The sequence below is a fragment of the Mirounga leonina genome, unplaced genomic scaffold, assembly GCF_011800145.1.
Source record: "Mirounga leonina isolate KUSES-001 unplaced genomic scaffold, KU_Mleo_1.0 Mir_165, whole genome shotgun sequence".
Taxonomy (NCBI): domain Eukaryota; kingdom Metazoa; phylum Chordata; class Mammalia; order Carnivora; family Phocidae; genus Mirounga; species Mirounga leonina.
In genome coordinates, this window is record NW_023270415.1 from 74,356,929 (window position 1) to 74,429,017 (window position 72,089).

Consider the following 72,089-nt stretch of genomic DNA (forward strand, 5'->3'; position numbering starts at 1 on the left):
TAGCTTATTGCATATTCCGAAAAACAATTTGTTGTCAATTTCATATGTATAAATATTTCTTCCTAGTTTTGGTTTCTCTTTACACCCCTCTATGGTTTCTTTTGATAAATTGAAGCTCTTCAGTTTAATGTAGACAATTACATCTATTTTTTTCCCTTTATTGTATGTGCTTTTGTGTTTTGTTCAATAAATCCCTTCATAGGTTGAGGCCGTAAAGTGACTCTTCTGTGTCTTCTAAAATTTCTAGTTTTACCTTTACCTTCATAGTCCTGGAGTTGATATCTGTACATAATATGTCAAGGGCATCCGAGTTAAAATATTTTCCTATGTGGATAACAATGATCCCAGAATCTATTCTTTCCCCTTGACCAGCTATACTGTTTTCATAGATGGAGGTTCTGCTCTCAGGCTCTCCATTCAGTTCCAAAGCCCACCCTGTATCCACACCGAATGGTCTTCATTCCTAGAGCTTGATACCAAGTCTAGAAATCGCAGAAAGTAAGTTACATCACCGATTCTTCCTCTGGAGTTTCTCAGCTGTTTCTCTTTCTTTGCTTTTTCATTCACATTTTATAATTAGCTTGTCAAGTTCCACCAAAAAAAACCTAAAACCCCCAAAAAACCTTGTCATGATTTGAATTATACGATTCTTAATCATTGCTCTCATATTGTCTTATATGATGTACATAAATCCATGTACACTCACTTATTCACAGAATCCACATCTTATTCTTAAAGCTTTTCAGAGTGCCTTGTACATAGCAAGTTTCTTGAGTGAGTGAATGAATGAATGAATGAATGAATGAATGATCAAAGTCCTCTATTCAGCTGAGGTTCACTCTTAGATAGAACCCCACATCTATAGCATGATGAATTGTTCATCTTCCGAAAAGATCCTTCACTCCGTAAAAGATGAGGGAAAGGAATATCTGTCATTTTATGAGCACCTACTATGTGCCTGGAATGATGTCAGAGGGAAAGGGACAAAGAGCCATTCTGGAATCTTGTAAAAAGTCAAACTCCCTCAGTACTTTGAAAATAGGGTAGAGTTTTAAAAAAAAAACGGTGTGTAACCATCTTGTCAGGGCTACGTGACTTGTGGAAGGTCTCTTCCTTAAGCTTCCACGTGTGTGGGCTTCGTGAGTTACTCCCAGCGCCGACTTGCCCAACACTTTGTGCTTGAGACCAAGGCCTTCCGAAGTTGGAAGCCTCATTAAACACGGCTCACAAAAGACCAAGTGGTTTGGCCCTTCACATGTACACAAATGAAAGAGCCACACCCTGGCAGGAATCTGGTGCTTTTCTCTGCCTGGAAAATCTGAGGAGAAAACACTCATGCAAACAATTTAAAGAAAAGTGTGTGTGGAAGGAGGGTAGGATTTATTTACAGATTTCAGAGAAAACTTTGACACACAGACTTAACCCTTGGCCAACAAGGGGCCTTCTGCTAAATGGCACCATGAACGAAAGCCATGCCTCACGCTTGAAGATCCCTGCTTGTGTTGCAGTGGATGGACACCTGACCTCTGGGGTAGATAGAGTCCTCATCGGCAATAGGAATGGAAATAATCAGGCTCACCTCTGAGGGGGGCACGTGGTGGGGATGGGATGACCTGCTGGGGAACATTTCGTAGCCAGTAGCACGTCCTAGAAGTCCTAGATTGCTTGTGCATTCACTCAACAAACGAGGGACAGACAGTGAGGGCTGTAGGTTGGCACTGGGGCAATGAGACCTCTGCAGGAGACCTGACCAACCTTCACGACACACCCCACCCCAGACAATCCCTCGTACTGCGCAGGTCATTTCTTCAAAGAGGCTTGGGGGGCGTCTCCCCGGGGATCCAATGGCTTCTTTTTTGGGGAAATTTACGAGTGGAAATTCGGTGCAATGTCCGTAGTCCCCAACACTGCAGCTGGCCTCGGGCTGTAAAGGACAGTCATCACCCCCCTTCCGTGGCTCCTTCTAGATCCCTTTCACCCTGAGCCAGCACCTCAGTCTCAGTGGCTTACCTACAGGAGACCAGACCTTCGTCTCTGCAGGGTCTCGAGGGGGAGGCACCATGCTCTGTTCACATTGAGGCTGCTGTGCTTCTATTTACAGTTAAAAGAAGGAAAGGTGTATCAGGGATCAAGGACCCAGACGGACCAAGCATATGCCCCGTGACCCGTTGCTGTATAACAGCAACAGAACACCACCCTTGATCAGTCTGTAGCCCCGGCCAACGTGCTCCCTGCTCTTCTTGCCTTGCTGGACCCTTGGCTCCGAGAACCGTCACGTGTAATTCCACAGTCCTCCTTTGGACGATTGCCCTGACTGACGAGGGCCACCGCGCTCTGGCTGGTGCTTCCTGCCAGAAACAGCCTGCACCTAATGGCTGATCATCTGTAAGGTGCAAAGACTCAGTCCCCATATCCCATCTCAGGACAGCTCTGCAGACCCAGCACAGCTTCCGAGCTCCCTGCGGGGCTGGCTGAGCCTTTGTCAGGACATAATCACAGCCCAACTGCCCCCTGGGCGCGATCCTGCTTCCTTACCCGTCTTTCCACAGATGAACCTTCGTTCTCATATCCAAGAAGGGTCAGTGGTAACAATATATTCATGGAACAGTTCACCATGCATTTCTTCATTCATTTATTCATCTACTCATTTACCGTGTAGTTATTTATTAAGCTCCATCTGCACATCAGGCTCTCCACTGAACGCTGGAGGAATTAAGCATGGCCTCCCGAAGGAGATCAATGCGTAAACAGAGACGTTAAATCGTGGTAGGGAAAAGCTCTCGCAAAGACATGCATAGAAGCTCTAAGAGCCTAGAAGGGGAAGTGATCACCTGCCTGGAGGAGGATCTTTGTGGGGGGGCATTGTCGGTGGGGCATGCAAGATGAGTAGGAGTTCACCAGAAGAACAGGGATTTTAGCTCAAGCTTCCCCCTCTCCGAACAGGCTGAGGAAATAAATGCAAGATATGATCCAAGCAAGACAAGTGGCCTAGAGAGGCCCACTATCTTTCTTCGGCATGATTTTTCCCTACTGCTTCTAACACTGTGGCTCTGGGGATGCTGGCAAAGGGAAAACAAAGACTCTCAGGGGGGTCTAGGAGGATCGTGTCTGGAAAGGAGGCATGGGGATGACAGACAAGGGAGAAGGCGCTCAGGCGAAAGGCTGCTTAAAAAGTCATTATGGGCTTTTAAGTAAATTCTCAATTATAATTATTCTAATGGCTTTAATAAGTCTGTAATTTGGAGCTATGATGTTCTAATGTGTCAGCTGTCATATGCCTCAGTGAAAAACTCTTTTTCCCTTTGAAAGCCAATATTAAGAGGACACCTGCCATGGTGAATTCTGCCAATTTCTCATTCAGCAGAGGTTGGGACCTCTTGTACCGTGTTGAAACCCAACTCAGCCTCAGCTGTGAGGTGCGGCTCACAGCCCACAACTCTCAGAGCTGTCTCACCCGGGCTTTGCACCTCTGGGCCTTCAGGGACAACAGCAGACTTATGCCAGTGGGGATGGGTCACAGTGTTAGATGTGGATATAAAGCCCGCCTGTGCGTCATGGTAGCTAGGGAACCTCAGGTGAGCCGGTTCCTTTCTCCACGCCTCTGTCTTATCACCTGTAAAATGGGCACGAGAGTGAGGTCAACCTCACAGTGCTGGGACAAACCATCCCATACAGTAGAAGTCCTTACTTGCCCTGTTAGGGTTTTTTCCCATTAGAGCCAAACTCCATTTTTGCAGATGAGACAAAAAGGATCGATTTGTTGTACAGTGTCACTTTGCTACAAAACTGCTAACACAGAGGGCCAGTGAGATATGGTCAAAGGCCAATCAAAAGAGCTCTTTTGGAAGTCAGAAAATGGCTCTGCCTTCTATCACTTGTGTGCTTGTGAGTGAGGGACTCTCTGGCCCCAGGGCTCTGTCACCTGCTTTCCCCCTCTCTGGCAGCTCGTCCTCCAGATCCTTCAAGGCAAACATTGTCAATTTATTCACCTCTTGTCAATTTATTGACAATTATTGTCAGTTTATTCACCTCTGCTCCAGAGGTCATTTTATCAAAGAGGATTCTCCGAGGACCTTCCTTCAAAGAGCCCCCATCACTGTGTATCCCCCGTACCCCAAGCTGCTAGCTTTCATCGTGCCCTTGGCCATCTGACATATTGACTTGTCTGTTGGTTGTCTGTCTGCTCCCATTAGAATGCAAACTCTCTGGGAACAGAGTTATCAGTTCAATTCACTTTTGCACCTCTGGGTCCCAGAAAAGCCCCCTGGAGCAGACCGGCTACATAACACCTATTTGTTGTACAGAGATTGAGTGAGCATTTGTCAATTTCTCTAGGCTCCCGATTCTTCCTGGGAATGGAAGCACCTCCCCGCCAGGGTTATGCCAGGATAGTTTATATGAAGTGCCCAGCGTGGGACACTGCATGGCATACAAAGAGTGTCAGTTAATCGCTCTGATTATGATAATCAGACCCATCCAGCAGCCCCTGCAGCTGGGGCAGGTCTTCATGTCTGACCCTGCTGCTAAAAGCCAGTGTTTCCCAGATCTGGCTGCACATCAGAATCATCTGGGAAGCTTTGGGAAAACACAGCTGTCCCTGCCCTGCTGTGGTCATTGTGACCCATGTCTGCGAATCAGGGTCAGGAATCCTCGAATTTTAAATACTAGAGTGGCCCTGACGTTTCCCATTCAGACAGGAGGTGACTCCGGAGAGAGACGTCCTGATGTGGATGTTTCATGAGAGCTCATTTTCATTATGTTAAGGAATAAACCCTTCTGGAGCCAGGTGAGGGTTATATATGAAAAGCACAATTATAAGTGAGGGAAAGGGAGTGAGGGGCTAGGGAGCAGGGAGAACTTGCTGAAAGGGAGACGGCCACATGGTCAGATCGAGAGCCCACCCCAGCCACCCCCACAGCCAGGCAGGCACATTTCTGTAGGCCAAGCCACTGGACTTGATGTGATCACTACACTTCTTCTTTCCCTCTCCATGGGGTTAGGCAGCAGGTAGGCAGTGAATGCTTGCAAGGCTGTTTGCATTTCTGAGTGTTTAATCTTTTAATTATGACTCTTAGAGTTTTTACAGCGTAAAGCTAATAAGCAAACACTTTCTTGACCTTCATTTCATGCACAGAGTGTTTATACAACTGTGAATACCCACGGTGCAAAATACTGGGGCCAAGGGGTAAACCCACTGGGTAAACAAACTGAAATCACTCCACGTTTACAATAAAATAAGTGTATACAAAAGTAACTGGGTGATATTTTCTTAGTAATTATCTAGATGCGTGCTGTCCAACGCTGTCACCATTAGTCAAATGTGGCTACTTAAATTTAATTAAATTTGAATTAAAAGTTCCGTTCCTCCATTGTCCTCACCCCATTTCAAGTAGTCAGTAGCCACATGGGTCTGGGGCTCTGCCGTTGGACAGCACGGCCAGGGGCCATTCCCATCACGGCACAGTGAGCGCTGATGTAAATTTCCAGCAGATGACAGCTGGGGTGTAGGAATCTGTACCACATGGTATGAGCCCAATAAGTAGTAAAAACCAAGAAAGGGCAAAACCAAAAAAAAAAAAAAAAAAAGAAGTGCGTCATTGAGAAACTTGAGTCCCAGAGCAAGTTTTTCTAACGTCTTTATTATCTTGGATATTTAAGAAGAGGCTAACAGTTACCGATAGGAGAACACAGTCAGTACGTTAAGCAGATCATAAAAGAAAATGTGACTTTGGAGAGATTGTTGGAAGTTTTCTCCCAAAGAGCGACTTTGCCTGTCCAGGGCACAGAAACGTGGGACCCTGGATTTTGGCCACCTCCCTTGAGAGGGTAGCTGTCCCGTTCACAGCCCTTGGAGAGCCCCGGTGGGATGGGAAGCATCCAGTATTGGGTTAGCATCTGCACTGCTCTCCATAAGAAAGAAAACCGTATTAAATTTGAGAGTTCTGATCACCCGAAACCAAGCCTTTGCTCTATCCCGCATAGGAAAGACCAGCTAGAGTTGGACAAAGGGGACGGTGCACGCTCACAATGAAGCCTCAGGATCTGGCATCAAGATCTGCCTGCATGAAAGTGGTTCAGGGATGTCGTGTCAGAGAGCTACAGTTTGCTCCTAGTGACGTCGGGGTGGTCATGACCCTATCGGATGGAGCTGTTTCAAGAGGGAAATGCGACAGTGCCTGCAAAGCCCTGAATTCAGCCCCGCCTCGTAGCACACACATAATCAATGGTTTATTGTCATGTGTGCACATGGGTTTGTAGGTCAGGCAGTCCTAGGCTCCAAGTCTCCGCTTTGCCCCTCATTAACTGGCAGCTTCCCTAAGTCTATTTATGTTTTTTGTGTTGATTTCCTCATCTGTAAACTATGAATGGAGCTCCGTCTGTGCAAATCTGTTAGGAGAAGCAAATGAAACGAGCGTGTCAAGGAGCAGTGATGGGCCAGACGCACGGAAAGAAGTCCCTAAGTGCTGTTTTTTCTCTTCCTCTAAGACACGTCATTGACACACAACACATTTTCGGTTCCCAACCTTTTTCCCATTAAGGTCAAGACTGGGCTGGACCATGGTTAACCTCAGATGAATTTGTCTTCCAGCGTGAGCCGTATTTTGTCTAAGCATCCCTTCTACTCCCTGAGGATGTTGGCAGAGAGGCCATTCCCTCTCAGAGCATCCCTGCTGGCTAAGAATACCTGAGAACTGAGGGCAGGTCAGCGGGTAAGAACAGAAAACTTCAATTGGGCTTGTTGCTTGATCTTCAACTTCTTACCCCAACAGTGCCGGGCTCAGCATGAGGCTGGGTCCCTGCAAGAGCGGCACTTGCATGCAGGTGGGCGAGGCACTGAGAGCAATTGAGAGACTCCAGAACCGCCAGCTCGAGCAGCAGGGGATGGAGCTCTGGTCTGTTCTGCCTTTCACCCCCAGAGTGCCAACCTTGCACATCTCTCTGGGCCTTTCATTCCCCAGGGGATTTCACTACACCCCTGGGCAACAGGCAGACAAAGGGTTTTCAACTCCACCGCACAGAGATGGAAGCAGACCCTCAGAGAGGAGGACGACTTTCCAGAAAGGCATGGCTGCTCAGTGGTCAAGCTGGGACGAGGGCTCAGGAGGTCAGGATTCGGGTTCTGCTTTCCTTTGTTTCCACTGCAACCTCCTTCATGCTGTCTCAAACCTCGAGGTTCTTCGCAGCTTTCCCCACCCTTCCCCTATCTGACCCCAGCTGACCTTTGCCCACAGCAAACCTAACCACACCTACCCTTTCTCCTTCGCAGTGCAGCTGAAAGAAATGCAACTTGACCAAAATAGTTCTCTCCAAAGGCTTAACGACTACTGGTTACCAGCTCAAGAGGGTTTGGGATGAAAAGGCTGGTTTATTCTAATCAGATCCTGTGTCAAGAGGCAGAGTGTGGGGTACAGCTTTGCCAGTCTTGGCTGGTGACATTGGGGTGGCTTTCCAAACCTGAGTCTCAGTCTCTTCATGTAGGAAATGAGAGTCCTGTGCCTTCAGAGGCCCCTTCCAGCCCTAGGCTGCTGAGGCCCTTGGAAACGCAGGCAAGCATGGGGAGCTTTGGAAGAGCAGGTTATCTTGGGGCGCCTGGGTGACTCAGTCGGTTAAGTGTCTGCCTTCAGTTTAGGTCATGATCTCAGGGTCCTGGGATGGAGCCCCGCTCAGCAGGGAGTCTGCTTCTTCCTCTGCCCCTCCCCCTACTTGTGTGCACACGTGTGCGCAGATGCGCGCGCTCTCTCTCTCTCAGATAAATAAAAAAATCATTTTTTAAAAAAGAGAGCAGGTTATCTTGTCCATCCTCTTCCTCTAGTTTTACGTAAGATGCTCCTGGATTTGGAGACAGTACCAAGACACAGTGTGATCGGCCTCCTTGGTGTCCTATCACAGCTCCCTCTCTGGGGAGCTCTAGGCAAACGGACCCCAAGAGTCTTTCCCCCCCTTGGAAATCCCTAAAACTTCTCTCTTTCTTTATCCTCCAGGGGATCTCCCATTCCTTTTTGAACCAGATCCAGAGGTTTTCTATTGTTAAAAATCCTGAACATTGGGGCACCTGGGTGGCTCAGTTGATTAAGCGACTGCCTTCGGCTCAGGTCGTGATCCCGGAGTCCCGGGATCGGGTCCCGCATCGGGCTCCTTGCTCGGCGGGGAGTCTGCTTCTCCCTCTGACCCTAACCCCTCTTGTGCTCTCTCTCTCACTCTCTCTCTCTCTCAAATAAATAAATAAAATAAAATCTTAAAAAAAAAATCCTGAACATTTATCTCCATACCATTTCTGGAAAGAGCTTGCACATGTCCCCCCAGAGCCAGTTAAGCACGGTGACTCTGTGTGTCCAGCATGTCTTCAGTTTTTGACAGAGCCTCGATGAAGCCTTGAGGCAATGCGATCAGGCTATAATGGAGAAGAGAGAACTATCTGTAATGGGGAGGATAAAACATAAATTAATACTTCAGTCCTGCCGTCTGCATGCATGTGTATGCGTCAACCAGGGGCTAATGAGCACAATTCAATACGCTTCAGACATGTATTGAGAACTTCCCACGAGAGATGCGTATTCGCAGATTGCTTTATGGCTTACGGAGCATAGTTCAGGTTCAAACACTGAATTAGTCAGGATTCTGTTGGTGACAAAAATCTAGAACCAGTGCTGCTTAACTCATTAGAAAAATAAGTGTGTGTGTGTCGGGGGTGGGGTGGGGTTCACCAGAAGGATACTAGGGCAGTTCGAAGAAATAACAAAAAATGTAAACATCTTAGACATGGAGGGTAGGAGCCTGAGGACTTTGAGATAGAATCAGTCAGGATCGAGTTGGATAGAACCATTCTAGATGTTTTCAACAAAGGGTATTTGTGACATAACAAGAAAGAGATATATATATATATCCCCTGCCCCTGGTTCCTGACACACAGCTTCAAAATCGCTCTGTGGTGGCAACACCTCAACTTCACGGGAGCAGAAGCTCCTATGCTCTCCATCCTTCTAGACCCCGCCCTGTGAACCTATTCATCTGACTGTATGTTATGTAGAGTTATTACATCCTCTCTAAGGAACTGGTTAGTAACTGTTTCCTGAGTTCTGTGAGCCGTTCCAGCAAATAACTGAGACTGAGGGAAGGGTGGTAAAAACTGCTAATTTCTAGCCACATTGGATGGAAGTTGTGGCAACCCCGGGAGACACACTGCTTCCAACTGGCATCTGAAGTGGGGGGCAGTCTTGTGGGGCTGAGCCTTAACCTGTGGGATCTGCGCTAACTCTGGGCAGTTAGAGGCAGAATCTGGTTAACTCGTAGCACACCCAGTTGGTGAAGAACTGTTTGGAAAGCCATCTACAGAGTTACATCTGCAGAGAGGCACATCGCCCAGAGTTAAAGATTATTGGGGAAAACCCCAGGAGGCAACTTAGGAGAAGATGATGAAAATGTAGCCCAGGGAACAAGAAATGAAACAGCCTGCCCCGTCCTCATAGTCACAAAGTGTGTGGCCTCTGTCCTTGCGAACAAAGATAGCATCACTACACACATTGCTGAGATGTTTTGCAGACCCGGACCAGGGAAGGGAAAGACCACCCGACCATAATCTTGATGAAACCAGACAGCCCAGCGCCAGAAAGACAAGTCAGTCCTGAAGTTTACCCGATCCCTGACCAATCAGAAGAACCCACAACGCTGAACCCTCTACCTCTGAAATTTGCCCTTAAAAACTCTCACTCACAAGCCATCGGGGAGTTCAGGACTTTGAGCATGAGCTCCCTGTTCTCCTGGGTGGCACCACACCGATAAATAGCCTGTCTTTCTTCACCACAAAAGCCCAGTGTTAGCTTTTTATTAGCTTAGTGTGCACCGGTGGACGAACTCGTGCTTGGTTCTGTTACACTTGGTTTGGAAAAACCTGCCATTTGGGACCCAGAGACTCTCGAGAGTCAAGAATGGTAGAAAGCACTCTACTTCAGTAATTAATGCCGGGAAATGGTTCTATCCAGGATGGAACAGCTGAGAATCCAGAAGGCAATGAGGCCACCCAGACTAGTAATAGCAAAAAGCCTACCTCTCCTCAGCCAGATGGAAAATGGGGAGAGGTGGTGATAATCAACATAGAAGCTAAAGCCCTGGTAGGTGCTGCTGCATCATCAGATGTGGGGACAGCAGGGTGAGGGGCCCTGAAAATGCCCACACGAGAGATGAGGCCACTGTTGAAGACTCAGGAACAATAGGAAGGTGCAAGAAATACCCTATCTTCCCATTCTCCAGCCCACCAGCCTTGTGCTGGTGTTGCCCAGAGGTAGCTGGCGTGGGGGGCTGGGAAGCTCAGTCCCCTGCATACGGAGCAGAGGGAAGGGTCTGGGAGGAGACAGGCCCATGACCAGCTTGGAATGCTCAGCCCTTCTGGCTCCTTAGAGTGACTCTGGTCAGCCAGTCTCAGGGCCTGACTGGTTCCCTTCAAGGTTCAAGGTCCCTAGCCAGGGCCGTGAGGGCCCGAGCTTGGTTCAGGTCGTGGTCTGTATGCTCTGAGACACAAGGTTGAGACCCCAGCCCTATACAGGGTCACTTGATGGCCTGCGAGGTGGTCTTTTTTTCAGCTTTACTTTGCAAACAAAGACACAATAAACATGGCTTTCTGCTTCACTGGCTGAGGGACCTCGAGCTTATGATGTGACCTCAATGTTGTCATCTGTGTAAGGGGAGTGGCTATATTCACCTCATAGTGTTGTTGGGAAGTGCATATGCAATGAGACAACACACACACACACACACACACACACACACACACACACACACCCCTGACAAATCTGGCATTCAAAATCACCTACTCCCGGTGGAGCAGCGGCTTCTGCTTGCATGCCATAACCCAGTTAATTCATGGAAGGTTTTAGCCAGCTCAATGTGAGCATCCCCATCTCATTGAATAAGCCTGTTCTAATGTCAAAGGTCACCCAGACTGATCAGCATGACATGTGAGGATGGAATCCAGACCTTCCAATCCATGCACACTTAAAACAGAGGTGGAGGGGAAACAGATTCTTGGGGGAGGAAAATACCATACTCTTTTGCGAATAAAGCACAGATATACATATGGAATAGAAAGAAGGATGAAGTATATCTTTGGCATTAACATTTCATGGTGGGGAGGTGGGGGTTGGGGGAAAATATCTAAAAGGCTCCCTAGGTGGGCAATAAATGATGTGTCCTTGGGTCCCTCTGGACTTCCCAAAAAATTCTGGGGGAAAGGTGCCTTAGCTCCTGACCTGAGAGTAGCAGAAAGTACAGCAGACTTGGCATGAGCTTCCACATTAGATCAAAGCAATTTAAAGTCCCAGTTCCAGGGCACACACCCTTGGCAGCTGGGGTGGTGACATCTTCTCCAAGAAGCTTGGGAGTTAAGGGAGGTAAAGCCTGCCAGCCACCATAATTGGCCTGTTTCTGCCACCCCGTGTCTGCTGCTCAGATCAACCCAATTTTGCTCAAGGTCAAGTCTTGGGACATTTTTTCTCATTCTTGAGTTTCACTTCATGACCATCTCCCATCTCCTGACCCTGGACTCCCCTCTCCTATTGCGTGCCTGACGACTTTTCCCTGGATCTGATCCTCTTCTAATGAGTAAGGGGCATGTTGCCTCACCCAGCCTTGCCCAGTGCTCGGCCTGGCTTGCCTGACCCTTGTGCCTTTTGAGGGCAAATCAGACAGTCTCTCTGTCCCTGAGTCCTGTTCACTCACCCTCGGCTGTAACACCAGGCCATCAACAATGATCTCTGTGCCTCAGCCCCCAGCAACAATTACCCTGTGTCACTCGAGTGGTAGTTCTGCCTCATGAGTTCCAAAGCAGGCACCTTCTCTCCCACGCAGCCTCAGAGAGTGGTGTCTGTGCTTAGGTGTGCTGAGGCCCGATCTGGGCTAACTCTGCATTCTCTCATTCTCTGCTTTGCAGCTAACCTTCCAGCACAATTATGAATGGCAAGGGGCAGGTGAGCTCACGTCATTCTCCGAAAACACTCAGGAAAAGTCTCCACAGATGCCCGAGGCTGCTTTGTCTTAGTTCACCTGTGGCTTCACCCACAGACCCGCCTCTGAAACTCTTTGGATCTGGTGTTTGCATTCATTCACTCATTTAATCCCTCAGCAAACATTTATTAATCACCTATTGTAATACCACAAAATGAGTAGACTGAAGCAGCAGAAATATATTCTCACAGTTATGGAGGCTAGAAGTCCAAAATCAAGGTGTTGCAGAGCCTGAAGGCCCTGAAGAGGGATTCTTCTTCCCTTCCTGTTAGCTTCTGGTGGTTATTGGTAAGCCCTACAGTTTTGATCTGCTGGTGACTCACATCAGTACATACCTCTTTCTTCATGTGGCTGTCACTCTGTGGGTTCCTCTGTCTCTTCATAAGGCCTATGTCCAAATGCCCCTCATTTTATTTCTTTTATTTAAATTCAATTAGCCAACATATAGTATATCATTTGTTTCAAATGTAGAGTTCAGTTATTCATCGGTTGCGTATAACACCCAGTGGTCATCACATCACGTGCCCTCCTTAATGCCCATCACCCAGTTACCCCATCTCCCCCACTCACCTCCCTTCTAGCAACCCTCAGTTTGTTTCCTAGAGTTAAAAGTCTCTCATGGTTTTTCTCTCTCTGATCACTTCCCATTCAGTTTTCCCTCCCTTCTCCTACCTTTCTCTGCCCTGTTTCTTATTTTCCACATATGAGTGAAACCATATGATAATTGTCTTTCTGTGTTTGACTTATTTTGCTCATCATAATACCATCCAGTTCTATCTACGTCAGTGTAAATGGTAGGTATTCATCCTTTCTGATGGCTGAGTAATATTCCATTGTATATATGGACCACATCTTCTTTATCCATTCATCTGTTGAAGGACATCTTGGCTCCTTCCATAGTTTGGTTATTGTGGACACTGCTGCTATAAACATTGGGGTGCATGTGCTTCTTCGGATCATTACATTTGTATCTTTGGGTTAAATACCTAGTAGTGCAATTGCTGGGTCATAGGGTGGTTCTATTTTTAACTTCTTGAGGAACCTCCATACTGTTTTCCAAGAGAAAGAACAGCAAATAAAGCCTAAACCAAGCAGGAGAAGATAAATAATAAAGATTAGAGCAGAAATCAATGAAATAAGAAACCAAAAGAACAGTAGAACAGATCAATGAAACTAGAAGCTGGTTCTTTCAAAGAATTAAGAAAATCAATAAACTCCTAGCCACACTTATCAAAAAGAAAAGAGAGGACTCAAATTAATAAAATTATGAATGAAAGAGGAGAGGTTATGACCAACACCAAGAAAATTCAAACAATTTTAAGAACGTATTATGAGCAACTATATGCCAACAAATTAGACAATCTGGAAGAAATGGATGCATTTCTAGAAACTTATAAACTACCAAAACTGAAACAGGAAGAAATAGAAAACCTGAACAGACCCATAACCAGCAAGGAAATTGAAGCAGTAATTGAAAATCTCCCAACAAACAAGAGTCCAGGGCTGGGTCCAGGGTAAAGGGAATTTTACCAAACATAAAGAAGAACTAATGCCTATTATTCTGAAACTGTTTCAAAAAACAAAAATGGAAAACTTCCAAACTCGTTCCATGAGGCCAGCATTACCTTGATCCCAAAACCAAATGGCCCTCATTTTAGAAGAGCGTGAGTCATTGGATTGAGGCCCACCTTAATCCACTATGACCTCATCTTAATTTGATGGTGTCTACCAAGACTCTATTTCCAAATAAGGCCCATTCCTTTACGCAGGGGACGAGTAGGATATCAAGATACCTTTATAGGAACACAATTCAACCCACAACATCTAGTGTTTGCCAAGTCTTCTGTTAGGTTCCAGCATGTGCCTGATGAGTCTACTCATTCAAGGTACCATGAGTTCTTCAAAACTACTCTTTGTTTCTGTCCAGTTAGAATCCCCAGGCTCAGCTGCCTGGGTCTCGGGGTTTCTCTTTCCTCTAGAGCTAAATTTCCCAGGATTCCTTTTATTTTATATTTTTTGAATTTCCACAATATCTGTGTCTAATCCCTAGGAAATAGAAAGTTTCATGCAGTGGGGTATCTGTGCAAACATCTGCCGGGGCGAGGCCGAGCTGCCGGCTTCAGGTTTAATAAGAAAGACACAGGAACAGAATTGAATTAAAGGGAACAAGAATAATCATGTGTCTCAGGTTCTCTTAGAAAAAAAAAAAAATTTCCATCATTTTCACGGGAATCCTTACTTCCAACTCAACAGCTCTACTCAATTTTCCCTCCAGAAACTGACGGAGTCAACAGATTCCCAGAGAAGTGAGTTACAGTAAGGCCTGGCAAACTTTCTGGAAAGGGCCTTGTGGGCCATTGGGTCTTTGTCACAACCACAACGATGCAACTTGGCCATTGTGGTGGGAAAGCAGCTGCGGACTATATGTAAAAGCAGGACATGGCTATGTTCCAATGAACGTTTATTTATGAAAACAGGTGATGTGCTGGATTTGAGGATCGGAAAATGCCCTGAGTGGAGCCAGGAACAGGTGGCTGAACTACGGCTGCACAGCTGGATGCAGCTGGAACACATCCCACCATGGGAGTTTCCACTCCTCCGACTGCCCATTCTGCACATTCTGGAAGAAAGTCCTTTTCCATACTGACCTGCACTCTGTCTCCCGTCTCCCCATGCCCTCTTTATTGGTCCTGGGCCACAGAGTACAACCCAACTTTCTCGCACCCAAGAATCTTTGAATACTTATATCCTCCTGCGTCTTCTCTCCTCCAAACAAAACGCTCTGAAGTTCTTATGATTATTCCTTGACCAGAACAGTTGTAATTGCTTTCCCTTTTCAGGTCACCCTTAGCTTCGTGGGATGTTGGCAGAGGTTGCGTTTGAGCTGCTACCTCACAAACTCACCTGCAGGGCCAGGTGACTGACCTCTGGGAGATGTAGGCTCCTTACCAGGGAACAGGACAAGGATGCTGCTCTTGGGGACTTTCTGCCAACAGCAAATGGAAGCTGTTTGCCCTGAGGGTGCCTGGCATTCTGACGGCCCTGGGTAAACAATTAGCGGCATTTCATCTTGGGACACCGGAGGGAATGGTCAGGGCAGATGAGGAGGGATGTGACTCCTGGAGCATGTTTGACCCCTGACATGGTACATGGGGTGGCGGGGCAGGTAGAAATGGCCTTCATAGTCATGATACAGACCCAGAGGAGTTAAAGCCAGGCAAGTGGGGGATCCCTGCTGAGTCTACCTGCCTGTGCCTATCAGGGCATGTTTGGAATGTATTATCAAGCCATGCAAACATGCAAAAAGCCAGCAAAAGCCAGAACAGAAAATCAGGGCATCAGGGACCCTATTGGCAAAGGAGACAGTCTCCTGGCCATCTTTCCTTCAAAGGAATAAAGCAGAATCTCAACCTTGCCCTCCTCCTTGGGAAGTCAGACTTTCTTGTGTCTCCTCAGCTATGCTAATTCTTATTTTAATGAATTCCATTTGCAAAGTGTGCTTGATTAGAAGGGTCTAGAAGGGTCGGGGCTGGGTTGGGATTGGAGAAAGCCTTGGGTATCTCTCTGTGTCTCTGTCTCTTTCTGTGTCTCTGCCTCTCTCTGTGTGTGTCTTCCCATCCTCCTTTTCCACACAGATCTGACCGGTTTAAAACCATTTATTTTATTTAAAAAAAATCAAAACTCCTCACTCCCCTTCCCTGCTCTGTTAAAACAGAGGCTTTGCAAACCTCCTGTCCAGATTCTATAGGAAGCACAGGGACTGAATTCTGCCTCACATGATTTTAACAGTTGGTGCCTTGTAATACTAACACTCTCAGAACAGGGCTGGATCTGGGTGATAAAAACTGCCCTCTTTCTCCTAAAAGAAATGCATTAGTAACCACTCCCCCACTTTGTCCCACCCTCCACTGAAGGAGAGAAAGCATTAACCACCCCAAGGTTAAGTCTAGTGAACACCAAACTCCATTCGCCTGGTGCTCCAACTTTGGGTTTATCCTCCTCTTGGTCCCTCTCTTGGTAGACGAAGTCAATGAAAGCATTCTAATTTCATGTATTGCTTTGATCATTTAAAAATATGAGTTGAGAATCTACTGTGTGCAAGTCCCCCATGCTAGGTACTAGAGATAAAAATATGAAAATACAGTCTTTGGCTTATACAATGTTACAGTTGAATTTGGGTGATAGACGCATAAACACAGATTGTAATATGACAAGGTATTAATTAAGGTAGGTGCTTATGATATTGGGACCGTAGGAGAATAAGCCCTTATTATTGGCAGGGATGGAGAAACGGGCATGTAAGGCTCCATGAAGGAGGCCATGCATGTGCTGAGTTTCCCGAGCGGAGATGCTTGTCAATGCTTGAAATGAGCATCATATCTGAACGTCCCTGACCTGAGGATCTTTCATGATTCAACAGTGTTCTCAGGGGATGCCTTTCATGGAAAATGAAGACTACGCTGGCTCCTGGTTGGTCGCCTGATTAGCACTCTGTGGACATGCTATGGGGTCTGATGTATAATTTAGATTATCCTCGTGCATTCATGATACTTATTGAGAACCCACAATAGCAGACGCTGTGGAGATATCCTGATACCAGTTTGGCTTCTCTGGAAGCAGATGCAGAGGCTGAGTTTGGGATCCAAGATATTTATTTGGGACCAATACTTATGAAAGGAATGGGGGAGGAAGAATTTGAGTGAAGAGGCAGACAGAATGAAGCTTCCATCCACCTCAGCACTATTAATATCTGGGGTCAGATACTTCTTTGCTGTGGGGGCAGTCCTGTGCATTTAGCAGCATCGCTGGCCTTCACTCACTCGATGCCAGTGACACCTCCCTAAGTTATGACAACCAAAAATGGCTCCAGAAATTGCCAGATGTCCCAGCCGGGGGACTGGGCACAATCACCCTTGGTTCAGAGCCACCGGGTGTTGGGCTCTGGAGCAAGAATCGTCCATAAGAGTTGCTCAGGGTGGGCTGAAACATCCAGGGCTACACAGCCTGTCCCTCTCCATCACTGATAAGGAGTGACCCGGAAAGGAGCTAACAAAGGTCTACCAGCCACAGTCCCCATGGCCAAGCAGCACATCCCTCCTTCTGTAAAGGAAGCATGTGTGGCACCTCTCCTGTCCCCCGCAGTCCGTGCTTGCACTCCCCAGCTCCTCTCAGCTCCTTCAGGGTCCCAGTTCGCCTGTTGTCTCAAGAGGCCATTTGGAAGAAGGAGGTTAGCGGGATGGGCCACAGCCCCTGCCATAGCGGTTGGCATCAGGGACACAGCTGGTACTCATTCCCCTCCCCTGCCGTCTATTCTAAGTTCCCTTCATCCTCAGTGACCACCCCACCCCACCTCAGCTGGTCATGGGGGATCAAATGTGCTGCCCAAAGCTCTGCTCATTGCTAGGGATGTCTCTTGTTATGGTCCTTCCAGGCCACCACTGGGTGGGGCCATGGTCCATGTGCATCTTGTACCCACATAACAATGGACTCATCCATACCAAGCTCAGACTTCTTTCCATCCCCTTCTGCTGGCCATAAAGCATCCCTCACATAGGCATAGGTGTGAGGGGCACAATGGGGAAGGCCCCCTGGTGTGACCGCAGCAGCTCCATGGCCGTCTACACCACCGGCGTGTCCTCTCTGGTGCTGCTCCTGCTTGGGATTCATATCTGGGGTGCATTAACTCCATCTCCTGAGAGATTGCTGCTCATTTTGACCAGTCTTACGACTCAGTGGTTGCGACTGAACTCAGCTCAAGACAGGCAGTTCCAATCAGATGGTCACATGGTGTCTCCAGGTCATCATTCCATCTCTACCAAAGACCAGTAACATGCAGGAGTTTTTAAAAGACATGGGATTCTCTACTGTAGACAGCATGGCCTTTGGCTAAAATCCGATGTCCTGCTGGGATCTGCCCCCTGGAGCATGCCATGGGCTGCACGTGGCTTCTCTTCCCATCACAATACCCAGCAGCACTGGCTCTCTGAGTCACAGGGCTCATGAGGCACAGCTCCTTGCACCGAGGCCTGGACCTGCCACAGACCCCCTTTGTGCTCTGTCCCCACTCGTGTCCTTCAGTCTGTGCATCAAAGTAGCATCCTACACGTGGCTGGTGCTCCATCAAGAACCTGAAGAGGCCCACCAGATGCTGTACTTCCTTATTCGGAGAGGGAGGTGCAAGACGAAATCATTTTTACTTTGTAGATGGTGCCCAGGCGTGCCCCTGGCCACCATTTGACCTGTAGATGTTATATGGCTTTGGTATTTATCCTATTTGTAGCTACAAGATTATACAAAAGGATGTGTGTGAATCTGACTGATGTCCTTGGTGCCCAGGTGTCGAGAGCATCCCGGGGCTCCTGAGAAGGTTCTGATGTCACCAGGGGCCTAAGCGCTCACGAGATTGCCAAAAGAGCCCACAGAGGGCCCACATCTCCCATGTGGCTGCTTCTGTGGGCTCCCCTACCTGCCCTGATGAGGCTCTCTCCTCTTGTCAGAGGATGTGGGTTGCTATGGTGGCAAAGAATGAACTTGGAGGGTCTGTGAAAGTGGGGTAACTGGGAAGAAAGAATTTTAACCAATATACATTGTTTTCCAAATTATTCCTTTCAATATACCTGAAAGGTCACATCCCATCACCACCAAAGACCCCAGTGGAGGCCATGAAGGCAGAAGATGGACACAGACTGTGGGGGACACAACAACCTTGTCTTCATTTGGTAATTCTGGTGAACCCTGGGGTTCCGGGCTGGGATTCTAGATGGAAGAGAGAAGAACTAGTAACAGCAAAGTCCCTGAAGAGTACACAATCTTTTGAAAATTCCCAGGTAAGTTATCACCCACTCATCCCATTCTCTCCACCAGGAACCTGGTGTGAGGCTGGCCGGGGAGGCGTCACCACCCAGCCCACCATCTCCCACAGGAAGGAACAGAGGCTCAGAGAGAGGCAGCAACGTGCCCGAGGCCATACGGTCTGTGCGAGGTGGTGCTGGGGCCATTCCCCGGGTCCCCAGGCTAGGCGATACGCGTCTGACCACCAGGCCATGTGGCAGGTAGCTTAGGGCCGGAGCTGGCACCAGAAGCCTGTCCACCTTGGCACCGTTCTTCTCCCTGCAATGCAGAAGCAGTGAGGGCATGCCCAATGCCTTCCTTGGTACAATCCTGAGGTGACCGGAAGCAGACGAGGAGGAAGGAGCAGGGGCTTCAGAGAGCCTGATCTGCTGTCATCTCAGGAAAAGCAGTGGGGAAGGCAATCTGCGGCAGACATTGCGTTATTAACTGCCAGACCCGAGACTGGGGCTCAGGAGGGAGCCTGCTCGAGAGCAGGAAGCTCGAAAGAGCCCTGAGGTGCCCCCCCGCCCCGGATCTGTGAGATGGGGACAGGCCAGCACTGGGCCACTAAGCTCCCTCCCAGACCCCAGCCTGGCAAGGCTGAAGGACAGAAGAGATGGCAGGCCCAGAGAGACGTGTGGTTGGGCCGAGGTCACACACCTTGCGGGAAGGAGAGATGGATCTCCAGATTCCCAGGTTGGGCACCCTCCACGGCAGCCCAGTGCGTCTCAAGGGGCCCTCAGCCCTTGGCCGCTTAGCCGTCCTGACCCTCCGGTCCTCCCTCCCAGTGCCATGCTTCCCTTTGCTGGCCGCGTGGCATCTTCCACTGGCCCCCTCGGCTGGCTCTGGGCCCCGCGCCCCTAACTCTGGTAGGTTCTCAGCACCTGCTCTGCTCACAGCCACGCAGGCTGGTACATGGGCTCATCTCTCACTCCTCTCCTGCTTCCCTCACCTGTCGGCACCAAGCCCTGGCAGCTTGCCCTTGTGACATCCTGTGTGGCTGTAGCTTTACTTCCCTGTCCTCTGTCACCTTGGACCCTTGGCCTGCCTCACCCGGCTGGCCATCTTCCCCCATGTGCACACTCAGCTCGCTCAGCTCACAGATCTCACCCCGTGCAGCGCACACTCATTCATTTAACCAGGATTGGTGGAGGGCCGACTCTGTGCCAGGCACTGCTGTAGGCTGCGGAGAGGAGGCTGTGAATAAAATGGACAAGCCCTGTCCTCTTGACGCTGGCATCCCAAAGGTGTGGGCCCAGGCAGTCCACAAGCAAATAAATCCAGTGCGTCATAAAGCTACACATGTTACATGGGGGGAAACGTGCGCAAACATGCATACTTCCTTGCACACACATGTGCGTATATGCACAGAAGAGGGGTGGGGAGTGCCGGCATGAAAGGTTGACTTTTTAAAACTTTTAGTCAAGGAAAACCTTAGGAAAGGGGCATGGAAGGGACCCATGTAGCACATGGGAGCACATTCGAGGCAGAGGAGAGAGAAGGTGCAAAGGCCCTGTGGTAGAATTGCTTGGTGTGACCAAGGCACACAGGAGCCCTGTGGGGCTAGCGTGAGAGGGAACCACATGGAGACTTCGGGAGAGGAGGCCTGGGGGAGGGGGTTGCGGGGAGGGGATTGAGACCCAGTTCCAGAGGTTGGTGCAGGGCATGGGAAGGAATTTGGCTCTTCCCCTGAGTGAGGCGGCAAGGGTCAGGGGGTTTGGAGGTCAGGTCTGGCACGATCTGAGTCAGGCTCTGAAAGGACCCCTCTGGCTGCTCTTGTGGACCTGAGGGAGAAGCGGAGATACCGGGCAGAAACCCTGTAGCCCCAGGACACGGTGGGGGGTCGGGGCCAGGCCGCCACAGTGCAGGTGGTGGGAAGCGGTCAGATTCAGACAGGCTATGAAGGTGATGCTGGGGCAATCTGCCACACTCTGGGTGTGAGGGAAGGAGAAGCAGCAAGGGTTTGGCCTAAAGCCTTAAGAGAACAGAGGCACCATTTATGAAGATGGAGAGTATGCTAGAAGCAGGTTTTGTCGGGGGAAAATAGAGTGGCTTTGACACCATCCAAATAGCGCATATTCACAAAACATTCGCTGTTTCAGAGCATTTTTATCCTACAGTCTTTCGTGGGATTTTGTCCTGACAACAATCCTGTACAGTATGGGGGAGTACACACACATTTCTAAATATATCAGGACCCTTTTCAGAAAGGGGGCAGATAGATTTCAAAGAGGGCAGTTGCCACGGCGATCGCTTTTATCTTGTCGCTCTCCTTATTGCAAAATTACAGAAGTGTATTTCTCTCTCATAGAACAGTGCAGAATTAAATGTTCCCAGGCCATTTACTGTCCTCAAGAGCTGGCATCCAGCTCTGTGTCAGAAATGGTCGCCCCCACTTTTCCCTGGAGGGAGAAAGGCAAGTGCAGGGCGATCCCCTTTCCTGGTCGGGGCACGAGGAGAGAGTGCACGCAGCACCTCTGGGCCAATGGTCATCTCACAGCCTGTCCTCCCTGCGATGTTGGCAGCTGCTGGGCACGTCCTTAGCTACGCTTGGAGCGGGGCTACTTCTCGAAGAAGAAGGTGATGGGCGTTGGGGATCAGACTCTCCCCCACTCCCACTGCATTTAGAACGTGACCTCGGCAAGATGGCAAATCCCCACCTTACGGATCTGGCTTCCAATGTCTCAAAGGTAAAATTTCCTGATTTTTTTTCTCCCCAGCACAGGGCTGGTAAAAGGAAAATTATGTTGTATAATGTCCTAGAGAACCTTCAGAAAGTCTTCCTTACCCATCATCTCTCGCTCCAAAATTTCAGCCTCAGAACAGTTTATAAAGATCATTTTAGGCTCTATTGATCTTGCCAGCTCCCTCTAATCCAATTGCCTATTAGAAAGCCCAGTAAAAGTCAATCCCTGCAAACAAACAGATGTCAGTGTAGGGGAAGAAGAGGGAAACAGGATGAGTATTTGTAATGTAACGTTCTGTCCGGTGTGCCCGTGTGTGTGCATGCACGTGTGTATGTGTGTGTGTGTGTGTGTTGGAACATCTTGCTGGCCTTCTTACCTCTTGATAAAAGTTCCTCAAATAACCCAGTGCCCATGCGGTACTGACTAATCTTCCCCCTCCTGGCCCAACATGCAGACTTCCTTCTGTGTGTTTCTTTGTCAACTAGGAAAGGAGGAGCATCGTTCAAGTGGCTTCTGCCATTCATCCACCCTCCCTGCGTCCTCTCTTATCCAGCCCCTCCCCTGGCCCTCTCCGGAAATATACACACGTCTGTCCCTTTTGTTCTGCAGTCAAGTTCTATCCGCAGCAAGGAGGAAGCAAAGCTGAGGCTTTGAGGACTGAGTAAGAATCCACCGGACAGGTGGATGGAAGGCATTCCGGCATCTCAGAGCAGGAGATGATGGATCTCAGAGGTGTGCCCCACCTAAGCTTCCATGACGCTTTAAATTTGATGCCCGACTATTTGGGCCCATTGAACACTTTCTCCTTCTCCTTCCCTCCTATAGCAATCCCCACCGGAAGAGATCAACACCACTCGATTTCTGTGCATTCTTTTTTTTTTTTTTTTTTAAGATTTTATTTATTTATTTGAGAGAGAATGAGAGACAGAGAGCATGAGAGGGAGGAGGGTCAGAGGGAGAAGCAGACTCCCTGCCGAGCAGGGAGCCCGATGCGGGACTCGATCCTGGGACTCCAGGATCATGACCTGAGCCAAAGGCAGTCGTCCAACCAACTGAGCCACCCAGGCGCCCGATTTCTGTGCATTCTTGATGCCGCCTGGATCTCTGCAGAGGGTGTGAGTTTGGATGGACTGGGGTTGGAGTCAGGGTTGGTGCAAAGGGGTACTGGCCAGGGATGGGGCCCCCGACCCACAGTGGTGTGAGAAGGTGGTGGCAGGGGCAGAGCTGACACAGGGTCTGAGCCTGCTTTCTGCTTCTGCCACCTCAACCCACCTGTCCCTCTGCTGGTCCTCTGTAAGTCTGCGCCCTCTTCCTCTCTCTGCATCTGCTCTCGTCCCCTCAAACTGATGGCCCCTTCTCCCAGCCAGGGCTAGTCAAGGCGGGACTGGCTACCTAATTCACGGGGCCAGTGTAAAATGAAAATGCAGGGCCCCTGTTCTGATCTTATTAAGTATTCCAAGATGGTTTCCGGAGGACAGTGAGTGCAGTGTGGGACACTTTTAAGTCCTAGGTGCCACGTGCTAACAAAGCTCCCCGGGGCAAGGCATCTTCATCTCTGTCCTCCAGCACCAAGTGCCCTGCCTGGCCCAGGAGAGGGGTTTCATAAATATTTATTGAGCTGAACCGATCCTACAATTCCTCATCCGGGTTACCTCTCCTATACACAACTTCTTCCTGGATTCCTCTTTGCAACAAAAGTGAAGGAAGGTGTGCGGCCCCTGGTGCAAAATCGGGGTTCCGGCAATGCTAGCTGCCATTGGATAAAATAAAAATATCAGTAGCTACCTCTTCCTTAAGGCCCACCATGTGCCAGGTATTTGTTGAAGTGCTTTCTGTAGATACTAACTCACGTGGCGAGTCCACCATGATGTCCACTGTGCAAGTGCACAAGCCCACGTGTACTTGCATACCCAGCCAGTGAGTGATGGCACCAAGATTTAAATGCAGGCAGCCTGGGCCAAGGGTCTGTGTTCTCAACTAGCAAGCTATTGCCTTCCTGGCAACATGGGGTGAGCCAGGGTCTCCAGAACGGGCTTGCTACCTGCAGAGCTCCAAGCCTCATTTCTTTATTTACTCATGATGCTTCTTAATATTTAAAAATTTTTTTAAATTAATTTTTCAAATTGTGGAAAAAGGCACATAACATCTATTTTATCATCTTAACCATTTCAGTGGTGTACATTCACATGTTTGTACAGCCAATCTCCAGAAGGCTCTTCATTTTGCAAAACTGAAACTCTGTACCCATTAAATACCTCTTGGTTTCTCCCTTCCCCCATCAATGGGCAAGCACCATTCTACTTTGTACCTCTATGAATTTGACTACTCTAGGTGCCTCATATAAGTGGAATCTTACAGAATTTCTCTTGTTGTGACGGGCTGATTTCATTTAGCAAAATGTCCTCAAGGCTCATCTGTGTTGTAGCAGGTGTCAGAATTCCCTTCCTTGGGGCACGTGGGTGGCTCAGTCAGTGAAGCGTCTGCCTTTGGCTCAGGTCATGATCACAGGGTCCTGGGATCAGGCCCCATGTCAGGGTCCCTGCTCAGTGGGGAGCCTGCTTCTCCCTCTCCCTCTGCCTCTCCCCCCACTCATCCTCTCTCTCCCTCTCTCTGTCAAATAAATAAATAAGATCTTTAAAAAATTAAAAAATAATAATTCCCTTCCTTTTTAAGGCTGAATGATATTCCACTGTACAGATAATGCCACATATTGTTTGTCCATTCATCTGTTGAATACTTGGGTTATTTCTGCCTCTTGGCTACCATATAATGTTACCGTGAGCATGGGTGTATGTACACATGTCGGTTCAATCCCATGTTTCAATTTCCCAGATGTGGAAATTCTGGGTCATATGGTGATTCTGATTGAGTTTTGCATGTTGAACCATCCTTGCATGCCAGGAATAAATTCTACTTGGTCTTGGTGCAAAATCCTTCTAATGGCAACACTATCGAATTTTGCTGAATGTGCATGATGCGCTGCTATTAATCTTACTGGCAATTTATTAATATTATTTCTACTACTAGCAGTAACATTATTATTATTAATACATATGGGACATGCATGGTACCTAACAGCAATTGATACCATATTATTGAAAAGAAGATTTGATCCTCTCGGTTACAAAGAAGAGAAAGCAGTATTATCTCTATTGGATAGAGGAGGAAACCGTGAGACAAGAGAGCTGAAGTCACTTTCCTCGGGGTCAACAGCGAGGACTGCCATATAGATATGGATCACTGGCCAAGCCCCTTCTGTGTGGCCCTGACGAAGCCAGGCAGGAGCTGTTGAGTGCACAGCATGTGAGGAGACAGACTTCAGTGAGTAAAATTATAGCTCTGTGATTGTCAGAACTGCCTAGCGACAGAATGGACCACACTAGGCCATGTAGTCTCCACAGTAAGGGGTTCACCTGCAAAGCTGAGGAGCTCTCTGCCAAAGGAAAGGGTGTGAGGGTGGTGGTGCAAACATCAGACGGGTGTTAGACATGAATGCAAATTATTGAAAAACCCCTTTAGCTTCTAAGACTTTATTATTTGTGATTCTTCTCGGCATTAAGCACTAAAGGTAAGCAACAAATGGAAATACAGCTGCACCTATATTCTTAAGAAGTTTTATTGGAGAGAAAAATCTAGAATCTAAAGACAATTCTTCCACTCTGGACATTCTTAAAGACAGCGGCTTTGTCTTACACATTTGTCTCTCATGAGCACAGGATGTGGTCCAGGAATAAATATTTGCTGGATGAAAGGACAGTGGAACGAATTCATGAATTCATGAAATGAAATGGATTTTCCCACCTCCAAAGTAATTTCAGAAGGGCATTTGTAGCTGGTTAGGGAAGGAAAGGGCCATAGAGATCCCTGAATCCAGAGCCTCCCTTTGACACAAGGGATTCAGTGCCCAGCACGGTGCAGAAACTTGCCCAAAGTCACCTGGCAATGCTGTGTTCCTCACCTTCCTGACTATAGCTTATTACCAGCTAAGACCGATGTCACCCCCATATTCTAAGATCTCCCGTAAACAACAAAAAACTGAGTTTCTCTAGGATTACTGAACATATTTACAGAGGACTTGCTCTAGGATACATAACTACTTCAGTTTCATGGCAAAGATAGAATTCACAAAGAATATCATCTACTTTGGAAGGATCTTTTGGGGCTTAATCTGCCACAGAGATCCACCTGAGAGCTAACCCAAGTCTCTCATGCTGTCATGTGCCAGTTTCTGAAATTAAATGGACACTTTTCTCTGGGTCCTCCCAGGACTATGCCTTCCCCTGCTAAGACAGGCCTGATACTGTGTTTAAGATGCAAGGGGCTGCTTCCCTCCCTAAAGCCAGGACGCTTCAGGCTAAGGCTCTGCAAGTGCTTGTTCCGACCCCAAGCCAGGCACGCACAACACGCTCAAGAGATGCGCTGGATTCACACCCCAGACACCATGGAGCTCCAGGCTTTCGCGTTACGGACAAGGACACTTAGGACCAGGCAGCCTAAGTGAGTTATTCGAAGTTACTTTGGTGTGTCTTGGCAGGGCTGGACCTCCAGGGATTTTACACACTTAAATGACAAAGACAGTGACTTCACTGAAAAGGCCTCTGCCATTCACCGAGTATCTGTGTTTCCAGATCAGGTGGCCCCACGATGACTTTACTAAGGTTATGATGAATCAGACAAAACCACCACAAAGCTCACGGCACCCAAGAGGAGTTGAGAGGAAATCCAGCTCAGACCTTGATCCCCCACCCTCTGTTCCCCTGAAACTCCTGCCCCCCCAACAAGAAAATGGGAGCCCTTCTCCGCAGCAAGCACCGAACCTCCTCCTCTGGGCAAAACCACGTACCCCGCCCCCCCCCCCCCCATCTGTTTCCTCTTTCCTTTCTCTGCATTCAGTTATCCCGTCCTCTTGCTTATAAACATTAGAAACAAACCTCCAGAAAACAGTCTCCCCACCCTCCCCGTTAACTTTATTTCGTTTATAGAACTGTTTTGAGTTTTTGAAGATGGTCTTAAATGCCTTCATGAATTGCCTGTGAGTTTATTAAAAACCTATCTTCTGCTTAGCCATAAACATTAAATATTTTATTAATTTTCTTGTATGAAAAAGTCAGAAAATGACCGTCTCCTGGGAATTCCATACTTTGACCGTGTTCCTGCTTTAATCCCTGTCTTATACTCTCTTCTGTACCTGGAGATCCAGAGTGAGAACCTTGCTGTGTCCAGGACCCCAAGGTGGGGGGCGAGAAGGAACAAGCAGACTGTCCTGTCCATATGTGTCCACAAAGACTGTCACATAGGTTTTGATGAGGAATAAAAATGCTGCCCAAGCTTTTCGCACACGTACATATTGTGTACTAATAGGACTGGCCAGAGGCCCCAAAAAGAGAGACACTGAACTTGTAGCAGATGGAAGAATAGGAGACGGAGAAAAAATACATTTTATCTCACTGCTCCCACACCTTTCCCCAGATGAGTCCCTGGAGGGAATCCTGGGAGGGAATGCCAGGACAAGGCAATCGGGATAACAGCGGACACCTCAGATTTAAACCATTAAGCCACATTGGGCCCCAAAGGAACAGAAACCGAGATCCCTCCCTCTGGCTTTCCTGCAGATGTGGCCCCTGGGATCTTATCTGGGAAATAAACAGACTAGCAAGGGAGGAATTTTGCACACTGACTTCAGAAATTCCTCTTAGGGGAATGTGACTCCTTTTATTATACAGGGAGATATAAAAATGCATATGAATAGGCATTTTTATTGCTTGGTTTGAGCATTACATTTTATTAGCATAGTGGGTGGGTTTTGTCCTGCCCGTAACCAGCTGTTAGCCGTGAGGATCAGAGAGCTGGTGCGCAAGAGGAGCAGTGCCCTGGGGGAGCCTCATGGAGCCGCACTGCGTCTCTGAAAGCTCATCCCACTCTGGGGGACCTACGGGACTCAGTGAGCCTCGAGGACAGGGGCCACTTCTCACTTTACTCTCTATGCAGCATGTTGCTGGGCATCCAGTCTCTGCTCAATAACTATCCTGATCTGTATTTTCTGCTTTCAATTCTGGTTGCAATATTCTCCCCTCTGCCCGTGCTGCCCTTACAGGCTTCCGCCTGCTGAGTTCCATCGCAGCCCGGTTGATTTCTGTGTGATCAGCTTAGGAAATGAATCGGCAGGCCAGTGGGGAAATGTTACAAAATGAATGGTCACTGAGAACTCCATCAGGACCTGGCACCAGAGCCCACAGAGAAATTTATCTCCAGGGACAACAGCACCTGGACTTAGTGACAGGTGTCCCTGGATGCTGGCTCCTGTACTGAGGGCTCCTATGAGCTATCCCAGCCCCTGCAAGAGAGGTATCTACAGTCATAGAAGATGTGGGGAGTGATTGCAAGTTACAGCGGAGTACAAGCCACGAAGCCAGGCTAATCTGGCTTAGATCTGACCCTTCCCCTTATGAGGTGAGCTTTGAGCAAGTTGCCAAAGGTCCCCAAGCCTCAGTTTCTCCGTCTGTAAAATGAGTATAATGACACTTTGTTTTGTGAGGTATACGTGAGTTAGCAGAGATTTGTACATAGCTGGTGATAAATAAGTGGTTGAACGAGTCACTGAACATAAATCACCTTTTCCAGTGACTGGTCCATCATTTATGCTTTTAATAAATGAATAAATGAATGAATGAGTATAAATTTCCTACCATAGTTCATGGCATATAGTCTGCTGTTAAAAATAAAGTTAATTCTTGGGGTGCCTGGGAGGCTCAGTCAGTTAAGCTTCCAACTCTTGGTTTCAGCTCAGGTCATGATCTCAGGTGTCATGGGATCGAGCCCTGCATTGGGCTCCACACTCAGTGGGGAGTCTGAAAAATTCTCTCTTTCTACCCCTCCCCCATGTGCAAGCTCTCTCTCTCAATAAATAAATTTTTAAAAAATATAAAGTTAGTTCTCTCACCCACCAAGATTTCATCCCCTCCCACCTGTTGGCTTTCATGATTTGTACATGCTGGCCCAGAGAGGTGAAATGATCTTGTCAAAGTTGCAGAGAGACGGTGAGCCAGAATTCCCACCTACTGCCCCCCATCCCTCTGCCCCATATGACTCCAGCTAGCTCACACCCCACACTGCTTCCAGAGTCACGCAAATCAGTTGTCCAATCTCTCCCACAGAGACCTTCCAAACTCACCGGGATAACACTGAGCCGGGTCCTCCAATCCTGTGTGTGCTTAGCATCGCTTCCCCTCTTCCCATCAGCAGTGGTTAACTTTATGTATCAACTTGGCTAGGCCATGATACCCAAATATTTGGTCAAACAGTAATTTAGATGTTTCTTTAAAGGTAGTTTTTAGATGAGATTAAAACTTAAATTAGTACACTTTGAGTAAAGCAGATTACCCTCCACAATGTGGGTGGGTCTTATCTAATCTGTTGAAGGCCTGAAATTTAAAAAAAAAAAACAAAAACGAACCCCCTCCCCAAGGAGGGAAGAATTCTATTGGCAGATAACCTCAGCCGGGTGATCAAGATTAAACACCCACAGTCATAAAACATGTTGATTGTATGTATGTACTCTTGATATATGATGAAGATGGGCTTCTCTCTTCTTCCCAAGAACTCATAACCCCAGTTTAAGCATAAGCAAAACATCAGACAAATTCCAAGAGTGGGGCATCCTGCAAAACATCCCCCAAACCACCAAGGACATGAAAAACAAGTGAAGTGTGAGGAATAGCTAAGAAGAGCATTGGGAGACGTGATGACTGAATATAATGTGGTGTCCTGGATAGAATCCTGGAATAGAAAAAAGGACATTAGGTCAAACCTAAGAGAATCTGAATAAACTGTGGACTTAGTTAACAATAAGGTATCAAGATCAATTCATTGATTATAAGTGATGAGCCACCCTAGTTTGGAGATGTTTGTGCAGCGAGAACATTATTTGAGCTTTTGCCTTTAGCCGTTTCTGTTAACTGCAGTCAACCAGGTCCGGAAGCAGATGGTCCTCCTTGTAACCCCTTGTCAGAAGGTCAACGGTAGCCTCCCACTACGTCACATGCCTGAGTCATCCCCCTCACTCCATCTGGTCATGCAGGCCTTTCATTATCTCAGATCATCATAAGATAGGTGAGTATTGGTTCAACTGATATTTGGAGAGAGACCACATTCACATAACTTGATGATAGCATGCTGTTAATAATTGTTCTATTTTATTATTAGTTATTGTTAATCACTTCCTGTGCCTAATCTATAAACTTTATCATAGGTGTGTGTGTATATGGACAGGAAAAATCATAGTCTGTGTAGGGTTTGGTCTTATCTGAGGTTTTGATACAGGATTTTATTTTCCTTTGGTGCCCACGGTTCTTAGTCATGCCACGTTGAAGAATGAAGAGTTAGACCAGACGAAGAGCGGTGAACAGCAAAGCAAAGTTTATTGAGCAATAGTACAAAGCTCCCGAAGAGGGAGGGGGACCCGAGAGGGTTGTCACTGGAGTTTCTATGTCGAGGGGTTTTTATGGGCTTGTTGGCTGGCTGTTTTTATCTGATTAACCCTCCCTGAGCCTGTCCTCCAATCAGGTTTCTGTCATCTATCTATCACGTGGGAAAGGGTGGAGGGCTCCTTCCAGGGTGATGTAAAATCCTTTTAAGGGTGGTCTTCTCCTAGGGCAGGGGCCCCTTGTCCCTGCCTGCCTTTCTTCCAACTCTCCCTCATCAGTTTCAGCATCCACTTGGGGTCTTGCATTCCACCCCTCGCGGGTAAGGGGGGACCACCGAGATAGGGCAAGTTAGGTGTGGAGTACATGGGTGCACTCCATAGTATCTTCTCAATTTTTCTGTAAATCTAAAAGTGTTCTAAAAAATAAAGCCTATTTTTTTAAAATGGGGAAGTTATTAAACATCAACGAATCTCAGTATCTTGACCTTACACGGATCCTGATTCACAAAAAAAAAAAAGAAAAGAAAACTGAGGCTCAAACCTAGGGCTGAGCCTTTAAGGAAGGTTTTGCTGATTACCTGTGACACTGTGGACAGACTTTTGTTTCTTTCACTGATTTACCCTATTTTCCACAGAACAACATACCCAGAACTTAGTTTAAGTGGGCTATTCCCTCTAGCCTTGATCTTTCGGGATGAGGAGAGTTACTTCTCAGGAATTCATCCCCCTCCATCCCAAGCCCAGATCATAACAGTGATTTGCATTCTGAAGAAGGAAGTCAACTAACAGGATTATTCCGGTGAGGACTGTCAATACCCAGGTATTCTGTTCCTTAGAGCCACCTACTCCTCCCCCGCCACGGGCAGCCCGTGTCTGCTCTCTAGCTCCACCTACTGGACCTTGTCTAAACCACCTTGATAAATGCACATGCCCTACAAGACCCAACGCTAGGCTCTAAGGAGAAAGAGTAAGAATCCATTACATAAGAGAATACCGGGATTGCAGAAAACTTGTAAGATGAATCTCTTCTTTTGTTGAAAGGAAAACCAAGTGTTAGATGCATTGGGCATTACCAGGTGTGGAGCCAAATTGACCAGGGTTTGAACCCTGGTCCTGTCACACTTCTTAGTAAGGATGCCCCCACAAGTCACTGACTCGTTTTGGTATTCACTTTCCTTGTGTAAGATGGGGATGATGAAATTATCCTCCATGGCTGTTGTTAGTTTAGTGCTTTTTGCTTTTTAGTTTTAAATTTTGAAGATGAGGGCGCAGAAATTTTGATAGCTATTTCCTGGTTGATACTTGAAGTTATAACCACGATGTTTAAGTCCTACTACACACACGGGCACACACATGCTTACATGTATATACATCCTTCCCTTGAGAGGCTGGGAGAATGAACGGTCAGAGGGAAAGAACCAGAACCATTTCAGTCTGGGCCAGGTGAAGAGGCAAAACAAGGGAGGAGAAAAGCAGCTGGAACCAGCAAGGTTAGCAAAACAGGACATCTGCTCCATCCTGTATCATATTCCATGAAACCCATTCCTCTGCTCATCCACTCATCCATTCGAAAACTAGTTACTTCATGTCTACTACGTACCAGATGCCGGAGAAGTGGCAGTAATCCCTGCCCTCATTTCTCATCATTGTCAGCTCCTGGCTCTGACCTTGTACTTTCACTGAAAAGAAATTCCCAAAAGAATGCCTTTGGATTCTCCTGTAATATCCAAGGGAGATGGGTACCCAAACCTGCCCACACATAAATTTGGTCAACTGAGAAAGTCACTATCAATGGCAAAAATGGAGTCACTTGGTCTACCATTGTTCCAAGTCCAGAGTTATTAAAATTACCTGACTAACTCTGCTACTCTAAATCCATGTTGGCAGTGATATTCAGACTAGTAAAACAGACAGAACTTGGTGTAGTTTTGTTGTGTTTTGTTTTGTTTTCAGAGAGCATTTGTGCCCAACGGATGCACACATTCCTGTCTTCCTCATAGAATCTGGCCACTGTCCTATGATAGGTGGACATTCTGATTTATACATTGTAGGAGCTCAGCCAATATCTGTTGAATAAAAAAATGAATGAATAATTACCAGCCTCTAGGGGATTGGTTAAATGTAATTAACAAGAGAAGGTCGTCTACCCATGCACTAGTCAAATGGAGTTTTTGACTTACAGATCGCACCTTGGATTTTGTTAAAATACCAAGACTTCACACTTTTGTTTGTAAATGATGCACACAGACAGCCTCATTTTCTTGTGCCCTAATACAAGGCACACAATTTATTATACACCTTTTAAAAGTCATAGTGTAATTGTTACCTGTACACTTACATTCCTAGCTAGATTGTGGACATGTTTTGAGAGTAGAATCCTTGCAACATTTTCTCAAGGTAAGTCACCAAAGTTCCTGCCTTTCACTCTGGCTTTTCCTTCTATTTCCATTTATTCAGCACTTACCTACTGAGAGCCTGCTGCGTGCCAGGCCCCGTGCTAGACTGTATGAAATAAAGATCGATGCGTCCATCTCAACTCTCTCTTCTCAGATTCTCTCTTTAAGTCACTGCAATTAATTTGGTGGCTTTGACTTCCAAGCGTATAAAAGTATTTGACAGAGGAAAACATTGGCTTCTTTGTTGCAAACTCTAAAAAATGCATCCCTTTATTATTGTCTTGGACTTCTCTGTTGCATCTGATTCCATTTACCTTCCTTTCTTCTAGAAATCCCTCACTTTTTCTCATCCAAGACATGATTATCTTCCAGTCTTCTTCACTTTCTTTACAGAGCTTTGAACCAACATATCTAATTGTATTTCTGTTTGAATAGCCCCCCAAGCATTATAAATTCAATGTGTCCAAAATTAGACATGTCATTAGGTTTCATCAAAAAGGAGTACTGAGGATCACAGAGGGTTTTCTGAGTTGGGCACTCAGACTGGGGAGAGATGCACATGGCTGTATTCTCCAAAAGGTTTTAAAGATGAAGGAGGTATCATGACTCCAAAACCAAGTGGTCAATGCAAGGCTCTAGATATAAAATGGGGGCCTAAGCTGGAGGAGATGGCAACACAAGGGGGAAAGCAGAAGAGGGAGGAGCAGCTGAGTGGGTGATGGAAGGCAGTGTGAGAAAAATATGATGTTGACTGATATGCGGCTGCTAATGGAATAATCTTTAAGCTGGTTTGTGTGGATGCATGAAGTTCATTTAAATGAGTAGTCTGGGGATTCCTGGGTGGCTCAGTCAGCTAAGCATCTGACTCTTGATTTCAGCTCAGGTCAAGATCTCAGGGTCGTGAGATCGAGCCCCACATTGGGCTCTGCACTAAGCACCGAATCTGCTTGAGATTCTCTCTCCGTCTCCCTCTGCCTCCCCTCCCTGCCCCCCGCTCGTGCTCTCTCTCTCTAAAATAAAGTTAAAAAAAATAAGTGAGTAGTCTGTCTTCAAAGCCCATGACCTTTTCACACTGAAGATCTCAGAGAGGAGAAGATAATACAGTTGACGGGAACAATATCCATGGGAACGCCAAAAGAGTCATCCTTGGAATGGACCGTGCGAACCCTTTGGCAAAAGGAGCTTAGAATTTTCGATGCAGAGAGAAAAGCACATTAGTGACCACATCCATGGTCCTTTCCTCTTCCAAAAAGAGTTTAATTCAAGTACAGAGGTGTGAATAGCTGTATGCTTCAGACTTGCAAGCGGTGGGGTCAGGAAAGAAATTGTGACAAGAACTGTCCTACATGTCCAGTGTTTTTGCTTTAGGGGAGGGAGGGAGAGAGAGAGAAAGACAGAGAGAGGAAGAGAAAGAGAGGGGGGAAATCGTACAACTGTGAAAGGTTAATTAGTATTTAAACACACAATTGTGTTTTCTATTTGTTCAGACTGAGAAAATTATGTTTTTCAAAGCACAGGCTTACAGGCTATAATTGAAAGTGGGCATGGGGAGTGCAGCTCAGCCAATGTGGCAGAAAACAAGAGAAATCTAATGGAGGCACGCAGAGGTGTTCCTTCCCCCTGCCTGGGGCTGAATGAGAAAGAGGGGACAGGGGATGGGGCTAGAGGGACAGAGAGAGCTGGCTTCTCACCCTGCCCCGTCCCTGCTATTTCACCCTGGTCACCTCGGGCCGCTTACTTTGCTTTTCTGAACTCCTGGGTTCTTGTATGTAAAATGAAGCTAATAACACTTTTTCTCAGTGTGTTTTTTAGGATAATGAGATAACATTTGGGAGAAGGGCTGGTCTAGTGTCTGGCACAAGACAGGTGTTCAATAAATGCATGTCTTCAGTAAATGCTTATCCGGTCCACTTTAATCTCTCTCTGAACATCTATAATATTTCTACAAAAGCCAAGAAAACAGTCCTTAGTGAAATGGTGTCTTCCATTGTGTTCTAATTGTATCATGTTTAGATTGTCAATTCAATCCCCTTTCATTTAATTTACTTCAATTAAGGAACATTTGTTAAGAGTGTTCCTAGCGCAATACTAGGGAATACAAAGATAAATAAGATCCAGTATGTGTCCTCCAAAAGCTTAAACCACATTGAGGGAAATAAGAAACATAGTTAAGGGGCCTCTGATCAGTATTTGAACACCTATCATTGATTCGCAGAGAGCTCCTACAAGGGGGTGATCATGTCTGTTATCATATATGATTTTTCTAGTAACCTCATGGATTGGTGATTTTTACAGATGAGCAAGTCGAGGCTCAGAGAAGGTAACTAACTTGTCCAAAGTTGCTCAGCACAGACAGACAAGAGGATGGAGCTTGGATCCACATCAGCTCACACAAGCCAGCTCTGCGCTTTGATATCCCCAGAGCCCCCTGCCCGACACCTGCCTGGCCCTGCCCATGGCTTCCCTTCCAGTGTTCAGTTGCGTCCATGTGTTAAATCTCAGCTATTTGCCACCCTTCATGTTAAACCCATATGAAGAAGACTTGTGTCATATGTCAGGTTAACTGCTAAGGACTGTGAGTGGAATCTGATTTCTCATCAAGAAGACTTTCTGGATGGCCAGCAAGGCCCTATCTATGGTATACATGCACCACCTATTCTTGGGAAGGAAATCTGAAGTGGGTCTCAGCATTGACACAAAAAAACCAAGGTTATTGTGGGAACACATTTGTATTTAAATGAATAAATCCATGTGGAAGGAGAATTTTCTGTCTTACTCTTCTCTGTATCATCAGTGCCTAGAAGAGGCCTTTCCCCCAACCCCTCAGAACAGGTGCACAATTGTTTTATGTATTTACTATGTGATGAGGAATATTTCCATTCTTTGTGTTGTTAATCTTTATTTCCAATATTCATGCCCAACTCATCATTTTTCCAAGTTCTAAATATATTCTTTATGTCAACCGTTCTCATGCGGCACAAATTATCTCAGACACTTATTACATATCCTTGTATTTTCCTTCTTATCATTTTCTTTTTTTTTTTTAAGATTTTATTTATTTATTTGACAGAGAGAGACACGGCGAAAGAGGGAACACAAGCAGAGGGAGTGGAAGAGGGAGAAGCAGGCTTCCCGTGGAGCAGGGAGCCCGATGTGGGGCTCGATCCCAGGACCCTGGGATCATGACCTGAGCAGAAGGCAGATGCTTAACGACTGAGCCACTCAGGCGCCCCCTTCTTATCATTTTCAATACTATCATTTTTAAAACACAAAATAGAAATTATTACTAATTTCTAACAATCAACTGTTAAATAGGTTTGGTAATCTAGTTTTCTCCATCCCTACTCATCCTCATGCAGATTTTGTTTTCCCGTGAGAGCCAATGGTTAATAAATTCTTTGTATGTCTGAAAGTCTTTATTTTACTCTCATTAAATGATTGTTCTGTTGAGCACAGAACAATGGCTTGCCATATGAAGTGCTCAGAAGTTGATTGCTATTATTTATTATTATTTGTATTAGATTGCCAGTAATTTTTCCTCAGCACCTTCAAGATGACATCCCCTCCTTCCTGGCACCTCTTGTTAGGATGACAAGTTTGTTGTAAGTCCAATTGCCATTGTTTTGTGGGTACCCTGTCTTTTCTCTGATGACTTTTCATATTACCTAGCTTTAACTTTGATGTTTTGTGGTATCTCTCTTGAAAGTCTAGGCAGCAGGAGGGTGGGTGGTTGCTTGAATTCACCCTTTCGGGATTTTGTTTGTCCTTTCCATCTGTGGGGTCCATAGGCACAGGCCCCCAGGACTCCTATCTGGGGGCTGCAGTCATTGAAGTCTGGTCTCAGCTCTCCAAGTCCCCTGCCTGTCCCCCATACCATGCACCTCTTTCCTCAGCTGCACTGAGGGACCCACTGTCCCCAGCGGTGAGAACTCTTCACCAATCCTCACCAGGGTCCTGTCTTCAGTGAGGTGAGTGAGGAATCTAGGTGTGCAATTTGAGGAAGCCCTCACCCTTGGCACCACCCGCGCCCTTGGACAACCCTGGGAGTGATGTCCATCTCAAGTTGTATACCCTGGGCACCCACCTTGCCTCATCCTTGTCAAGGACCATTCCTCACAGTTTCAGAGTCTGATCCCTACGATGGGAGGATTTATTGTATGGTTGGTTTTATGTGTCACCTTGAGGGGCTACAAGGTGCCCAGACATTTGGTCAAACATTATTCTGGGTGTGTCTGTGAGGGCGTTTGGGGCTGGGGATTCACATTTGAATTGGTAGATTGAGTAAACAGATTGCACGCCTTAACGTGGGTGGGCCTCGTCCAATCAGTTGAAGACCCAGCTAGAAAAAAAAGGCTGAGCCTCGAGTAAGAGGGAACTCAGCTTTACTGCATTTTGTTGGGACATGGATCTTTTCCTGCTGTTGGACTTGAATCTGAAACATGGGCTTTCCCTAAGTCTTAAGCCCCTGGCTTTCAGACGAATTTATACCACTGGGTCTCTGAGTTCTTGGGCCTTTGGGCTCAGACTAGAACTTACACCATTGGCTTTTCTAGCTCTTTAGCTTGCCACCTGCAGATCTTGGGATTTCTCATCTTCCAAAGTCACATGAGCCACGTCCTTATAATAAATCTGTATTTCTCTCTCTCTCTCCCTCCCTCCCACCTCTTCTCCATCGCATTGGTCCTGTTTCTATGGAGAATCCTGCAAGGAATACACTTACCTCTTTTGTTTCTGTTGGGAAGACGTTAGGATGCGATGGCCCCTTGCCCTTCTCTCCTCGTATTTGTGCCCTTGTGTTGTTCCTTTCCCTTGTGTGTGGGCAGGGCTTATTCTTCTAACTCATAGATATGGCAAAGGCATTGATATGTCATTCCTGTGATAACATTACATTATATAACCATAGAAGTCTCTTTATTTATTCACCCAGAATCTATTATCACAAATGACCTTATGACAAATGACATAGTAACTACTCAATAAAAAGTTATTTTCTGAGAGAATCAACGTATTTCACGTCTCTGTCTTATCAGTCTATGATAGCATATTGTTCAATGCATATTCCTCTTTGCTTGTATGCCTGTGTGTGATCAAGGACTGTGATCTAGCCCACAGCTCCATCTACACCACTTTCCTATCAACAGACGCAGGCGTCCTTTGTGATTCTGGAGGAAATATCAGAAGCTCTGACCTACATAAGGATTACACAGTCTAAGCCTATGGGTTATGGGCCTCTTTCAAGAGCAACACTCCACCCCACCTAGTTGATGGAAAGTCTGCAGCCCCAGCAACTGTCCCACAGGGTCTTGATTTGATGCAGGAATGATAGTCAAATTGTAGCTAAACAAAGAGCAGCAGTGTGCAATGCATTCATGCTCGTTAACCCTCTGTATGCGGTAGAAGAGAAGGGGAGTCCAGGAGCCCTCTTGCCCGGGGCCCGCTCTGCCCATGTGACGTGTGATCCATCACCGATCACAGCCACGGCAGCTACGCCAGCCCCTTTGCAGCAAGCAGGAGCCGGGTAACCACTTGTGCGTGAGCATGTGAGAAAGAATAAGGATTCTGGATGCAGATTGATTGGGCTTTAAATCCCAGTTTTGCCTCTGACAAGCTGTGAACTCATGGGCAATACATTTAATTCCCCTCTGCTTTGGTTTCTTCATCTGTTAACTTGGGATGACAGCTGCTCGCTTCCTGGGTTAGTATGAGGATTAGAACACGGTGTCCAGCTCCGTAAAGACTGGTTATTTATCTTATGACCATTGTAAAGCTGGTGCAAGCGTTACTGACTGGTGACCATCTGTCTTTGTTGCCCCTCCTTACAGGCTCTCCCCCTTCCTACTTCGTGCCCCTAAATTCATCATCTTTTTCTTTTCTTTTCTTTTCTTTTTTTTTTTAAAGATTATTTATTTATTTATTTATTTGTGAGACAGAGAATGAGAGACAGAGAGCACGAGAGGGAGGAGGGTCAGAGGGAGAAGCAGACTCCCCGCCGAGCAGGGAGCCCGACGCGGGACTCGATCCCGGGACTCAGGATCATGACCTGAGCCCAAGGCAGTCGCTTAACCAACTGAGCCACCCAGGCGCCCTTTTCTTTTCTTTTTTTTAAGATTTATTTATTTATTTTAGAGAGAGAGGTAGGGAGCAGAGGGAGAGGGAAAGAGAAACTCTAAGCGGACTCCACACTGAGCATGAAGCCCAACATAGGACTTGATCTCATGACCCTGAGATCATGACCTGAACCAAAACGAAGAATTGGACACTTAACCGTCTGCACCACCCAGGCGCTCCAGATTCATCTTCTTAAGGTTCAATTTCAATAATGTGGTTCCTTGGCTCAAAAATATTCCCTGGGCCCCTATTGCCCAATTGGTCATATTCAGATGCTCTGGAATAACTCACAAACCCATCTGTCTGGGAGATCTGTCCTTCATGAGGCTCTTCCTAACCCCCTAGCTAAGGAGAAGCTGGGTGGTACTGACTCAGAGGTCAGGAGTGTTGTTGGCTGAGTGCCCATATGGGGGAATTTCTCTTTGTTTTGGGAGCAAATACATGCAATCACTGGTTGAGGTGGGGGAAAACAAAAACCCTGCCTTTTCGCCTAGATATGTGATGTCCTCAGAGGTCCCTCCCAGCTTTAGAGCTGCTTAAGAAACCAGCTGAGACCTCTGTTTTAACCGTGCTGTGGGCCAACCTCACCTTGTGCCCAATTCTGTGAACTTAAGGACGCAGAGACAGAGAAGACTACATTTTGCAACAGGAATTACCAAGTAGCCTTGCCTCCTCGTAACCCTCCTGCTCCAAAATTTCCAAAGCCTTGTGGAGTGCCTTTAGATGCAGGAGATGAACTATATCTGGGAGGCTTTGGACCCTGGCATTGGCTAAGGTGTTATTGCACCGAGAAGGAGTTAGAGCTGCGTCTCCACGCAGGTCCCCCTGCTTGCCCCGTCGGCACCTCTCCCATTCCCTGGGTGCCCCTCTGACATCTGTCCGTACTTGGCCTCGTCCTACTCACCTGGTGCACTTGGGCTCCTGCCCTGGTGACTGTGTCCACCTCGTGCCAGCCATGATCCCCATCCTGCAAGACTTCTGGCTTTCTCACCTGACCTCCTGAATACGCCCTTGCTCTAGACGTTGGCCAGCCTGGCTCCTTTCCCTTTCTGCCTACCAGCCCCAGCACACAGGCTGTGAAGGCCTGGAAGGCTCACTAATCTGCCGTATTTTATGATAACTTCCTCCAGTCTGAGTTTCCAGCTTCAGACCCAGAAATCCAGCTGACTACAGGGTATCTCCACCTGCCATCCTCCAAGGGACACCCCCAATTCACTCTGTTCCAGCATTTCATTATCTCCATTCACCAAACTTTTCCCTTTAACTATGCTTTGCATGTTACTCTGGATGAATTTTTTTTTTCTTTCGGTAAATTAAATGCCTAAAAGATGTTACAAAAGTGTGTTTTTAGAATTATGCTGCCTAGGGATGCCTGGGTGGCTTCAGTCAGTTAAGGGTCTGCCTTTGGCTCAGGTCATGATCCCAGGGTCCTGGGATCAAGTCCCGCATTGGGCTCCCTGCTCTGCCGGGAGTCTGCTTCTCCCTCTGCCTCTGCCTCTCTCTGTCTCCGTCTCTCATGAATAAAGAAATAAAATCTTTAAAAAAAGAAAAAAGAATTATGCTGCCTATTCTTTCACCTACTACATGCCAAGTGTCCACCCCAGGTCAGCCTCTGCTGAGGAAAGGTGCGGACCTGTCCCTTGGAGAGGTCAGAGTCTGATGAGGGGACCATGTGGTCAGCAGCACCAAGTGCTCATCACCTAAGATGGAATCTGTGTGTTTTCCTAATTTCCTCTTGCTCCTTCTCTGTCCACACACCCACGTGCAACTCTCACGTCCTATAGTGCAGACCACCTTTCAAAGCTCTCATATGTATTCTCTGTCCCCTTCCCCACTGCCCTGACAGGATCTCATAAGCATAGGGTAAATTCTAAGCTGTTCAGCCACGCTTGGAAGGTCCTTTCCTCATAGTCTTCCCTTCCTGCCTCCTTTGCATGTAAAACCCGAGAGTGTGGAACTATTTAGCTTCCCAAAACATGCTAGACTCATTTTGTGCCCCTCCTGGAATATCATTCCCTCTGCATGGAATATTCTCCCTGACATGACCACTAGACAAAGTCCTCTCTTTCTCTTAAGCTTGAGGTTAAACATCCTCTCATCTGTGAAGTTTTTTGGAACCTTTTAGGAGTGGTTACTTTGCTCTTTTATTCTTTGCTTGATCTTGCACATCTCTCTATTGACCAGGTATTGCCAGACCCTTGTGCATACTTGTGTCTCTAGACAGACCCCCAAGTTCCCTGTGGGGTGGGCATCCTTGGCATCCCACTGAAAGACTGACTATACAAACAAAGATAAAAATATCAAACTCTGATCTAAAACTCACAGCAACACATTACCTACAATAAAGCCCAGGAAGTCAGTCTGCCATAAGTCAGACTTGTAAGAAGTCAAACCACTATCTTTAGGAACAATCCAGGAAGCTGAACAGTAACCCCTTTAACAATTGGCCCCAAACAACCAGCACTTGATTAATAACTGCTTCCTTAATTTTTTGTCTTTGCTTCCAATTAGAACCAGAGAAAGCCAAATATGTATCCTTAACCCATCACAAAGGACTTCTAGCAGCCCCCTTTTGCTCCCCCATGACAACAGCCTCTAATCAGGGCTCACCTGAAGCCTCCCTTTCTTTATGCTCCAAAGCTTTCCTGCTTGTCTGCCTGCCTTTGAGTCTCTGCAAAATGCAGCTTTTGCTCTTCTTACTTATTCCCACACAACACACTGAGGATGCTGGATGGAGTGACCACTGAAACTGTCCCTGTTAGAGCAGAGAAGTGAGATGGTAGTGAGTGCCTGCCTCTCTGTCTGAGGCAAAAGGTGCATGAAGCCAACACACCAGCTTTGTGCATGTCCTGGGGCACCCGCCGATCCGTTTCCCATGTCTGCAGCTCTACCACGGTGTGGTCAGAGCCCCAGCCTCCAACCTGCTGCTTCATTGCTATAGGACCGCAAGAAATTCAGGATCATTTTACACCTCAGTTGTTTCTCAGGCTTGAGCCAAAGTCTGCTGTCCACAAGGCAGCTTTTGTTCATTCAAATAACTTGGGACTAGTTCAGTTTTCACAGTTAAATGAATATGAACCTTTGAAATACATAACTTAAATAGGATGAAAATGTAGCCCATCAGATTTGGCAGCTTCACAGAACTGACCTAAACCTTCTCGTGACTCTTAGATTCCAGTTTCTAGCTTGAGGCGGGGAATGGGAGACGTGCTGATGTATTTAATACTCATGAGAACCACTAGAAGGTAGGGGGAAGGCAGCCCAAAGCGAAGGGTTCTGGGAAGAAAGAGGAGGTGAAAAGGGGACTCTTTCTGCCCTCTGGAACTTAACATGCAGAGAGAGACTGAGCTTTAGTTTGGAGCTATTCTGCGTTTCTTCATGGGACAAACTAAAGAAAGAGGGTTCGGTTGCAGGGCTCAGGATTCCCCGGAAGATAAGAGTGAAACACCCTCTCTGATACCTGCTTCCTTCTGTCTACACTGCTGCCACCACCTGGGGAGCCTGTCTCCGGATCTCTCTGGGGTCCAGCAGAGCCTCTCAGCTGGCCTGTCTCTCTCACTCTCCTTGGATCAGGTAACTCGTCTCTTTCTTGCATCTGGGCTGTGGACCCAATATTATGGAGACTTTCTGAGCTGGTGCCCAGGCTTCCCAAACTGTAGCCCCCACTTGACAGCCTGTTGGAGCTCCAGCTTCTGCTTGCTGGAAGCCTTCAGCAAGTCAGTGATTGTCTCTGCGTCTGGGTCCCCTTTTTAAAATGGAGACATAGCAATGTTTTGAGAATCAAAGGAAATAATGGACATGAACATTTATAGACTGCCAAGTCTTAAAAACATTGCTATGGTTATTATTATTGTTATAAGAACTCAATGATACATGTTAAAATGAGTTTCTTGGTTGGATAGTCAAATATTGTAAAAATTACTTAAGAGACATATAGAGCCTCTTTGAGTGGATCATAAAATCAAACAACCAGAAAGACCTGCCATGGTGATTAAAACTCCACCATGAACTGTGGCTTTATGGTGCGTATCAGCACCTTGGTGTTAAGAACAGTGTCCATATCAGCTCTATGGATATATGGAGCCTAAAGGAGGTTGAGGGTCCTCCAGTTTGATCCTGGTGATTCAGAGATGGGGAAGTAGAGCCCCCAGGAAGCTGGACGCCGAAGGTTGTTCAGCTAGAGAAAGCCAAAGGGCAATTTGTAATAATAGTACAGAACCACTAAGTTGTACACCTAAAACTAATGCATCACTGTGTGTCAACTGTACTCAGTTTTTTTTTTAAAAAGTAAACAATACTCTTAAAAAGCACCCAGATCATAAAAGACAAAGACCGAAAACTGTTAGCGATTGAAAAAGACTAAGGAGACATGACAGCTAAATGCAATGCAGAAATCTGGATTGAATCCTCGAACAGAACAAAGCACCATCATGGAAACACTGGTGAAATCTGAATGAAGCAGGTGTGTCATTTAGTTAACAGAATGTACCCATGTCAATTTCCTACTTTTGATGATTATACTATGGCTATGTAGGATGTCAACACTGGGGAAGCTGGGTCAAGGATGCGCAGGACCTCTGCTTTTTCATGACTTTTCTATAAGTCTAAAACTATTTCAAAATAAAAAAAAAGTTTTGACCTGTTTTCTTTTGAAATAATAACAGAACAGGGCTATATGGCTTACAGTGAAGACACAGGTCACACCTGCTCCCACTCAGGCTTCAGCACCACTCAGCGATGGACAGGACCATCTCTCCATCGTGTCTCAAGTACTGATCAAACAAGGCTGTAAAGATAGGTTGCAGAGGTTCTCAAAAACTAAGGAACACAAAGCTATTATAGTTATTCCCCCATCAAACAAGGGTGATTTAAGGCTGTAGGAACCCATTCATTGTTTTTACCTGTTTTATATGTTGGGATGTTGTTAAAGATTTCTTTTGAAGCCAAAGGTTCAGCTGCTGAACATGCTTGAAAACCACATGCCTGGAAGAAAAATCACATGCTGAAGGAGCAGGGGCAAAGTTGCCCGCGGGTGGGTTTGCGTGGATGTGTGGAGGCAAGCGTGTATTAGGATGGAGGCAGAGGAAAGAAGGGTTCATTCATCAGATATTTTCCATGCTCTAGTAGGTACATGTGATGCCCATGGGAAGTGGACTCTGATTCTCAGAGTCCGCTGACAAGTCTTTATCACTCTCTGTTTCTAAAAATCTCTCCGAGGGCAGGGACTCCCGTCCTTGCATACCTGAATCACCCCCCGCCCCCCCGCCTCGTGCATGTGGCTCGAGTCTGTGAGGACAGATTGCTTCACCCTTGGGGGGTGGCTGTGAGCACAGGCTAGTCTCCGTGTTGCAACTGAGTGTGATGATGCAGCTGAAGTGCTTGTACGAGGAAACACGTCAGGGAATATTTTATTTCATTTATGTTACTTTGCTATTTCAAAGGGCTTCATATGTTAGAAGGAGAAAAGAGAGAGTTGTGGATAATTCCAGTCAGTTGGGCTCCAAAATATCTCATACGAGGACTTAAGAAAATGCTTTTTAAACTGCCCCATCCCATGGCCTGTAGTACAAATACATTTGACATCATGCTCTATTGCACGCGCACACACACAAATGCATATAAATATACATAAAATTGAACCAAATATTTTACACAATACTTACCCTCATTGCATGCCATCTACTTCTTTTGTGTTCTATTCTGTTCCTTTTTATCCATCCTATACTCTTTTATTTAAAAAAATTGGAAAGTTGCTATTAACTTTACTTTAACACCCATTAATATATTTGTAGTTTTAAAATATTGGTGTAGGGACAAAAATCAAGAAGGTGGGGGCTGGAGGGCTAACCTTAAAGCTGGCTTTGCATTGAATGGGACAGTAAATTATGAAAATGTCAACTGACCATATCAATGAAGGGGTCAGCTGACAATGATGGTGGAGCTTTTCACCCCTCCCCCATACACACATACCAGCTCCAAGTCTCCCCTTGGGATAGCCAGTGATGCCGGTGAAGTTTTAGCTCCTGTTGATTTGACGAACATCAGCTCCCTGGTGTGTCCCCAGAGCAATGTGACTAGACAGGACAGGACGTCACATCCTGTCCTAGGCAGAACTGGGCACCGAGGAGAAGAGGTAGTTTGGAGAAGTTGAGCAGGCTTTGCCTGTGGGCTCCCGAGGACGAGTCAAGGGCAGAGTGTGGGCACCCAGGGAGACTAACTTGAGGGCGCATGAGGCTGCACAGTCCTGCTGTCCATCACAGCCTTCTGGAGCAGTGTGCCCAGGGAGCAAACCAGTGAGGAGGAGGAGAGCAAAAGCCAGGAAGGGGCACTGCTAGGAAAACTTTGTTCCTTTTAGATGCACATTGCCTGTCTTTACGACAGTCGTCTATCTGTGATTGATAATATCAGCTGAGTGTTTGTAGAAGTTATTAGGCCCAAGTGCTTTACATAGAAGGACTTATTTAATCTCCACAATAACCCTAGGAGGCTTGATTTATTATTGCCATCCCCACTTTGAGACCAAGGAAATCAAGGACTGGAGAAATTAAGTGAATTGTTCCAGATCTCAATCCAGATTTGGCCTCATGCATCTGGCTCAAGAGCCTGCCACTAATCTCAGATCTGCATTGCCTCCTGCAGAGCAGCCAGGCTCTCTGCACACCTCGGGCTGACACGGGTCAAGGAAATGACCTGCAGAGAAGAAGATAGATTCAGCATTCCCAGTGATGGTTCTCTCAGAGCATAAAGTAGGAAGCAGGGATTGATAAAGAGCAAGGCTGCAGAGATAGAGGGCAGGCATTCCCCCAGAAGGCCATCTAAATCCCACTAGAAACCTTGCCATTGATTCTACAGGTAGGAGGTTTCTAGAACACTGGTTCTGAAGTACAGGACCAAATAAATTTTGGGGAAACTGGAGTTAGAAGAGCCAAACAGGCTCCTCCTCCATGGGAATAGTCACTACTTGGGGAGGAGGAGCAGAGCCTGGAACACCCCCCTGTCGTTGTTTGACCGCTGAATGCGTTTTGCCCTGAGCATCTCCACTAGGTTTGGGCAGTACTTGGTGATGGAAATAGTGCTGTTGTTATGATGTTTAAGGCGGGGTGGGGACGTGGTCAACATTTTAGAAAGATCGTTCTGGTTTCAGAGTGGAAAGTGGATAGGAGGGAAGAGAGAGGCTGGTGGGAGTATGAGGATGGCCCCAGGAAGCCTGGTTAGGGGGCAAAGAGATGAATCCAGGGCATTTGCTATGGACATCATGAGGTCAGATAAGTGAGAGCAATAGTTAGGGGGCAAGATTGATGGGACTTTCTGATTTCTTGGATGTGGCAGGTGAAGGAGAGGAATGGATACAGGTGACTCCCCAATTTTTTTTTTTTTTTTTTTTTTTTTACCTGGGAGAGCCTCAGATGGCTTCTGCCACCTGTGTTAGACAGCAATGGGAGAGGTGTTGGGGGTGAGGAATGAAAAGTCTCAGGGACACATCGAGTGTGAGGTGCTAATGAAAGATTTAGTCAGAGAAGCCCAACAGAGAGGTGGATCTATAAGAAGCTGAAGTTAAGGACCAGGGACAGGCAGGAGAATCAGATTTGACTTTGATTGGCATACTAGTGGTAATTAGACTCACAAAACAAGTCTCATCATCTAGAGAGAGGGTATAGGTAAGAAGAGGGCTAAGAACAAGATCCTGCGAATCGCCAGCCTTTGATGGATAACCAGAGAAACATGAGTCCAGGGGGAAGGAGGACAAAGAATGCTCAGAGATGTAGCTCCAGCTAGGAGAGGAGCAGGGATTCAAATATATGAGCTGGGAAACGATGCGTTCCTTAGGGTTCAATCCACTGTCCACACCCTAACAGACTGGGTACCTGATAATCTCAAAGTAGGAGAATTTGTGGTTAAGAAAACACGTAAAATTGAGCTAGGGAGGCAAGGTCATGGGTGATATGCTGACATCACCAGAGATCCTTTTTTAGCATTTACCAAATGAAACAGCACATTATATCAAATAATTTGCATCCTTGTATTAGTAACAATACAGTCAACGTGTCAACTGCATTTTTGTGTTCCATGAACCATACGTGGTACTTTCAAATATTCAATGAAATCAGTGATATCATTCAATACTTTAAAATGACGTCATGGGGAAAATACTCTTCTATGTCCATTTCCCAAATGAAACACACACACACCACAGGCTTCGCATAGTTCAGTGCCACTCTAGTAGTAAATAGCAGAGCCAGGATTCTCACATGGGTTTGTCTACACCCAGAAGCTGGGCTGCCGGCCACCGCACTGTGCAATATCAAATACAGTGGATTGTAAATATCTAGTGAGAAATTCCTCTATCACTAGAAGCTCTTCAGGATATCTCTCTGAGTCTTGTAACAAGATGCTTATGCATTCTGCTTACTCAGAACACACACACTGAGAACTAAGCTTTAGCTTCTAACTAACTGTTTAACACATTTTGAGCTTCACCACTTAGGATTCTCTGTCTTTCCTCCTAAGATACCTTGAGGAATGGCTTGACATTTGCATAAACTCAGTCAGAAATGCTTAGGTAAATAGAAGGCAATCTGTATACCTACAATTAGGTAGCGGTATTTGAGGATGGGAAGGGACTGCAATATACTCTAATTTTCAAATGTAATCATTTGTATGTTTTGGGAGAAGGAAACAGATCGAGTTGTAGCATCCTAAGGTGAGGGCAATCATATTTTGCAGCTGACATTTTCCTAGAAACAGAGCGCATGGATGATGGCCTTTTTCCCTCTGTGAACATTGTCAGAAAGCAGAAAAGACAAACATCTTCCTTGTGCTTGCCTTCCAGGCATCCTCTCTGATCCCTGTGCAGGTGGACGAGAAACTAAGGAGCAGGCCCCTTGACTTCATTCTTCTAGAGAGAGAAAGAAAAGACTGGATCTCCTTACGATGACTGTCAGCTTGAAAGAGCGATGAATCACAGCCAAATGGCATTTTATATTTAGTAATTCATTTCCTGTTCAGATCAAGGTGACAAAGCATATGAAAATAGCTCCTCGTGACTCACATCAGCTTTTTAAGATTTTGGTAACAAAGTTTGACAACTTATTATCAATCCGGCACTGAGACTGTATACAATTTATCTTGGCTGTTAATAAGATATGCAGTCTTCATCTGGTTCAGAATATGATTGTTATTTCTCTCTCAGCAGACCGCTCACAAAAACGGACAAGCCGTGTTCCAGACTTGACAGAGCACCCAAAGCTAGCTTCTTAACTTTGCCACACCTTGAAAACTTAGGATGTATTCGAGGTGTGAGACAAAGGCACAATGAGCATGAAGAATTTATTATTACCAAAATTTGTAAAATGAAAGGTGTGAAAGGCTGAAAAGCTAATCATTTAGTAGGTTCAGAATTTAGAAGGTTCAGAATGACTTCATTCTTCTTTGCTGTGACTAGAACTTGGAATTTATCTGTTACCATCCTGCTCGGAAACAGCATCTTCTGGTTAGTTGTGCCAAAACTAATCTCTGTTTAATTAGTTAGCTCTTTTTTTTTTCAACTAGAATCCATTCAGACAGCATCCTAGGCACTGGGGTATGAGACTGGATAGTCTGGTCCCTGGCTCAGAAGGTACCTACGACTCTGGAGAAATCTATGATGTAACCATTATATTTTGATTCCCTGTATATAGAGGTAGGCATGTGGGACCACAAGAGGAGCCCGAAGGGTTTTGTGTGTAGGTGGATCCAATCTGATTTCAGAGAGGGGCAGACATTTGATTTGGGGCATGGAACAGGAGTTAAAGCTCACCGGGAGTCAGTAAGACCTGGGCTTGCGTCTTAGGTCAGCCATTTTGGACATGGTGTGTACCTTTTTGTGCCTTGGTTTTCTCATCTGTAAATGGGGACAGGATGGCCTAGCACTCATCCGTCAGCAGTATTGGGGTGATTAAATGAGGCCATGCATGTGGAGGGAGCACTTAGCAGTGTGTTTGGAAGACAATCATGCTCGAGACTGTCTTCTAAATGAGTGAGTGAGTGCCCACTCTGGGCCAGGCACCATCTTTGGAATCCCTTGCTAAGAACCGGGAGCACGAGGAACAGATGGACTGGAACAGAGCATGGGACCTCATCCTGGCTGAGCAACCCCCCCTTTCTCTGGGGTCCACTCATTCATGTATCCTCACTCAACACGAGATGGCGTCCTTAGCTCCTCCCTCCCCTGCATCCCCGTCCCCTCCTTCGTCATTTGTTCTAGCACCTACGTGATTCTCACTTGTGTCAGGAATGCTTTTGGTGGTAAAGACAATTCAAGTAACAAGAATTTAACCACCTAAGATTTCTTTGCCTTACATGAAACTGTTGTGGTGGCAGCATTAAGAATGAGCCCCTACCAGATCCCTGTTTATATCCTCATGGTCACATGCAGGCTGCTGCATCTCTAGGCCTGGTGTTTACATCTCAGGCAGAAAGAAGAAGAAAAGGTATAGGAGCAGACGCTGGTGAGTCTCTTTTCAAGAGTGCCACCTCCAGACTTCTTCTTACGTCCCATTGAGCAGAGAGGGCCATGTGGCCACTGCCATCTACAAAGGAGTCTGGAAAGAAGGGCCAAAGGGAAGGAGTTGGGGGTGACTTTTGCCCTAACATGATGTGTGCGGGACTGGCCATCCTTCACTCCCTAACATACCTACCACGGGTCCCACGAAAACTGTCTTGACAACTGCCATGTTCCCTGCCACCCCTGTCCATGAAAGGCCACTGCACGCTGTTCCCCCCGGTAAGCCTTTGACACTAGCACTGAGGACGTTACTCCTGAGCACATCACTTCACAGGTTACGATGTATTTTCCGCCGTGACCTCCTGTTTGACTCTACCAACCATCCAGGGGGCATGCATCCTTTCTAAAGAGGGAACTGGTCCAACTTAACACAACGAGAGAGTGATCTGGAGGAAGAACTAGGAATTTTTAGTCCTAGTTCAGGAATATTTTGGAGTAACTTGGAATAGGATTTCATTCAATGTTCATTTGGCCACTTATTAGATGTGTGTACCTGGCAACTTCCAAAAGTCTCTGAGCCTCAGTCTTATTATCTGTAAAACAGGGATAAAAACACTAGCCACTGTGGACTGCTGTAGGGAGTCCTACATAATATAGTAATACATACATAGTAATACACTATAAGCAAAGTGCAATCCTTCACCTTATAGCAGGCCATCAAAATCTGGTAACTCTTATTCATCTGACTGGTTGTGTGACCTTAGGCAAGGTGAGTAAACTCTTTGGGACTCAGTGTGTAATCTCTGAAATAGAGACAGTTAAGGCTTACATAACGTCCAATGTAAGACCATCTGAGCACACACACTGTTAATCAATAAATATCAGTTAACTGTGAGTTGAAGGAATAATTGCATTGATTCGTGACGAATCTAAATTCTACATGTTGCATCAAGGCCATGAAATCTGGAATAGTCTCACCAGTAAAATACGGACTATGATGGTGACCTGTTGACTAGGTACTTAGGGCCAGATGCCACATCAGTGGGGACCTGATGCCAGTTTGCAGATGATGGAACTGAGGGTGCGTGGTGTTTAGGAGCCTTGCCCAGCTCCCTCAGCTTGGGCTGAACTCTGGCATTGTCTAAGGGCTTAGCACACTCTCCCTAGGCAACCACACTGCCTCCCAATGACTGGGGGGAGAGCAGACAAGATTTTCGCCTTGACGCTTTGAGCAAGCAATTGGACACAGAAATGGCATGGAACAGAAGGAAATGAAGTAGAGTTCAAAAGCACAGATACTAAGTACTGTCTAATCCAGCTTCATCTGGCTGACGGTGAGAACCTCAAATCCTGAGATATAAGTGCTTTGTTCAGTTCACCCTACAATGCCATGAACATGCTAGAACTGGAACTCAGGTCCCAGAATACCCAGGACAGGTGTCTTTCTAACAAACCCTTCAGAAATAAAGCCACACCAGCAGCTTTGTTCGAGGACATGCATAGCCATTTGTTCGATTTGGCAGCTGGGACTCCATAATTGGATGAACAGTTAGGAAAAGGATAGCTAGAGCCCCTCATTTATCTGCATTTATTAAGTACCTACCATGGGTCAACCATGCTGGAAGGCATGGGGATGCCTTCTTGAAAGAAAGGGACCTAATTTTTGTCATGGGGCTTAGAGTCCAGCACAGAAAGAGACTAATGACAGAGAAGCAAGCACAAATAAACATGTCATTACGGATGGGAAAAGACATTAGGAAGGAAGCCCACGTTACAGTGTGAGAGAGGGGCTGTCCACATGGTAAAGGTCTGGGAATGGCCCCCTGAGGAGGAAACTTTCAACAGAGAACCAGGAGGAGAAGAAATAAGCTTGGCTTTCTGACTCTGTCTCCCCCCCACACACATCCACAGTGTGAGCAAACTCTCTGTGTAGCTAGGGCTGTGGCTGGGTGGGTAATCCAGAAGCTTCCTGAGTGACAAGAGCCTGGAATGACACATTTTCTTTCATTCTCAAACACTAAACTGCTCTGTAACTGAACAGACACACACATGCCATTCAGGAGCTGACAGATAGGGTAGAGGTTGGCTGTCGAGGAGGCAGGCAGATGGGATGGCTCTCTGGCAGGAAAACCCTCCCTTCTGGTGTGCTTCTGGGGAGACCTGGCAGAGATATCCTGGCACACACAGCACCTGGTCCCAACCCCACTTATAGCCCTGACCCCAAAATATTGTGCAATTTACTTCCACTTCTGGGTCCCTGGATGGAAGGCGTTTCTCATGTGTGAGGCCATTCTAACTCATTCAACAAGTGTGCACTGTGTAGTACCCAAAATGGCCATCACCATCTCTCGCATCTTTCCAATACATACATCATCCCAATAAATCCCCATTACAATAGCAACTGAGGGATAAATTTCTACAACCATTAATTCCTTTGAGTCTTACAGGAAGGCGGTGATGTAGGCATTTGCCAACTAGTTCCACTTTAGGGAGAAGCAAAGGACATTCAGACCTTGCTATATGGTGAGTCCTGGCAGGGTCAACATTTGAACTCATGCCTGACTCCAAATCCGGTGCTCTAAGGCCCTGTAGAAGACCACCTGCTCTTCGGCGTAATGCATGTCCTTGTAGCTATGGGGGACACCATATCTGGGAGCACTTACTAGTAGTAACAATTGTAGCCACAGCAGCAGTAGAGATGGATTTTATGCTACTCCAGCAGGCCCTGGGGAGACAGAGGAGACTTTATATATAACAGGAACAACAGTCATTAACCTATAATTAGCAACCCCGACACCCCAGCCCCACCCAGGACTCAGGACTTCTGTTTTCCCCCTCCAAGTAGAGTAAGGCAAAGAGCATGATCCTCAGTCACACAGACTGGATTTGACCCCTGGCCACCTCACTCATCAACTGTAACCTTGGGCAAGGCTCTTGACCTCTTTGACCTTTCCTCCCCTCAACTTTGTGCAGAGAGTATTTGGAATCTTGTGGAGGCTTAATAAATCCAAGCCACCATCCTTTCCCTTCAGCTCCACTAATTCATTCAGCAGAGACTGGCCGCATGCCCGCATGATGACAGACCCTGCACCAAACATTCTTAATCAGACAAAGTTACATTTTACCTCCCAGGACCTACCCTCCCCTGGAAAAGAGAGACAGTATACACACTACACTGTAACCCAAGCATGATCAGTGTCACAGATGGTCCAGCCCCAGGTATAAAGCCACATCCAGAGAAGCCCAGTCCAACACGGAATGCCACCTTCCAAAGTGATTCCAAAGATTTCTCATCTCTTCCAAGGAATTTTGGCAGGGATCCAGGTTGTAACCCACAGCAGCCTTGCCCAAATCTTCTTCCTTGAACCCATTCATTCAGATTCTGCACCTGCTCTGGGATCTCTCCCATGCTCTTCTATAAGCTTCTATAGCATCTTCAATAAGCTTCCAGGCCATCATTTTCCTTCTCCCTCTTGTTCTCTTTATCCGACACTCTTTACTATAGAGATCTGCTTAGCCTCTTGGGCTGAGATCTCTCTCCTGGCCTCTCAGCTCTCATGTTGGGATTTTCTTTATCTGCTCTTCTTACTTGACATTGGCACTTCCTTGTAACTAATCTGGCAAGTATTTGCCTATAATTAAGAAAAACCTCGAGTCTTGGGGTGAGGACGAGGAACACCTGCATGAGTGGCTTCTGCCGCCATGATGCTGCAAATACAATGTATGTGCTGATAACTGCTTCTAATAGTTAATAACTCCCCAGAATTCGTCCTTCCTGTCTTGTCCTTCAAAACTCAGAAAACTCCTGCAAAGTAAGTGCTGTACCAAGCTGCATCCGTTTACCTCCCCTTTCTTACCAGAACCTAATTAACCCACCCAAAGCTGCAGAAGACAGTTATGCTATGGGTATCGGTGGGTTTCTTCTCTCTCTGCCCCCAGAGAGGAAACAGGAAGCACGTGGCTTCAGTTGCAAAGGGATGCTGCCCTGGAGGCAAGATTTTGAAAGGCAGGCGGAAAATCATAATAAGATAAGCGGAAGCCGATCACCTCATGCCTGGGCTCAAATTTCGTCTTTACTTCCTGCCCAGAAATTTGCTTATTTTCCAAGTCACGGATGTTACTGGTAATAGCAGTTCACCGTAAGGTTTGAGGTGATCTAAATTTCTTCTTGGTAAATGTGTATTTTCCTTTTTTTTTTTTTTTTTGCATGAAACGTGAGTTTAAAAAAAATAATAAAACCAGGAAAAAGTATTTGTAAAAAAGAAGCAATTTCTATTCGCAACTTTCATTTTGGAAGCACATCTGAGGGAGGGTGGGGTTGGTTGCTGCTGACTTCATCATGGCCGATTACAAGGAGCTGACATCACTGTTGACTTTGGAGCATATTCTGCGATCCAGAAAGGAAAGAGTCTCCACCAAGTAATTCCCTGGAATTACAAATGACCACATGCAACGGTTTCTTTGCCGCTGAAGTCTGGACAGAATTCATTCATCCTACAACCAAATTAGATCAGAGGGTGAAAGGCAGGCCCAGCAGAGGGTCCTCACAGGCTCTATTTGCCCATGAGTGTGAGGAGTAACTGAGCAAACACTTGTCCTAAAGCAAAAAGATACTACAAACACACACATTTGGTTCTAGGACAAATGTCCTGTGGTGGAGGGAACAGTGACTAGAGCTCAGTTGGGGGTCTGTCCCTGAAAGGGTCAGCAGACCCCCGCCCCATGTCTTCTGGCTTCGGTTAAGGGTGGGGGGCTATTGCCCCAAGACACTGAGATGCTGGAAGCACAAAGCAGCTGTGCTTTAGGGTCGGGGGTGAGGGGACACACAGTGTGTGGGAGGGTCCCTTAACTCCAGCAGAGGACTCCTATCAGCTTTGTTAAGAGCCTTGGAGGTGTATAAGCTGCCAGCTACAGAGGGATAGTGATTGTATGGTTTCAACCATGGGGTCCCAGGCATTGGAAAGCCAAAACCCCAGCAGGAAAGGCAACTGACAGGCCCATACGCATGAGCATGCAGCTAATTCTGCCCCTCACTGAACCCCGAGAAATGAGTGGAAATGCTCCTCCCCGAAGAGGCCAAAAGTAGTCACTGACACCCTCTTTCCACTCTCCAGCTGGAGAAAACTCAGGTCAAACTCAGGTTAAAAATATAACACACTTTCTCCACTTTAGTAGAAAGATGAGGCACCATCTATTGTGTTTATTTATTTTATCCATTTAGACCCCTGTTTCCCCCAGAAAATTGATCTCCCCCCAACCCCGTTTTGGCTGTCAGTCCCCAGCTCCTGCCTTTCTGGGCAGAGCGGAAAGAACAAGATCAAGGCGCTGGGCAAAACCATGTCCCTGGAACCAGTGAGAGACCCAGCAGGGCTAATCAGAACTTTTCTATGTAAAACTGTATAGATGCTGGGAAATAAAGGGTCTTCATGTTTTTGGGAATCAGGGACTATAAAAATAGAGGTGTGGGATGTGCTACCACTGCAGAGAGGCCCACGGGAGAATGAAGCTGACACACTAACACACAGGCAAATAGCAAAATGCTGTTAGAAACATGGCACCCAACGTCGTCCCTGGAGTCCCGAGATCTGACTATGCCTCTCGCTGGTTGCTAGCTTGGCTTTTCTTTCACTTTAAGCCTCTATTTCCTCCCTTCTTTTCTTCTTTCCTGACTTAATTTGCTATTAGCTGACCTCTTTTGAAAGAGCTCTGTGAACTGGGGAATGCATGCTTGGAAGCAACTGGCCCTACGCTAGAGAGGGTCACTGGATCAGACAGGGTGTAAGGTTTGAAGGGTCATCTGCTGCCCCTGGGAAGCTGGCAGCCCCTCTTAGGCTGTCAGTTAAATGTTAAAGTGGGCATCTTAAACCTCAGACCCCCAAATTTCAGAGGCTGGCATTTAGGGGACTTCATAGAAAATGTCAGAACGTTGGGAAGCATTCCCTTCCTCTCTCAAACTTGACCTTTGCACTGTGGTCAAGGGACAACCTTCCATCCAAAGCAGTCCTTTAAAAGGAAGAGAGTGGTAGGCGCCTGTTCAGAGGCTGTAAAGGGCAGGGTGCACAGAGGGTACTTCTGAAGGAGTACAGGGGTTGAGGGCAGATCGCCTCTGCCTGTCTTCCCACGCCAGCCACCCAGGGGAAGCCATCTAGCTGAGGCCTGCTGGGATGGGCAGAGCTTTGAGACCCATTACTAAGCAGTGAAAATGTCAAGTGCGTATCCAGATGCATGGACTCTGACTCCAGAAGCCCTGGTCTTTTGGTTACCAGGCAGTGTTGTTTCCAGAAATGGAACCAACCAACAGATGACCGAAATCTTAGGGGAGTTGTACACAGGAGGAAGTTGAGTCCTGGCAAATGAAGGTCTAGTTATGGAACTCCCTGGCCTGAGGCAACAGGAAGTGGGCTGCTCAGTCACTGCAGGGCTGGGAGGGGAGAACCACCTTTGTAAGACCGGAACCAGACAGGCCAGGTTGACCGATCAGGAAGCTCTCTGAACTGACAAATTATTGATTCTCACGACACTGCCCAACAGGATGGCTGTGTGAAAACAGGTCATTGCTCATCTTCTTTTCCACCAAAGTGGAAAGAACCCTGGCCGTATTTTCCTGTTCCCCTCCACTATTGTGTGCTGGGTGTGTCAGGAGTAGTTAAATTATTCCACTTCCATGCATTGATAGACCATGAAAAATACACTTGAATAGAACGAGGAGGCACTGAATCAGAAAAGGTGGATTTGGAAGCCGCCACGGTGAAGTATTTGGGGGTTGTCTGTCTTTGGGAGGAAGTGGGTATATTTCCGTTTGTATGTAGGATAGTGCTCTTTTTTAAGAAGGGAAGGTTTCTGGGGCGCCTGGGTGGCTCAGTCGTTAAGCGTCTGCCTTCGGCTCAGGTCATGGTCCCACGGTCCTGGGATCGAGCCCCGCATCGGGCTCCCTGCTCAGCGGGAAGCCTGCTTCTCCCTCTCCCACTCCCCCTGCTTGTGTTCCCTCTCTCACTGTCTCTCTCTGTCAAATAAATAAAATCTTAAAAAAAAAAAAAAAAAAGAAGGGAAGGTCTCTGGGACACATCAAAAGAAGGGTACAGGTGCATAGAGAGCAGCCAAGAGGTGGAATATGTAGCCTCGACACTTCTGTTTTCTAGAAACGCATGACTCCCTCATGGCCTGAGCGGTGAAAGTGACCCTGAGGGCCTTTCGGGATTAAGTTTTAATGGGCCACCCTTCCATCTGTGCGCTCTCAGAGATGTCCCGCACATGCCAGCCCCTGATGGGCTCCGGGAGCCTGAGGGGAGGGGGCGGGGGGGGCAGCCACACGACCCCCATAAAGCAGCGGCAGGGCCAAGCTGAGTCCAGCCAACCCACACGTTGTGAGAGGTGTAAGTTGTTTGAAGTCACAAAGTTTTGGGGTCATCCAACTTTCACCGCATTCTATGGGTCAGAATGAATCACGAGGCCAGCTCAGATTCAAGCGGGAGGCACGTGGGGTCTTCCTCTTGCAGGAAAAACTTCGGTAGACCTCTTTGCTGACAATTTGCTACATTTCACCCCCCAGGCTGCAAGTGTCTCAGGTGTGCAAAATACCTTCGGGCTCTTCTCTGCCCCCCAGGTCTCACCCAATCATGGCAGGGGCTGAGCCTCCAAGTCCCAAACGTCACCATCGAATGATCCCAACGCAGGCTAGGCTTAGGTGTGATTCCTGAGTGCAATTCCACAGCTGCAATTTCTATCGATCCACAAGATCTGGGGCTGAGAGTGACTCCTTTGCCTTCCCGGCCAAGAAGTTAGAGAGCCCGTAATCATGCCCATTGTTCCATCAGCTGGCCATTGATGCACAGCTGGAAAATGGCAAGGCCAGGACTGAATTCAGTTCTGCCTGATTCTAAAGGCCATGCTCTTCCAGCTCAGGAATGTCACACGAGGCAAGGTGCTAGGGAGGCTGATATTAATTACAATACTGAAGTAGAATCTCAGTGTTTTAAAAGTACAGAAAAGGGGCGCCTGGGTGGCTCAGTTGGTTAAGCGACTGCCTTCGGCTCAGGTCATGATCCTGGAGTCCCGGATCGAGTCCCGCATCAAGTCCCGCATCGGGCTCCCTGCTCGGCAGGGAGTCTGCTTCTCCCTCTGACCCTCCCCCCTCTCATGCTCTCTCTGTCTCTATCTCATTCTCTCTCAAATAAATAAATAAAATCTTTAAATAAATAAATAAATAAATAAATAAATAAATAAATAAATAAATAAAAGTACAGAAAAAACGTCAAATTTTCTCCTGCTCTCTTTCCATAGTAGGCACCTGGCATTTTCTCTTCAAAGCAGAATGAGATTTTATAGCTTTGGATGACCAGTTTTTTTCCATATAGCCTAAAATCTTTTCTCTTTGGTGTTTTGGTGGCCCCACTCCTTTCGTTGTAGTACCACTGTTATTCCCAGAATCCTTCTTCCAGAAAGAATTCCCCTAGTGTCTAAAATGTATTTAATTTGGAATTTTTGCTGGTAACTTGGAAAGCTTAACTCAGTTGAATTGTAAATTTTGGAATCTCAATGATAAGATAAGTCCTCTGAATGAGTTAGCATTCTAGACTCTGATCCTGCCCCAGGTAAGCAGGCTGCCCTGGTAAGGGGGAGGAAATAGTCACTGGAGTCATGCTAGGACACTTGTTTAGAAAACCTTCAAACCTAAAATTTCTTCCTCTCTGGAAGGGGACTAGAATGTTACCTGAATGCCATGCATACCCATCTAACCCTACTCTGAGAAACAGAACAGCTCTGGAATCCCATAAACGCCTCTTAGACCATGTGCTACCACATCCTCACTTCTCCCCGGAGGTAAGCATGGTCCTCACTTTTAACAATGCAAGTTAGAGATGCTGATTTATGTTTAAAAATTGTTGCATAGAAATAAGTCAAACAGAGAAAGACAATTATATGGTTTCACTCATATGTGGAATATAAGAAACAGTGCAGAGGATCATAGGAGAAGGGAAGGAAAACTGAATAGGAAGTCATCAGAGAGGGAGACAAACCATGAGAGACTCTTAGCTCTAGGAAACAAACTGAGGGTTGCTGGAGGGGAGCTGGGTGGGGGGAAGGGGTAATTGGGTGATGGGCATTAAGGAGGGCACGTGATGTGATGACCACTGGGTGTTATATGCAACCCATAAATTATTGAACACTACATCTGAAACTAATGACGTTCTATATGTTGCCTAGTTGAATTTAAAGAAAAAAATTTAAAAAAACACACAAAAAATTTTAAAAAATAAAAATTGTTGCATAAAAGTAATCATATGGTATCTCTTTAATGTGCCTCATTTCTTACCTAAATAACACGATTGTAAGCTTATCTGTGTGGTTGCCTATGGCAATGGTTCACTCGTTCCCATCAATGTTTTGTTTCTCGCTGTGTAGACATATCATGAATTACTGATCCATTTTTCTATGATGGACATTTGAGGGGCATATTAGTCAGGGTTCTCCAGAAAAACAGAACCAACAGAGGATGATAGATGGTAGATAAATAGATAGATAGATAGATAGATAGATAGATAGATAGATAGATATAGATATAGATGGATAGATAATGATAGATGATAGATAGATAGATGATAGATAGATGATAGATAGATGATAGATAGATAGATAGATGATAGATAAAATGATAGATATAGATACATAGATAGATAGATAGATAGATAGATGATAGATAGATAAAAGAGGAGATTTGTTACAGGAATTGGCTCACCCGCTTATCAGAGGCCAAGAAGTCCCACGATCCATCATCTACAAGCTGGAGCACTGAAATAAGTCATTAAGTATAGCCAACAATTAAGATATGGGGAGTTACGCTACACCTCTTTGAGGGTAGAGTAGCTACAAAATCTATTTGGAATTCTGTATGGGAGATTTACCTATTCTCTTCCATTTATTTATTCCTTCACTTATTTACGTTGGTATGGATTCATGGATATTTAATTTATACTTTGGGCTATTTTGTTCTTGCTTTGGTCAGTGGTTCTTCTTGGCTCCTGTGTCCCTTTGATATGGCCATGCCCATTTCTTTCTTTCTTTTTTTTTTTTTAAACACAGACTTACTTTCTGGCACCATAAGATGCCTCAAACTCTTTTAGTATATTCCATTCCCCAGCTATCTCTCCAAGAAGCCCTGACTTCTTTTATTGGAGAATGGTACTAGAGACCAAAGTCTGGATTCCAGGTGTATTGGTTGCTACAGGGCCTTGTCAGAGGACAGAACTAGGAAACGTGTGTGTGTGTGTTAAAACCAAGTATACATGGATACACACATATCTACAATCACATCTATGTCTATCCAAAGTATCCATATGAAGCCAAATGTGAATTCTGATGGATGTCTCAGACCCTCATCCAATACTACGTGGTTCATCTTAGTCTTCCCGCTTATCTGTAACCTCCCACTCCAAAGTGAGAAAACTGGTTTCCATCATCAGTCATCCATGTACTTATCTGTTTCATTCCAGCAAGCGTTTGCAGTGGGTTTCAGAAATGTTAAGCCTGTATCCCATGGGAAGCAACCGTATCAGCTTAAGTGCAATGCTCATGCGCAGTTCCTTCTGCAGTAAGTCTGACAGTTTCTAGTCCCTCCTAAAGTTTCGTAGGTCAGCACCTGTCTTCCCCCACCCTCCTCAGAGAGGTTATTTCACCCATTAGTAACAGAGTTAGACTCTTTGGCCATGGTCTGCATTCCATCTTGAGATCTCCTACCTTCATACTTCTTTAACATTTGCATACATTAAGATTTACACTTTGTGCTCTAAAGTTCCATGGATTTTGACAATGGATAGTGGCATGTATCTACTGCCACATAGCCACACACAGGGTTCCATAGCCATGAAAGATCTCCTTGTGCTTCATTTAGTCAACCCAGCCCATTGCTAAAGCCCAGCCACCACTGATCTGTTGTCTCTCTGTACAGCTTTGCCTTTTCCAAATATTATATAAATGAAGGCATTTCTCAGCATATCATATCTCAGCGTATCAAATGCTTTTAAGCTTTATGCATGTGTTGATTCTGATGATTGAACAGCATTTAGTATTGTGGATGCCATGGCTTGCTTGTCCATTCACCTATTAAAGGGTTTCTTGGTTGCACAACAGCTGGATGGGATGTTAAGAGTGTGTTCAGTATTATAGGAAACCACCAGACTGTCCCCCAAACTACCATTCTGCATTCCCACCAGCAATGAATGAGAGTCCCTGTTGCTTCGCATCCTCATCAGAACTCCATTTTATTGATGTTGTTTTTCTTTTTTTTACTTTTAGCCATTCTCATAGATATGTAGGGGTTTTAATTGCATTTCTATAATGACAAATGATGTGGAGCATCTTTTTATAGGATTGTTTGCCATCTTTACATCTTCTTCAGTGAGATATCTCCTCATATCTTTCCCCCGTTTTTTTTAAAGATTTTATTTGACAGAGAGAGACACAGTGAGAGAGGGAACACAAGCAGGGGGTGTGGGAGAGGGAGAAGCGGGCTTTCCGCTGAGCAGGGAGCCCGATGCAGGGCTCGATCCCAGGACTCTGGAATCATGACCTGAGCTGAAGGCAGACAAGTGAGCCACCCAGGCACCCCTCCCCCATTTTTAAGTTGAGTTGTTTGTTTCCTTTCTGAGTTTTAAGACTTCTTTGCATAGTATTCTGCATAAGTGACGTTCAATGTGGCTCCCAGTATGTGTCTTCTCCTTTTGTTCTCTTAACATTGCCTTTCGCAGGGCAAAAGTTTTCAATTTTAATAAAGTCTGACATCAATTTTTCTTTCCTAATAAAGTTAACTTTTTAATTTTACGGTACTTTTTGGTGTTGTATTAAAAACTCATCACTAAACCCAAGGCCATGCAAATTTTCTCCATCGTTTCTTCTCGAAGTTTTATCATTTTATATTTCACATTTAGGTCCATGATCCATTTTGAGTTAATTAGCTTTCTTTTTTTAAGCTTTTACATTTAGACCTCAAAACCTCATGGAACTGATTTTTATTTAGGGGACAGAAGTGGGGTCAAAATTCATTTTTTGGCATATGGATTTCAGTTGCCATAACACTATTTATTGCAAAGACCATCCATTACTCACTCTGCAATGTCACCTGTGTCATAAATGAAGTGTCCTTATTTGACTGGGTCTATTTCTGGACTCTATTCTGGCCCATTGATATACTTGTCTGCCTTTGTACCAATGCCACACTGTTTTAATGAATGTGGCTTTATAAGAAACATTTATACTGACTGGTGTAAATCATCCAAATTGGTTTTTCTTCTTTAAGATCTTGGCTATTGTTTGGCTCTTTGCATTTCCACATATACTGGAAAAACAGCTTGGACTTTCTATAAAGGAATTTGGGATTCTGGGGTGCCTGGGTGGCTCACTTGGTTAAGCGTCTGCCTTCAGCTCCGGTCATGATCCCAAGGTCCCGGGATTGAGACCCTGTCGGGATCCCTGCTCAGCGGGGAGTCTTTCTCCTTCTCCCTCCCCCTACTCGTGCTCTCTCTCTCTCTCTCATTCACTCTCTTTCTCAAATAAATAAATAAAATATTTTTTAAAGGAATTTGGGATTCTGATTAGAATAGCATGAAATCTATGGATCAACTCTGGATAATACAATATTGGCTTACCAGTAATAATTCCTTCATATAGCTCCCCATTCATGTGGTCTTCTTTAGTTCACCTCAATAATGTTTTACAGTTTTATGTGCAAGCATCCTGTCCATTTTTAGATTTATTTCCATCTATTTGAAGTTTTTTAGTTACATATGGATACATTTAGTTTTGGATTGCTCATGTGGTATGTAGAAATGCAAATGGCTTTTTAAAAAATACTGATTTGTAGCTAGTGATTAATTTTAATAGCTTTGTGTAATCTTTATTTGGATACTGGGCTGAATATTTCCTGTGCCTCTCTACATACAAGCTACTCTTCTCCACACTGATCTCTGCCCTAATGGATGACATATCAAGGGATCTAAGGGCCTTTGGCCTTCTTTTGAGTTCAGCCAATGAATCCCATGGGACTGGGCTCTGGGGAAGGGAAGAAAGTGCAGCCAGGTTGTTTATTCCTCTTGCCATCTCTCTACAGAAGGTCATGGATCCTTTCAAACCAGCTGATTCTGTAGGGACCGTTCTTCTACTTTTCTTTCTTTCTTTCTTTTTTTAAGATTTTATTTATTATTTTGAGAGAGAGAGAGCACAAGCGAAGGGGAGGGGCACGGAGAGAAGCAGGCTCCTTGCTGAGCAGGGAGCCCAATTCAGGGCTCAATCCAGGGACCCTGAGATCATGACCTGAGCCGAAGTCAGACACTTAACTGACTGAGACACCCAGGCGCCCCTACTCTCCTAGTTGTCTAAGACCTTTCCAACCCCTTGTTCCCTTGAGCTTAGAGGTGATGAAAACCCTAGTGCTGTTGGCCCTGAGTCCTTCACCATCCCTTGTGGTTCCACTACTTTTTGCCTACAATTTTCTAAGAGTCTTCTTATAAACTCTACTTGAATTATCCTACTTTGCATGTGTTGTTTCTTTGGGATCCTGACTGAAGCAGGTGCAGAGACTCCTAAAACAACAAAGTCCATAATTGCGGGGGATGGGAAGCCAAACCTTTGTAAGCAGGTCTTCAGGACAGTCAGAACTGCCTCATGTCCATGTTTGTCTTTTGGTTCCCACTTGCTCTATTCAGGCAATGAGAGAAATAGCACCAAATATTGGTTTCTGGTTCCGAGCATATTCCCATAAGAAGATGCCCCCCCTTCTTACAAGGTGCTGTCTCCAGGCTGACTCCAAGGGTGAGCCATCAGTAAGCCCCCTCGCCTCTTTATTAGGCCATGTGCTTGCTTTGGGGCAATTAGGTTCATTATAAAGCGGTGAATCCCATAGGCATCTCTCCCCTGTCTTACTTCATTGCAGTGATGACTGTTTGCTGGTATGAGATACCAGAGCAACAAATAAGGCATTCCATAAGTCCACAAACTGAGTAAGCATCCTGAGACTGGGGAAGCAAATTCAAATCTAGAATAGGCAGCAATTCCAGTGAGGACTAATTCCTTTCTCGCCAAAATAAATGAAATTTATTTTAATCAGTCAGCCTCCAGGTAGGCTGGCAGATCCTTTCAAGGAATGGTTCCATAAGCAGCCTCAGACTTGGTTGTTGCTTCTGCACTGAGCAGTGGCAGGAACTGAGTCAACTCAGGTGAGGGGCAGTCGTGCTTTTGAAAATGACTTCTGTCCATGCTACTGTGGACATCTGTCCATAAGTCCTTTGAGCAAGGATAAATATTGTTGAGAGAGGAGGCTGAATATTATTAGTCAAAAACGCTAGCCACCTGACTCCTGAAGACCACTTCTGCAAGAAGTCATTTCAAGGGACATAACTCAAGTTTTTGTTATTGTTGCAAACAAGACACAGACTTGATTCACTTATACCAAAAAATAATGTATTGGAGAGGTCTGAGGCAGATTACATAATGGAAGGGAATGTTGACCATCCAGACATCAGAAGACATCCAGAACAGGGGAAACTATGGGTCCTGGGGTGGTAGTTAAGGCGACTATATAATTTATCATCTCAATCAGGACGCTTTCGGGAGTGAAAAAGACTGTTATCAATAACTGTGTGGGACAACAAGAATGTACTGCAGTGTGCTCTCTCACAGGGCTGGTCTCCTTAGATGTTCCAGTTAGGAAGCTTCCCTCCAGCTGGTTTGGCCATTAGCCTCTCCATTTAAATTTCAAACTCCAGGGAGAAAGAGACAAATTGCAGAATTTGGGTCACATGTCCACACCTTGACAGGGGAAGGTAGGAATATGTGATTGATGGTCTCACTGAGATTGAATTCAAGAGCAGAGAAGTATCCGATGCCTATCTCAAGGGAAGTAAAATCAAACAGACAAACAAAACCAGAGCGGACAAAGAAGATGTGGTACACACACACACACACACACACATACACAACCACACACACACACCCACGTATATATGGATATGGATATTACTCAGCCATCAAAAAGAATGAAATCTTGCCATTTGCAATGATGTGGATGGAGCTAGGTAGGGTGTATTATGCTAAGCAAAATAAGGTAGTCAGAGAAAGACAAATGCCATATGATTTCACTCATATGTAGAATTTAGGAAACAAAACAGATGAACATATGGGAAGGGAAAAAAAGAGAGGGAAGCAAACAATAAGAGACTCTTAACTATAAGAGAACTGAGGGTTGATGGAGGGAGGTGGGGGGGGATGGGTTAAATAGGTGATGGGGATTAAGGAGGACACTTGTTCTGGGGCACCTGGGTGGCTCAGTAGGTTATATGTCTGACTCTTGATTTCAGCTCAGGTCATGATCTCAGGGTCATGAAATTGAGCCTTGTGTCAGGCTCCACACTGAGCATGGAGCCTGCTTAAGATTATCTCTCTCTCCCTCTCCCTCTGCCACCCGCCCATGCTCGTTCACATGTATTCTCTCTCTCTCTCTCTAAAAAAAAAAAGGAAGGCGCTTGTGGTCAGCTCTGGGTGTTGTATGCAAGTGATGAATCATTAAGTTCTACCCCTGAAAATAATACTACACTATATGTTAATTAATTTGAATGTAAATAAACATTTGGAAGAAAAACAAACAAACAAACAAACCTCTTACCAGACTAAAAAAAATTAGTAAGCAGGCAAAACAGCGCATGCATATTCCCCGGAAGGAGGCATATAAAAAATAGCTGACGTATTTTTCTATAGTCAAATTGCATGCTGGAAGTTCTTCCATGTGGTGTCATGCAGTGAAAAGAGCATGGTAGTTTGGGGTCAGGAGACCTGGGATGCAGCCCCGACTCCATCACTTCTCGGCTGATGTGACTTCATGCAAGATGCTGGACCACTCTTAAGACACTGTTGCTTTAGCTCTAACACAGAGACCAAGAAGCCTGGCCAGCGGAGGGCTGTTCCCAACCATAAGGGACACAAACAATGCAGGAAAATGCCCATGGGGCTCTGGAGCACCGCAGATCCTCAGTGACTCATGCCTCCACCGCCCATAACTTAACTCTTTTCTCAAGGTGTTGACTTTCTTGCAGTGGAAATGGAATTCTTCCAGTTTTGGAGATGGGTGAACCCGAATCTGATTCTTAATGCTGTCATTTAGAACTATATGGCCTTGGGCAAGTTTCAAAATGTCTCCAAGCTTCCATGTCCTCAAAAGGGAAAAGCAAAATTCAATCCAGGGGTGTTTTCGGAGGCTTAAGTGAGACAAAAGTTTTGCAAGTGCCTGGTGCACCAGTAGGTGCTCAAAGAACACAGGAGAACTGGCATGTTCATTTCTGGCTCTCAGAGCTGCTCAGGGCTTCTGAGATAAACAAGAACCCCTGCAGCAAAAGAAAATGTTCTCAAACCACAGAGCAAATAAGCAATTTGTCGGTCAGTCCAGGAGGTGAGAAGGCATGAATAATTTCCAGGGTATCCTCTAAGGTAGAACAGCAGTCTCGGGTGGTTCTAGAAGAGTCTGTTAAAATTGACTACCAGAAGAAGCCCGCATTTGCATGGAGAAATTCCTCCTCTCCTCGGATGAAACTCCGGGACCCACCAGACCTGGTTTCCTGCTCCTGTTTCCCCCCAGTTGCCACTGTTGGTCAGGGAGCTCGGGGGAGCAAAGCACACTTAGAAAGCTGGAGTGGCTGGAAAAGAGTATGGAGGTTCCTCAAAAAGTTGAAAATAGAGCTACCATATGATCCAGCAATTGCACTACTGGGTATTTACCCCAAAGATACAAAAGTAGGGATCCGAAAGTGTACGTGCACCCCAATGTTTATAGCAGCAATGTCCACAATAGCCAAACTGTGGAAAGAGCCAAGATGTCCATCGACAGATGAATGGATAAAGAAGATGGGGTATATATATATACAATGGAATATTATGCAGCCATCAAAAGGAATGAGATCTTGCCTTTTGCAACAACGTGGATGGAACTGCAGGGTATTATGTTGAGCGAAGTAAGTCAAACAGAGAAAGACATGTATCATATGATCTCACTGATATGAGGAATTCTTAATCACAGGAAACAAACTGAGGGTTGCTGGAGTGGGGGGTGGGGTGGGAGGGATGGGGTGACTGGGTGATAGACACTGGGGAGGGTATGTGCTCTGGTAAGTGCTGTGAATTGTGCAAGACTGTTGAATCTCAGATCTGTACCTCTGTAGCAAATAATGCAATATATGTTAAGAAAAAAAAAAAAGAAGAAGAAGAAGGTAGCGGGAGGGGAAGAATGAAGCGGGGGAAATCAGAGGGGTAGATGAACCATGAGAGACGATGGACTGAAAAACAAACTGAGGGTTCTAGAGGGGAGGGGGGTGGGAGGATGGGTTAGCCTGGTGGTGGGTATTAAAGAGGGCACGTTCTGCATGGAGCACTGGGTGTTATGCACAAACAATGAATCATGGAACACTTCATCTAAAACTCATGATGTAATGTATGGGGATTAACATAAGAATAAAAAAAATAAATAAATAAAAAAGAAAGCTGGAGTGGAAAGGGTCATTTCCAATCCTGTCGCCCTGTGTTTGACTTCGGGACATCACAGCCCACATCCAACCTCAGTGCTGTCATCTGTAAGAGAAAACGGGGCACTGGAGCTGCGGGGGGCACCAGGCACAGGTGCTGTGCCCTCCTCCAGCCGGCCCGTGGTGCTTCATGAACGCGTGCACTGCATTATCAGCCCGAGATCAGGAAAGAAGCCGGGTTTACAGCAGCAAAGTAACAGCTCATGCAATTTACGTGCTTGCGCTGTGCTTCCCACACTTGCACTCATTCTCGCCTCACCCCATCTTGGTGCTATTACCACCTTGGTTTTGCAGAAGGGGATGCATGAGGGCCGAGTGGTTCCCGAGACAGGAACTGATGTGAGAGCCCTTCTCAGTGTTTAGTCTACACTGGGGACGAAGACAAGGGAATTCCTGGCAATGCTTTTTTTTTTAAGATTTTTATTTATTTATCTGACAGAGAGACAGCGAGAGAGGGAACACAAGCAGGGGGAGTGGGAGAGGGAGAAGCAGGCTCCCGCAGAGCAGGGAGCCCGATGCGGGGCTCGATCCCAGGACCCTGGGACCATGACCTGAGCCGAAGGCAGACGCCTAATGACTGAGCCACGCAGGCGCCCCCCTGGCAATGCTTCTACGCTCTCTGGGAAGTGCTAAAAAGTTGCTCCTGTTCCCACCCTCTTCTCTAGTGCCAAGTACAATTGTCTACTGGGAAAGAGGGTGTTGGAATCTGTTAGCTAGAATGACACCAGTCAGTGAGAAATTGATTTGGAAACACGGGCACAGAGATCCCCAGCAGGTGCACCCTTGTCTGACCATCCAGCACCTGCCACGTTCCCACTCCGGCAGTCTGCTAGGAGGGAGTGGGAGACAGGGTAGGAGGCCCATCCGACCTGCACACAAGGCTCTAAACTGGATTATCCAATCTAGCTTTTACTGATGAATGCCGCTTAAGGAGGAAGACCAGGAACCTGCCTGACCATTAATAAAACTGACACCTCTTCTGCAATTGACCAGCAACACTGGGCATATACTCACTCTCAGCCCAGAGAGAGGGCTGGGTATTCAACCCTGAACCCCTAAACTCTGAGACCTCTTAGAGCGCCTACATTCTGTGACGCCACCACCTGAATTTCTCCTAGGGAACTATGATCTCGGATGATTCCCATTCTCTCTGCCTTGCCTTCTCTCGGCCCGTCTTCTCTGTCTCTTCGTGTCTTGCCTGGTGGCTGTCTCTTCAGTACCCGATCTACTAGTTCATAACCAAGCTGTGCTGTGCAGCTGACACTCAGTTCTCTTTATGGTGCAGAATGTGCCAAGATGCCTCCCATCGACCCACAGGCTGCACGGCTGCCTAGCATATGGCCACTGGTAAGGACAAAAGGAGGGGTTTGGGGATCCCTGCTCCAATAATATCATCAGATTTCATGTGTTCTCATAACAGAGCTTTTTGACACACACTAAGCTGTCTTTTTTTTTTTTTAAAGATTTTATTTATTTATTTGAGAGAGAGAGAATGAGAGAGAGCGAGTACATGAGAGCGGGGAGGGTCAGAGGGAGAAGCAGACTCCCTGCCAAGCAGGGAGCCCGATGCGGGACTCAATCCCGGGACTCCAGGATCATGACCTGAGCCGAAGGCAGTCGCCCAACCAACTGAGCCACCCAGGCGCCCCACACTAAGCTGTCTTACTTGCACAGCCCTCTGGGACAGACAGTTTTTGTCACTTTCCATTCTACAGATGGAGAGACTGAGGCTCAATGAGGTAAGCCCCACTCAGATTCTAAGTCACAGAGCTGGGTTTCTAAGTGAGGTTTTCAACTTTAAAATACATGAAGGGAAGAAAGAGGAACTTTCCAGACCGTCAGAGGGGATCCAAGGCCTCGGCAGTCAGCACTGCCTACGCGTCAAGAGAGGAGGGATCCCATCCTGACTCAGTGGCCAACGGGGCGGCCTTGAGCAGATCCCTGGGCTCTTCCAGCCTCAGGCTCAGCCAGGCTCTGTCGATTAAAATGTGAACGCAGGACACACCCAGTAGGAAACCGCTCTGAGTGCTGATAGAGATACGTGCTGATGCCCTTGGTGATACTGTTACGGTTCCCACCCTATTCTTGCTGCTCTTGAACAATGATGTCTTGACCTCAACCTCTCTGCCCTTTCTCCCTCTATCCGGCCTGGTGTCACCTTCTAAGGGGTCTGAGGCAAAGCAGGATGGGAACAGGGGAGGAAGCAAGATGTGCAAGTCCCTGGGCTTCCCTGGGGATGTGTGGCCAAGGGCATCTTTCCCGGCTGGTACGGGGTTTTGGGCACAGGTGGGTGCACGGGGGTCTTGAGGCAGGGAGCAGGTGGGCTAGAGATCAGGGCACTGGTCAAGCAGACTGCCGCTTCCTGGGCAGGGTTCCTGTGGGCAGGGTGAGGACCTGGCAGAGCTCACTGAGGCAGACTCGTGACAGGGACTGGAGGGTCCCCAGTCATTAGGGTCTATCCTTAGGAATCCTAGTTACCAGGAGCCCACCTGGCCTGGTCCCCAAGGGCTCTGAGCTGGGGAGGCTGATCCCAGAAGGCAGAGGGTCGGGGCATAGAACTGGGGCAGGCACAGACCAACACAGCTGACCGAGGGGGCTGCCCCCTCAGCCCGTCGGCCATCCTGTCTGCCCGCAGTCCAAAAACACGCAGAGCTAATGAAGGCCATTGAAGGGCTTCCTTCCCCCGCGGACCAACTTCACGGTACTGGATTTGGCCCATCTGTCTGGATAACTGTGGGCCCTGAGTGACTTTCAAGCCAGACTTTTCATTTTGGGTCAAATTACATGGGGTGTAACTTAGGAACTACTCCAAGTCCCTCTGGACAGGCTTTGACGTCCAACACGAGGAAGACAGCATAATGAGCCTACAGCCCTAAAAAACACCAAGCAGGAAATACAGGCTCCTCACGGGGAGGATGAGAGCCCCATTTCCCAGCATTCAGAGGCCTCGCTGCTAACTCACGGGATGATAAACCCTCCAAAGAAACATGCTAATAATCTCCTTCTTCTTTTCCCCATGGATCTTTCCAAAGGGGTCATGTGTGATCAAGTTGTTCCCAGTGCCTGCCCCTTCCAGAGTTATGCCCTCTCTCTTTACCTTGGCTTAAAGGGCAAATTGTAAATACCAGGCCTTTTCTTTTCTTTTTTTTTAAAGATTTTTTTATTTATTTGTCAGAGAGAGAGAGAGAGCACACAAGCAGGGGGAGCGGCAGGCAGGGGGAGACGGAGATTCCCCACTGAGCAGGGACCCCAATGCGGGGCTCGATCCCAGGACCCAGGGATCATGACCTGAGCCGAAAGCAGATGCTTCACTGACTAAGCCACCCAGGTGTCCCTTCCCCAGGCATTTTCTGTGGCATTCTCTGTCCATACTTTTTTTGTATTCTTCTGCACATGGCCACAGTTCCCTGGCTCAGGCACACCGGAGTCCTCTCTATCCAGGATCCTATCGTGACTCCGCGTCTCCCACACGTCCTTACTGAGCGTCTCAGGTGTACCACACCGTGTTCCAGGTTCAGGGGAGAGAGACCAGGACAGTCAAATTTCTTACGTTCTAAAGGAGAAACAGACGACCAACTAACAAGTAAGTATATAAACAATGTCAGTGATAAACACTCCTTGGACAGTTAATGCCAGATAAAGAAACAGAGAGATCAGGCCACCATTTTAAAGCGTGTAGATAAGGAATGTATCTCTGAAGACAGGTGCTTGGGCAGAGACCTGAATTAAAGAAGAGAAGAAGCCATAAAAATACCTGGAGAAGGAGAGGGGACCTCAGGCTGGGGTGACAGTGGGACTGTTGGTGCGCAGGATCAAGAAATGCCCTGCTCTTGCAGAACTAACAGTCGAGCAGCAGAGACACACACGAAGCAAGTAATCCCACAACAGTTGTCACATGCAATCACCCAGACAAGAAATAATAATGCGGTCTGATGCGGACAATAAACTAGGCCGGGTGTGTTGGATCAATTCTCCCAGTTACCCAACTCCAGTTCCCTGAGCCTCGTCTCTGCTCCACATCTGGCAGAACTTGGGGGGATAGAGCCTTGGTGGTTGTCCAGCAGAACATGTCCCACTCGTATGTCCTCATCAGAATCCTCTGGAGTGCTTCCATAATACAGTCATGTCTGACTTTGCCACATCCCTGTGGGGTCAGACTCTCGGCGGACAGGTCCAAGCATTTTCATTTGCAGTGGGTCTGATACAAAGTCACCCGTCTGCAGCCCCAACCAATGCTTCAACATTGTTTTTTAAGATTTTATTTATTTATTTGTCAGAGAGAGAAAGTGCGTGCAGAAGTGGTGGGGAGGGGTGCAGCAGGCAGAGGGAGAGGGAGAAGCAGGCTCCCCACTGAGCAGGGAGCCCGATGCGGGTCTCGATCCCGGGACCCTGGGACCATGACCTGAGCTGAAGGCAGATGCTTAACGACTGAGCCACCCATTCTTCAACATTTTTGTCTACTGCCCTTATACATGAACATCTCTAATGACAGGGGAGCTCACTCCCTCACCCCGGCCCATGCCCAATAAATCCCGTCCATTTTGAGCAGCTCCAGTCACGAGAAATCAGTCCTTTATGTTGGGCAGAAATGCAACTGCTGATAGTTCCGCAGCTCTAATCAGAGGTGTATGGGAGAAGCCTGGGGCCCTTACAGATGTTTGTTGTACAGCCTGGAGTTTTAATGTTTAAATTTCATCATTCACAATAGAAATAGAGAGGTTTTATTTATCTGGCCTCCCTTAAAATATCAGATCTGCAAATGGAAGGCTGGTTTCCGAAAGGGGAAGATGGGCAGGAGCAGGGCAGCTGACACCTCGCTTTAGTTGGGGCACCAGTGACCACCACGCCACATCCCCAAACACCCTGGGTCACTTCCACCCGGTCCACGTTTTTGTCAACCGCCCAACCTTCTCTGGCTGGTGAGTTCCAGAACTCTCTTTCCTGCCCCTGCTTCTGGGAAGGTCAACGCTGCTCCACTGCCCTCCATCTGATGACCCGCCCGCCCAGATTGAGGGCTACCTGCCCCCCCTCTGGCGCGTCCCCAAGCCCAGGGCCCTCAGCACGTCAGCTGCCAATGGGCTCAGATTCCCACCATCCCGCCTTCTCCTCTGGATGCTTCAGTTTGTTAAAATGTCCCCAGAAGCCAGAGGGAGGCAAAATTCACCTCTTGGGGGGCCAATGCAGCTGATTCGCTTTGGATTTTCAGATTCCTCCCCTCCTTATAAATCCTGGGTGTGCACATCGCCAGATTTCTCCCAGCCCTCCTCCCGCCACTCTGTTTCATTTCACTCAATGTACCTTTGACTTTTTAATTTTACCCTCCTTTCATTTATCTGCTGCCTGTTTAATTCTCCCACGCATCATTCACGATTTTATTCAGAGATTATTACACACCCACAGAATAAATCTCAGATCTCAGTAGCTGCCAGTTCAGGTTCAGTTAATAATGTCCTCCTTGATCTTCTGCAAACGGTTTCGCACTTCATTAAGAATCTTAGTAAACCTTCCCAACACACGCGCACGAACACTTGCCCACATGCTAATATGCAGCAGGAGGCTACCTGATTGATTCCTGTGACTTTCTGATATGCAGAAAATTGTCTTTAT